At 37.6% G+C, this 72,089-nt stretch overlaps 2 protein-coding genes across 2 annotated transcripts; one reads left to right on the top strand and one right to left on the bottom strand.

The window, feature by feature from the left end:
* Positions 1 to 29,298: 29,298 nt before the first annotated feature.
* On the top strand, positions 29,299 to 30,974 carry LOC138897018 (uncharacterized). Its single transcript, XM_070182971.1, has 2 exons — positions 29,299 to 29,484; positions 29,736 to 30,974. The coding sequence occupies exons 1-2, from the start codon at positions 29,299 to 29,301 to the stop codon at positions 30,972 to 30,974; spliced, it is 1,425 nt and encodes a 474-aa protein (XP_070039072.1).
* Positions 30,975 to 62,502: 31,528 nt separating this feature from the next.
* On the bottom strand, positions 62,503 to 65,821 carry LOC138897017 (uncharacterized). Its single transcript, XM_070182970.1, has 4 exons — positions 65,332 to 65,821; positions 64,494 to 65,223; positions 63,979 to 64,074; positions 62,503 to 63,106 (listed from the first exon to the last, which is right to left on the bottom strand). Exons 1-4 carry the CDS (start codon positions 65,819 to 65,821, stop codon positions 62,503 to 62,505), a joined length of 1,920 nt encoding a protein of 639 aa, XP_070039071.1.
* Positions 65,822 to 72,089: the final 6,268 nt, after the last annotated feature.

The following is a 72,089-nucleotide window of genomic DNA, read 5'->3' as shown; positions in this document are numbered from 1 at the left end:
TCCTTATGTATCAATTGTTCATTCACACTTATTTATCAATAACATCCTGGGTGGGAACCCTTACTGCCTCTCCTCGACGTCGTGCTTGCATAATGTTCTGGAGTCGTAATATATCTGCATGATCTGAATAAACGCAATTTCATTCTTTTCACCTTTTTACCGCATTCTTCATTTACTATTCCATAGTTACCTGAACTACATAACTCTGACTTGATACCATATCACACCATCATCCCCCTTTAGGGGAGTATTAAGATTTAGTGCTATGATGATCTACTTATAGATGTTTTAACTCTTCATCTTTGGCGTCTTTTCACATCATCAATGGCCCTTACTCGCCTTACGGTAACCCTTATGTACCATGGATAACTGAATTTCTTTTACGCACGAGGGTGACACCTAGTGTAACTGGCACACTTAGTCCCTTAAGCTTAACTATGCTCACAGTTCTTGCTTTAGGGAAGCGTCTTCCTGAATGACCTTTAAAGGTTATTCTTCTGTTGTCCATTATGTTATCGTCGGAACGCGATCTCTGAAATTCTCACGATGTCGACTATTATCAAATCCTTCGGTCCCGAATTTATGTTCAGTTTATCTTATTCACTAGCCCATACTAATTTCTATTGCTCCGGGGGTCTAACCTTTCCTTCTGGTAATCACGTACGAGTCACCAACTCATTTCTCGAAATGGGGACATGACTTTATGGCTTATACTCTTTTATTGTCTCAAGGCTTGTCACCTCTTGTATTTTCCCTCACTTGACTATAGAATCTATAATCCTATCATATTTTGATTTACCGTTATCATTAATTTATCATATCTTACTCATAATGCTTCATTTACTCTCTTCCTATTCTCCCGCTAATATTTTTGTCTATCACTTTATTCTGAAAATTTCAACAAAACATTCTTTCACTTTTAGCTCCCCTTGCTTCATCTCACTGGCTCTTCACGTCTAACATTTTCTCTCCTTTTTTTCTAGAGACGGGAGTCATACTAAGGTAAAAATTTATCCCTTCTAGGATTCCACTGCCTATCTTCTGAAATTTCTGAACATTCTAGTGTTCATATCTGACTGTACTACACTAGAGTGCACCATCTGGGTGTCTCACAAGGAGAACTATTACTATATTTGCAATATCCTTCTGAAATGTGAGCTAATGATAACAATCCATCCACAATTTTGGGTTACTCTAACCCAGCTGGATCCTGATATCCCATCCTTCTCTTAAACTATATCCGTTAGCCCATGTAGGGCATAACTGAGATGGGTGTTGTCAAGTGTATATACTCTGTTACTGTTGAAAGTAACTCAGAATGCTTATATTTCTCTGCCTGAATTGTAAATACTGATAATCTTCACTAATTGGGTACCTCGTATCCTTCTTCACCTTACTCCTTTTACTTGTTGAAACTTGTATCTACCTTCTGATTCTCTCGTTTCTTTTTACCATAGGGGTGGATAGATGTTCATGCCTTATTGCTCCTTATCAATAAGCTTACACGTCTTAGTACACACATGATCTGCTGAAGACCTTACATTTACTCATCATAAGCATGATGAAAAATCGAGTTCCTCTTACTCAACTCTTCCACAACCATATTCAATCTCTTACCAACTGTCTTTTTGGATGTAGATATCATTGTATTACGAATAAAATAAAATGTAGGAGTTTGAATACTTACAACTGGGCTCTACCACACTATCTAGAGTAAGAAGAAAGAGTGACAGTCCTAACTGCCCTGTAGCCTTCTGCTTATAAGTGTGGTGCACAACACACCCATAAACAAGACTCTACTAGACACAGCTTGTAGACTCCCTAGGACAGAACTGCTCTAATACCACTTTTGTCACGACCCAAACCGATGGGCCGCGACGGGCATCCAATGCCTTACCTAACCGAGCACCAACGTAACGTATCTTTCTAATCACACCATCATGGGTAAATGGGCTAGAAGTAACATTATGAGATAACTAGAATAAAACATAAGGGAATACTAGACATAGGACGACCCAACATGATATAAAAACTTATACATGTGACATACAGGCCTATAAGGCCGACATGATCATTTGTACACTCAAAACATAGGCCGACAAGGCCATACGAGTATCCATAAACATGACATCTATCTACAAGCCTCTAAGAGTACATAAACATCATAAAGGTCGGGATAGGGTCCCACCGTACCAATTAATACATGTCCAAATCATATTGACCAAATAGGCAACTCTGGAGTAAGTGGAGTGCACCAACACCTTCCGCTGAGCTAATAGCCTATTAGGAGGACTCTCAACCTGTCTATCGGGACCTTCGGACTTGAAACGCAACGTCCCCAGGCAAAAGAGACATCAATACAAATAAAGTACCAAGTATGTAAGGCATGAAAGCAGTATATAAAAGACATAATAGAAACATTGAGTAAAAAACTCAACGTGTAAGTCTGAATAGCTCTGTGAATCATGAAATATTTATAATGTCATGCATATGCATATAAATGTTACATCATACATAGGTTTGTGCGTACATAACATCATTAAGACTTTGAGGGTATCCCATCATATCATCTCGGCCTGTATGGGAGAAATCATCAACATAGACCAACTGATCAGGTGGTGGTGCGTATATAACGCCATAACATTTCCCCATACCCCATATACATATACTTTACGCGTATATAACGCCATATGGTCATGGATAAATATACATGTATAAATGAATGCAATGCATAATTAATTAAGTCAATAAGATCTCTCGGAATGTCATGAGACCCATGAACAGACGATATGATAGTAGGACATATGGGGAATCAAGAACATAGGCAATCCTAGTACTTCTAGGAATAGAATCATTTGTGAAAGTTACGTTCTTGCTCGTTTCGTTGCATCATATGGATCATGCCAAAAGGAAAGAAGGGATATCCTTAACATACCTTAACTCCATTGAGTCCTAAATACCTTCCAAGCAATTCTTCAAATAACTCAACTCAATCTACCGTAGCATAAAGAGATTCAAAATCAGTGTTGAGTAAAGGCTAAGTCCGCAACTTAAACTAGTAGCTCGCTTATATAAATTTGGGCAGCATATCCCCTGTAACAAGAGTCTCCTCCAATACCATATACCAACAAAAATTACTAGAGCAATCCAACAATACATAATTATCAATAACAAGACACCATATAACAACAACAAATCACAACTACTTCACGACGAGCGGCAAGATCCGATTGAAACATGTATACCCTATATCACCCCATATAGACTTATTAATTTAACTTAATAGTATCATTAACATGATAATGAAGTCATTCATCAATTATTCCAGCCTTATACCATATATTTATAACAAAGAAAATAATTCATAACTCCAATTATCCTCAATTAGCAACTTTATTCACTATTTCATGTCTAGCCCATCCATTTAACTTAATCAACATCAAGATAACCTTAAGCATATGCAATAACACAATATAATTACCTCCTACATTGGATTAAAGTCGAAATACATGTTATATTTAGCTTACAACCGTCCAACACACCCCAATCTCTTCATACCCAAAATGACAACTATAGTAGTGTCAAACACCCCAAAAATATTACAAAGAATGACTAATCCACCATTTCACCATTATGTGGTGTTTCTCCATACAATGTATCCTACAAAACTCCATTAAACAATAGCAAAATAGGCATCCCCAAAATAACACGAAACAACCCACAAAACAGTCCACTACTAGTCGAATAACTCAAACTCACGGCTTCCGATCACCGTTCCGTGAGTTCTAACTATTAGGAAACGAATTTATCAACCTTCATTGATATTTAAAATCTTAAATACAGAAAGTAGAAATTTTCTTAACTATTAAATACCTTCCAAAACTCAAACTACAAAGAAAAAGAGAGGCGATATAGCGATACTTACGTCGTAAGTATTGTTCTAATATTATCACTTCTTGATTTAGTAACCGGAATGTTAATCTTCTTTGAAACCCTTGTAGAGAGCTTAAGGGTAGGTTTATGGGTCTTATTTGGTCGTGATTTCTGGAAAAATGAAGAAAGAGTCGACATAAGGGATATAAATATCCATTTTGTTGAAAAGTCAAAAAGGTACTGCTTGGCATCCTAGCATTGGCCCTTCTTCCAATGCTTATATCTTTTTATCCGTTTGTCGTATGAATGTACGGTTAAAAGCATTGGAAACTAAATTCCAAGACCTTCAATTTTGTATATAACATGTCCCAAAAAGACCTCATATAACACACAAAAGGTATTGCTCAAAAATCTTTAGTGACCCACCTACTTGTCACCTAGCAGCCTGCGCAGTCTCGCGAAACTGTAAATATCTCTCTACTCTGATGTAGTATCGACAAACGATTTAATGAGTTAGAAACCAGATTCGTAGATATTCAATTTGATATATGGAACATCCTGTAGATCTAAGTATATTCGGAGAAAAGCTCTGCTATATTTGACCTCATATTCAGCACATTATGAATGTAACTTATGATGACCTTTGCCAACTTTTATTCCAAAACTCGCTTAACTTCAAAATGTAACACACGACTATCATACGACTAAAATATCTCTTAACATAACCTCCTAATCATATTAAGAACCCTAGTATCACCCCAAAAGTACATGTTAAAACATTCCCAACTTGTTGTTGATACCCAATTTTGCCCTCATATTTTCTCAAAAATATGACAAAATATATATATATATATATATATATATATATATATATATATATATATATATATATATATATATATATATATATATATATATATATACACACACACACACACACTTTCAAAACATCATTTTACATCATTTTTGAGTTTAAAAATCTATACAATCATTCTTTCTATAATTTTCTATAATTTTTAGAGCTTTAAATTTGAGTTTTCTGTATTTAAATTGCTTGAATATTTATTAATTACTCCTTTCAATTATTTTATGATGACTTAACTACTTAAAGTTATTATTTTTGCACCTATAATACATGTTTCAAATATTTTACTTCATTTTATGTAATTACATTAATATTTTTAAGCTATTTGCGCAATGCCTATATCTGTACAGAAATGCTTTTTATTTATATTAGTTGTGTCAAAATAGCATTTTATATTTTTATAATACAAAGTTATTATTTTTAATCATTTTAGTGCATAAATAATATTTTTATTTATTTATCAAGAATTTTTTATAAATTGTTTTGATAAATTTTGGGTATTTAAATAATAGCCTAATTTTAACCAATTTTCGGACCAGAATTAGCCCAATTACCCCAAGCCCAAAACCAAACCACCTTTTTTTAAATAACCCGGCCGGTAACCTGTTTAAACGACCTGCCCAACCCCATTATTTCATCTTGGCCGTTGATCTCAAATGATCAAAGGCCCCTAATAAACTAATCCCTTCTCTTAAATCTGACCCCTTAATCCTAGAGACCCATTGTCTCTACCCAATCGCCCTCAAACGCTCCTCCTCCCACCAGAAAACCCTAATCACCGCCTTCTCCAAATCTTTCCCTAATCCCGTCGATAATGGGATTCTCCCATCATTCACTTACCATACTAGTGTTTCTCCGCTACTGGGTGTTTCTCCATGGTATTAGTTAGTACTTGCCTAAATATGGCTAGTACCATCTCTCCGATTCTGCCCATTCACTTCAACTGTTTGAATCTGGACAATATCTAGTCCAAATACATCAAGACCACGGCTATATGGGTCCAGTTAGCCAAGATTTCCGGCCAATCTTTGATTTCTGTCAACTAGGGTTTACCTATTTTTTTCCTAATCCAATTTTTATTGATTATGCATGTTAATACTTCCTTATTTATGTTTGATTTTACAGTATTCCCTGTTTACTTGTTCGATTTATGTCACTATATAAACCCCTTCCCATTCCCCTTTGAAAGGGGACCGAATCGATATAATCTCACTAAAATTTGATGCTTTGCTCATTTAATTCCTTCATTATCTTGTTCTGTGTTTTGTTTTGGCCGGTTGAAAGCCAAGGCCACTGAGAGTCTATTATTCGAACTTTCTCTTGGTGCGAGCATTGCCCGGGGTTCTTTCGAAGCTCTTGGAAACTTTGACACATTGAGGTTACTGGGTTCTTGTGGATCTTTTGTTCTTTATTGTTGTCCCTTTAACTGGTAAGCCACTTGACTTTTGCAATTTCATCCCTATGTGTCTTTGATTTACATGTGTTCTCACCTCTGAAATCCATGGCTTAATATGTTTTTTGTTAATTCTTCTTTGTTCTAAGTCTCTTTAGCATTTAACTTCCTCCTAATGCTGCTAGTTCTGAGATTGCCTAAGTCTAACTTGGATAATCTGACCCTCTTAAGTTCGTTTAGCCAGTGTATTGGTGCCTGAATGTTCCCTAAAACATGCTTATTTGCTTTGTTCTTAATCTTTATAATGAATGCTTCACACTTGTGCTAGAACTTCCTGTTTTAATTATGACATGTTCCCCTGCTATTGTGTCACTAAGCATGATCCCCATACCCCATTAATGATTGATTGAGATCTTAACAGTTACCTCAACTTATTTTCCCTGCCCCGTTTGAACCATTTTGTTTTATGGCATAACTTAGATCTTCTTTAGTTAATTAGTCAATTAAGTCAATCCCAGAATCCCTACATGTGCTATTTGGTATGAACTTGCTATCTCACACTGCTCTGAATCTCTGCAATGTTTGTCTTGCATGTACAATGTGTTTCAATTTGTATTAAGACCATTCTCTATGATTTTGCTTTTGTGCTAATATGTTCCCTAGCATGTCTATGGTTCATCTGATATCATGTTCTTTCAGTGATTATTTGGCTTGTCACAATGTGCATCCCCATCATGTCTAAATACCGATTAGCATGACACTAGGATGTATGTTTAGAATAATCTCTTAGGTTTTAACTTGTTTGTATTGTGCATCTGAGACTGCAAACTTATTTCTCCCCTGACCCTTCCCACATGTGTTTTTGTCATAATGTGTGCTCCCTATCATGTCTCAATGCAATCTTGTTTCCTGATGAGGGTTAATATATCTATCTTATGATACTAGGATGCATACTTAGTTTAATTTGGACCTTTTAGGTCTCAACTGATTTAGTATCATGCATCTGTACATGATAATCTCTGTATACCCATGCAAACATGTTTCTTTCCCAACTCTTTCAAAATGTGGTTGTCTATGTGATACTTTGCTATGTATGGAAATCCTGCTGAACCTACTTGCCTTCTTGATTAGTTGCTATGTATGCTCAACTTAGCTATGTATACTTTAGGTTATAAGTGTGCCCCCAGTTCTGTCCCTCAGCCATTGTCCATTCTCCTCATTTGCTACTTATGCTATTCTGAACTTCTTATTCTTAGTCGGTTGAAAGCCAAGGCTACCTAGGCTTTACTGCTGACCTCCTAGTGTGAGCACTGCTCGAGGTCCATTTGAGGCCCTTGTTAACTATGACACATTAGGATTTGGGTCCTTAGTCATTCCCTGAAACTTAAACTACCCCCATTCAACCCCTTTCTTCCCATTATCTGTTGTACATCTAAGTCGGTTGGTTTAAATGATGCAATGCTTGGCAATATGGTTATATGAATTAACTTTAGGCTCCTCTATGGATTATGGGGTTGTGTTGATGAATACGACTCCTTGTTAGAAGTCTGGGTATGCTGTGTTAAAATTTCGGAAGGCCCAGACAGTGCTGGGTATTTCATTTGGGACTGCTGTGGGTCTATTGTCATTATTTGTATAATATTTATATCTTACTCATTAATGGGCATGTAATAGCTTTGTATAAACGATTGGGGTGTTAGTAAAGTGGAGAATGGGTAGATTTCTAATATTTGCATACCAAATTGGTATATAATATTCCTATAGGACTCAATGATTTACTTGTTATATATATGCTATTCCATCACTATGTGCATTATAGAAATCATTCCATTAGGGAAAACACAGACATACACACAGTCTGCTAGCAAACATGAATTCAAAGTGCTGCAATTATGCTTACTGCTACGTACTACTAGAAAACCTGCCTATAGGAATAAATGTCATTGATTTCAATTCGCATCAACATTCATTAGAAATCATGCCTACAGTATTATGATTATTCCGTTTGCCACTGTCACCTAGAAAATATGCCTATGGGATTAAGGTATGACGATAAAATCAGCTCTAAGTGCTGAACGTTAGAGATCCTGCCTGTAGGATATAATTACTCTCCATAATTTGTTAATGTTAAATCGCTCAAACATTGTTTCACGTATGCTATTGTTAGAAAGCATGAATAATTCTGGGCTTCCTCCAATAGATTTCATTGTCACTTAGTGATTCACACCTAGACACAACATCTATAGGTTAAATAACTGGAAATCTGCAAACTCAAATTAGCATGCAACAATCGTATAATTTGGAGATAAGCAGCGCCTAACCTTTGAAACCTCTTGTGTGTTTTAATGCATAGTCACATAGAAATCATGTCTATAGGGCTTAAGGTTCTTAATGCTGAAATGGCCTAACATGAAACCTGTTTCGCATGCATTTGTTTCTTAAGTGTGGAGGCTAACTTGAGCCCTTAACTGCCATATTTGAAGTCCAATATGTGTTTTGTTTGTTGCCTAGTTTTGCATTTTTGAACAGCCTATATAAGGTCTAGAACCATCCAAATAGAGGTCCAAAACCTCCTGAACCATAGGTATGGGACGGGCTGTGCACGTGTAGGGTACGACTTAAAATTGAATTAGAGCGCTCTTAGGTAAACAACTTTAACATAGTAATCAGGTAGCAGGAGATGATAGTCTGTGCCCGCTGGATAATATGAGTAACACCCTATCTCAAGGGAGTTACGAAATATTATTTATGTTGCACGGGGTGATTCTTTAGGCTAAAAAACTTAGGACCCCCCTATTTTTCTTTCTTTCTTTCTTTTCTATTAGAATGGAAAAATAGCTGCACATCCCTATTCAAGATCTCTTTGTAATAAAATTCTTAGATTTTGTACTCTCTTTGCTTACTTGATCACATAGACTAATCCATATAATTTAAGTTCGCCCGGGACCTACAGTTGTGGACCTCGAGGAGTGCCTAACACCTTCTCTTTGAGGTAACTTGAGCCCTTACCGGATCTTTGGTGGCATTGACTAGTTAAAATAGAGTTATTTGCAAATAGGTGCCCTAACGCACCTTAAAAATTGTTAGGTGGCGACTCTCCTCTTTTAATACCTCCTTAAAAGAGTTGTCACATGTCGAAGCCCGATTTCGCGAGAAAAGGGGGCGCGACACTTGTCGACATTCGACAAAACTTATTTTCTTCAATTTGCTTAGCTCCTAAGCCTTTCAACCCTCTTGGTAGTTTTTATCCATGATCTTAAAGATTTATAACCTCCAAGGTAACATGATTAACTTACTTTATGTACTTTCAAAGACGAACTCATTTCTAAGCTTACATCAGTTGACTTATGATGTACTATAACATACAGAAATAGGGGGTGTAGCATCCATAGAGGATATTATAGTGGTGGACAATGTCAAGGCCATTCAAGGGTTAACCAGGCGCATAGCCGCTTTGGGCCGATTCATTTCAAGGTCCTCCGACAAGAGCCATCCGTTCTTCTCTTTATTGAAGAAGAATAATAATTTCTCATGGACCCCAGAGTTTTAAAATACCTTAGAAGAACTCAAGCGGTATCCGAGATAGCGATAAGTGGAGTCTTAGTCCGGGAAGAAGAAGGTATGCAATTTCCTATCTACTATGGTAGCAGAACTCTGGGTGAAGCCGAAACTAAGTATCCTCATCTAGAAAAAATGTTGCTCGCTCTGCTAAGCGCCTCTAGGAAGTTAAAATCGTATTTTCAATGCCATCTTATATGTGTTGTGACTACTTACCCATTGAGGAACATAATGCATAAGACCGAACTCTCGGGACGATTAGCCAAATGGGTTGTGGAAATCAGCAGGTACGATATCGAGTATCGACCCCGAACCCCCATCAAATCTCTAACTTTGGCAGACTTCGTGGCCTACTTCAAGCCAGCCCTGGTACCCGAGGTCGAGAAGGAGTTGTTGTTGAACTCGGGGATTTTCTCCGGAATTTGGACCATCTTTACGGATGGTGCCTCGAACGCAAGGGGTCCGGACTTGGCATCGTGTTGAAGCCACCAACGGGTAATGTAGTTGGAGAATCTATTAGAACTGTAAAATTGACTAATAATGAGGCCGAGTATGAGGCCATGATTGCAGGTCTCAAACTGACTAAAAGCCTGGGGGCCGAGGTGATTGAAGCTAAGTGTGATTCCCTCCTTATGGTGAACCAAGTCAATGGAACGTTCGAAGTCAAAGAGGAACAAATGAGAAGGTACCTGGATAAACTACAGGTGACGTTACATCAGTTCAAGGAATGGACTTTGCAGCATGTACCTCGAGATCAAAGCAGCGAAGCTGATGCTCTTGCCAACTCAGGATCGTCGGTTGATGACGATGAATTCAACTCGGGAACGATCGTACAACTTATGAAATCGGTAGTGGAAGAAGGTCATGCCAGGATAAACTCGACAAGCATAACTTGTGACTGGAGAAATAAGTATATAGAATACCTGAAGACCGGAAATCTGCCCTCAGACCCTAGAGAATCGAGATCTCTGCACACGAAAGCGGCCAGGTTCAGCTTGTCCAAAGACAACACCCTATTCAGGAGAACGTTCGATGTCCCACTCACCATATGTCTGGGACCAGGAGATACCGAGTATGTTTTTAAGGAAGTTCACGAAGGCACTTGCTAGAATCATTCGGGTGCCGAATCGTTATTTCGTAAGATAATCGGAGTCGGATACTACTGGATCGATATTGAAAAAGACGTGAAGGAGTTCTTGCAAAAATACGACAGATGCCAGAGACATGCACCGATGATTCATCAGCCCGGGGAGCTGCTACATTCAATTTTGTTACCCTGGCCGTTCATGAAGTGGGGAATGGACATCGTTGGCCCACTGCTATGGGCACCCGGTAAGGCTCAATTTATATTATTTATGAATGACTATTTTTCTAAATGGGTGGAAGCCTAGGCATTTGAGAAAATCAAGGAGAAAGAAGTTATTGACTTCATTTGGGACCACATACTATGCCGGTTCGGAATGCCGGCCGAGATCGTGTGCAACAATGGGAAGCAGTTTATCGGCAGTAAAGTGAGTAAATGTTTCGAGGACCATAAGATCAAAAGGATCCTATCAACACCCTACCATCCTAGTGGGAATGGGCTGGCAGAGTCTACGAACAAACCATACTCCAAAAGCTTAAGAAGAGGTTGGCCGACGCCAAAGGAAAATGGAAAGAAATTTTGCCTGAAGTCCTGTGGGCATATCGAGCGACCTCAAAACCTAGTACCGGGGCTACCCCGTTCTCGTTGGTCTACAGTGTTGAAGTGCTAATACCAGTTAAAGTAGGGAAACCGAGTCTCATGTTCCGATACATGACCGGAGAGTCAAACGATGAGGCTATGAGCACGAGTCTAGAACTGTTGGACGAGAGGCGCGAGGCCGCCCTCGTCTGATTGGCCGCCCAAAAATAATGGATCGAAAGATATTACAACTGGAGAGCCAACCTCCAACACTTCAGTATTAGGGACTTTGTGTTAAGAAAAGTGACACTAAACACCCAGAACCCGAACGAAGGCAAACTGGGACCGAATTGGGAAGGTCCATATCGAATTATCGAGATCACCGGCAAAGGATCATACAAACTCGAAGCAGGGAACGATGAGCGCCTACAGAACAACTAGAACGTGACCCACTTAAAACGGTACTACTTCTAAGGTACGACCCCATTCATTCTTTTCTTTACCTATATTACGAATTGAACTAACACTCGCAGGAAACTGCCAAATAATGATGCAGTTATTAGGCCTGAAAGCACGAGTTGCACTCTTTTTCCCTTGGACCGATTTTCCCCAAATGGGTTTCCGGTAAGGATTTTAATGAGGAAACAATAGATCGTGCTAACTTAGAATTGAATATCGGCTATGAACCGGAGTCGAGGGTCACATCAAGAGTATCCGATCCCTTTCTATGATCGGTCTCGAATACTAGGGGCCATTGCCCTTGTTAATGATTTTAGCAAGGAAGGAAACTTTGAGCTCGGACAAACTGAGCTTGGTGGATAAGAATTATTGTAAAGGCAAAATGGTCAAATGAACCGTGCCCACATAAAGCGCTTAAGCCTTAACACGAAGCTTGTACTCATTTGCCATCTTGTATGTTGTGCACAAAAATGAAAGAAAGTTTCTACCTTGCAGATACATATTTTATCTCTTAAAAGCTACCATGTTTTGCTCCTTAAGGATATCAGGCCCAAGGGCCACCTCTATCCGGATCTAAGGGGTCACCCCACTCAGGGACTGTCGTCCAAGGACGGCTCGGGCTATCAAAGTCCGGGGGCACAAAAGCCTATTAGGTAATGCCCAAACTTTAAAGGCTACGGCCACCCCATTCGGGGACTATCGTCCTGGGCAAGCCCGGATGGCCCGGGCATCGAAGTCCGGGGTAATAAACCTATTGGGCAATACCCAAAATTAAAAGGCTATGACCATCCTAGAAATGGATCGGAGATGTTTGAAACCAAAACATAAGGCCTTCAAAATTTCCAAACCGGTCCAAAGGCTACCCTCGTCAAAATTATAATCTAAAAACTTCTAAATAAGTACTTTGGGGAAAGCTTCCGGTCATACCAAGCCCTCACGAGTTATAAACAAATTCACATCAAGAACGAGCCTTGTTCGAACCTCCGAACAAGAACTTATTACTACGTGCTAAGGCATTTGAAATCTTTGCAATCGTAAAGAAAAAGCCAAAAGAAACAAAACTTGAAAATTCCCAAAGGGAAAAAAAAAAGCCTTGTATATATATAAAGATATTTACAAAATCCAAACGACCTTAACAAAACATACAAAATTACAAAAGCAAAGAAAAATCTACAAGGCACTTAAGCCTGATCTTCGCTGGATCCCACCTCGTCACCGGGACCATTAGGGTCTTCTCCGCCCTCAGATCCATCAAAGCCCTCAGAGCCTTCCTCATCCTCGGGATATGCTAACTTTTTGGACTCGACCTCGAGCCTCTTAATGTTTTCGATCTTGACTGTTAAGTCGAAACCCCGGGCATGAACTTCCTCGAGAGCCTCCCTTTGGGACAGGCATTTCACATAATCGGCAATAACTTTTAGGCGGTCTTGGCTGCCTCAACGTCAGCTTTGTACTGGGCCACCATCTCTTCAGCATCGACCCTAGTTATTTTTGCCACTGACTTGGCCACTTTAAGCTCCTTGGCAAGGGTATCCTGATCGACAATAGCAAGAGCTCAGTTGACACTGGAGGTCTCCAATATTTTGGGACCGGGCCTCAGCTTTCTCCTTCGTCGCTCGAAGTTTGGCCTCCGCCGAGGCCAGATGCTCCCGGACAGTCTCTTTTTCCAAAACCAATTGGTCCATTTTTCCCTTCAACTCTTCGGCCATGGCCTTGACCTCGTCCATCTCGGCTCGAAGTTGGTCGACCTGATCAACCTTCTGCTGGACCTGCAGGTTTTGCCGTTTGTCACCATCTCTAACTCGTCATCACTAACTTCAAAGATATTTACCTGTTCCACCAGTTTGGCATGTTCTTTCCGAGCCGCATCCAACTCGGCTCGAAGGTTCCTGACTTCTCCTTCGCGTTGCTCGCTGAGAAGCTTATACATATCTCTCTTCATGGAAATTTCTTTGACCTCTGCCTCGAGTTGGCTAAGCTCATCTAGGTACCGGAGAAAGGTTTCATGATGAAGCACTGAAGCCTGCAAAATGTGAAAAAGAGAAGGCATTAGAGTCATCAAAAACCTGAATTCGAAGATAAAAGGATGTGATAACACCTCACCCAGTTCAATGCCTGTTGTGCTTCGTTTAACAAGCATGGTGCATCCACCTCGTTCATTTTTACTTGGTCTTCTTCAGTTACCAGGCACCGGAGGTAGCTAGCCACAACAACAGGGGCGAAAAGAACTCGGGCATCCTCCAGGACGGTGATAACCACTGAACCCTTCCGCCCAAGATTTGTGCTCGGAGCGGGGAACCGATTGATCAACTTCGAGCCAGGGGCGGCCCAACCTCATTGGAGGCCTAAAGCAAAATCTTAATAAGAGGCCTATTATATATATATATATATATATATATATATATATATATATATATATATATATATATATATATATATATATATATATATATATATAATGAACATCGTTTTTAAAAAAATTAGACAAGTGAGGATGTAGAATTAAAAAAAATGAGAACTTAGTTTTATAAAATACAGAAAATTAAATGAATTTAACGTTAATTGCATCACAACTGAAATTGGTGAACCCAGAAAACATAAATGATTCCTTTTTTTAGTAAGTCCCTTTCTATATTTGGTAACAATTCAACTTTAGATTTTTTTTTTACCATTAATGAGATAATTTCTAGCCCAAAAACTTCTATGATTTATTTAAGATTACAAGTTTCAAAAGCCTTCCTTTATTTCATAAAATTCATGTCCAGTCAAACACTTTCATATAAATTGGGACGGAGAGAGTATAATTTATCTAAGAAAAATAAATAATAAGTTAGATTATTAGATATAGTTACGTGACCAACTAATGAATAGAGAAATATAATTAAGGAAAAAAGTAAAATAAGATTAACAGAAAACTATTTTAGTTATATTAATTAGAGGAAGAAATCGAGTTATTAAAAATTAATATGACAATAAAGAAATAAATTTATCAATAATAAAAGATAATTATATAAATAATATACTACTATATATAGAGAATACTAGTAATTTTGGGGCCCTTAAATTTTTGGGGCCTAAAGCAAGTGTTTCACTTGCTTTAGGGTTGGGCCGCCCCTGCTTCGAGCTCGAGTTTGACCCACCTACCTCCGAGGATGGACTTTTCCTCGGCACCTCTAAGTCGCCCAACCCGGTAATGTCTTCCAGGGTAGATGAGTCTACACCATCAAAGAAGCATCAAAGGGGATCGTCCGCTCCATGAACCCCTTTATTGGATCGCTCCTTTGTCGCCCGGGCCTCATCGAACATAGACTCTATGAATGAGGGCAATCCCGAAATATCTATAACACCGGGTGGGGCGGAACTGGTGTCTCAAGAAATCTCGTCCCTCACTTTGGAACCAGCCTCATGAACTTGAGAGGGATTAGCCTCCGTCGTTTCCCACTCGGCTTCCATTCGTTCCTCAGAGACAGATGGATCATGGGCCACAAAGAGCTCGTCCTCCTCAGGCTCATCCCTGAGCCGGTAGAGTGAGTCCGAATTCGGGGACAGATGGCTCGTGGGCCACAAAGAGCTCGTCCTTCTCAGGCTCATCCCCCTCTCCTTGTTTTTTCCCCGAATTCGAGGAACTCAGGGCCCTCTTCTTTTTCTTCTCTCCTGCTGCAGCTCCGGGCTGCCCCGAAGCAGAAGAATCAGCAGGCAAGTCCTCGTCCCCAACCAAGGCCTAGGCTCTACGGTCTTAGGCAAACCTGCAAAAAGGAAATAAAAGAAATAAGAACGTGATGCTAGAAGAAGAATCCTAATGCGACTTATTCGGGAGAGAGATCTTACCATGGGAATGGGCCTCCCAATGACCCTTCGAGAGTTTGCGCCACGAGCTCTCGGAGTAGGGCATCTGTGAAACAATGCCTTCGATCCACTCCTTTAACCGAGGGATAGCATTTGTGACTCAAGCAACAGCTGCATTGCCATGAATACCAATGAGGTAAAGGGAGATGAACATGAAATCAACATTCAAAGGAAAGTTGTACTTATGTGATGCATTCCACCTTGGGGAATGGCCTAAATTCGCCCCGAATCAAGTCCGAGGTCATCACCCGGACAAAGCGTCCCTGCTAGCCTCGATCCCGATATTCATCGATACTTAAGAATGGGGCTTTATTAACCCGGTGCATGAGCTTATGGTCCACGGTGAACCGGCAAGAGTCGATCTTGTTCACAAAAAATCGAAGGAGGATTATGATCCTCCACAACAATGGGTGGATCTGATCGAGTCATACCTCGTATATCTTACAAAAGTCTATAATGACCGGGTCCATCAGGGCCAATGTGAAGGGATAAGTATAAACACTTAGGTATCCCTCAACATGGGTAGTAATGGCCTCCTCGAAGTCGGGGACCACTATGCCTTTATCGGCCCAGTTGCAGTCCTTTCGGACCATGGGGAGGTCATCTTTGGTGATTGAGAAAATGTATCTCGATGCCTCCTCACGCCGACCCTGCACCGAAGAAGGCTTCTCAACCTTGAAGTCATCAGTAATCGAACAACCCCTGGGAATGAACATCTTCAAGGGAGGTTTAGGAGCCGGTTCATTTTTGTAGCAAGGTTAGCGGCAGATCTCTCGAGGTCGACCACATTGGGAGCAGTTTCATTAATTTCGGCAGTCGGTTGGGAGATAGCAGCAACCTTTTTTGGAACAGATTTTGAGGTTTTGGCCATTGTTATCTGCAAAAACTTGGAAAAGATAGAGAAAGGGTGAAAGCTGAAAGCTCAGATGTGTTGGCTGGAGTAGTACTGAGAAATCTTGAGTAACGAAGGTAAGAATATTGAAGGATAAAAGAAGACTGTAATATCTTAAAGGATCGAAGGTAGAAGCTTGGACAAAAGTAAAAAATTAACGAAGGAAGAGGTATTTTGGGTGGGTGGGTGGGGGTGGTGGCACCATTTCACATTAAGGCACGACCTGTCGACGACTGACACGCGTTAGGGGTCATTATGACGCGAATAACGGGATGTTTCGGTTTCTTTGTCCTTTCGTGTCACAGCGTGTTGAAGAAGAGATCGAAGAACTCATGTCGTTCCTCTCCGTTTCCGTAAAACTTACTCTCCGAGAAACGAGGGGACTATCTGTATACGGGTGAAATCGGACCCATAAGCCAGCCTGATTCCCGATAAAATAAATTGAGTAAGGAACACGATGACAAGGAATCAGAATCGAGGTGAGGGACTCATCGAGTCAGGCACTGGGGGGACGACGCCCGAGGCCATGACCCCTTATCTCTTGTTTGGTTACTAATCTTATGATTAGTTATCTCAGGTTTAAAAATAGTACCAGAATAACTTATACCTACCAGATGATGTTGGGTTTTAAGCTTGTTAGAGCTTAAAAATAGAGTGAATGGGAAAATGAGGGGAAAATAAAAATTTTGAATTTTCCTCTTTGACAAAGGGACATTGTCCCATATTGGAGGAAAGAGGGAAATTTTGAATTTCCCTCTTTAATTTTTCCTCCGTTTTGTTTTTTTCGTTTTAATTTGAATTTGGCGGTTTCTGTAAATGGCCATTTTATAAAACAACCATTTTGAGTTGCATCCTTACATGAAAGAGTTAAAACTCTTCGGTATTACCCAACATTTTGGTTATAAATACATGACCTCTCCCTCAGATTTTCCTTACGAAAATTTTGATTTCTCCTTCTTCCTTCTGCATTATTTTTAACAGAAAGAAAGCAGTAAATGTGATTTACCACTATTCTTTGACTTCGTTGGTCACTAGGGTTTGAAGTACCGCTACACCAGTGAGGGTAATCCGTTCTATCCTTGAAGGAAATAATTCTAAACCTCGGGTACAAGGAGGGGATTAAGTTTCTTAAGGAAACACTGTGAATTCAGTAGGATCGGATGTCACGACCTAATTCTCCCTCTCTAAGACGTCGTGACGGTGATAGTACCTAGTTTATACGACTAGGTAAGCTTAAGAAAATGCGAAAATAATAAAATGGAAGTAAAACTTAACAACTAACTGCAACAAATAACTAAATAATTGGTAACAATGCCGCTTGGCATATACAATAACCAACACTCTAGTAATACACAGTATTCCCAAAACCCAGAACATCATAAGTCACAAGCTACAAAAAAAAACTAGAATCTCTATACACCAGAGTCTAATAAATAAATACGGAAGGTAAATGACATAGGAGAGAATAGAGGGGGACTCTGAGGTCTGCAAACGCGGCAGATGTACCTTGAAGTCTCCGTACAACAGCAAGCACTCTTAGATTATAGCAGGGATGATAAGAAGCACCTGGATCTGCACACAAAGCATGTGCAGAAGAGTAGCATGAGTATACCACAACGGTACCCAATAAGTGCCAAGCCTAACCTCAGTAGAGTAGTGACGATGTCAGGTCCAGGACCTACCGGGGATATAATAATAAGACAGATGATATAATAAAAATAAAGTAAAATGATAAATTTAACAGAAAGAATTCACAGAGAAATAATAACACAACACAATGTGATAACCACAGGGGCACTCCCAAGATACCGTCTCGTAGTCAAAAATAAATAAATACTCAACATGGGATCTCCCGAGATACTGTCTCGTAGTCCCAAAAGTAAATGTGCAGAGGAGATCTCCCTAGGTACCGCCTCGTAGTCTCAAAAGTAAATGTGCAGGGGGATCTCCTGAGGTATCACCTCGTAGTCCCAAAAGTAAACATGCATGGAGAACTCCCGAGGTACCGCCTCGTAGTCTCAAAAGTAAATGTGTAGAGAGAACTCCCGAGGAACCGCCTCGTAGTCCCAAAAGCAAACACATATCTCAAACCGATAAATACAACAGTTAACAGCAAGATTTTTACAGTTAATACTGATATAGAACAAGGAAAACTGGAAATCAACTAGGCATGCTTCATAGAGTTCAAATAAACAGTTAAAGCACGTAAACATGCGATATTAGACTAAAAAAGATAACTACACATATTAGAATAACTCAAAAAGAATGGAAACAGACTAATACTCATTAAAACGGTATAACTCAAATTAAAAGAAAATCAGATTGATACTCAGTAAAAATTAGGTTTTACAATAATATAGCATGTGTACGTACTCGTCACCTCACGTACACAACGCTCATATATCACAACAGTACCAAATCCTAAGGGGATTTCGCCCACACAAGGTTAGGTAAGCCACTTATCTCGAACCAAGCTCAATCAATCGGTAACAATGCCTTTTCCACGAATATCCGACTCCGAATGGACCAAATCTAGCCAAAATCAATTACTTACCATAAATATAACTATAAGAAATTAATCTAATTATTGAAATCAAAGCTAAAGCAAGAAATTAGAAAATCGCCCCAAAAAGCCTCCCCGGGCCCACGTCTCGGAATCAGGTAAAAGTCACAAAATATGAACACACATTCACTCACGACCCAGTTATGTAATTTATTTTAGAATTCGACCTCAATTTGAGGTCTTAATCCCCATTTTACAAAAATTCCTAATTATACCCAAAATCCCCAATTTTCACTGTGAAAATACTAGATTTTAGGTTGAAATCTTAGGAAATGTAATGAAAGATTGAAAGAAAATAGGTTAGAATTACATACCAATGATTTGGGGAAGAAGTGTTCTTTGAATAATCGCCTCTAGGGTTTTCTTGTTTTGAAAATTTAAAGAATGGGAGACAATCCCGTCTTTCAACTATTAGACCAACTGCAGGTGTCGCAATTGCGACTGGGGGTTCGCAATTGTGAACCCCACAAATGCGAGTTTTTCTTCGCAAATGTGAAGTCTCACAATTCCTGATATCATCGCAATTGCGATGACTTGTTCGCAAATGCGAACAATGGCCTCCACGCAATCGCGACCAAATGATCGCAAATGCGAACTCAATGCTGACCCACCCCTCTTCGCAAATGCGAAGGATTTGTCGCAAATGCGAACCTGACAGAGGTCACAAATGCGAAGCCTGACCTCGCAAATGCGAGATCAGAGGCCTGCACCAGAACTGAAACACACTAGTAATGTTTCTAAGTCCAATTTCACTCCGTAGCCTATCCGAAACTCCCCCGAGCCCTCGGGGCTCTAAACCAAATATGCACTCGGGTCTAAATATATCATACAAACTTGCTCGCGTGATCAAATCGCCAAAATAACACCTAGAACTATGAATTGAACACCAAATCAAATGAAATTTTCAAGAAAACTTTGAAACTTCTATTTTCACAACCAGACGTCTGAATCACGTCAAACCAACTCCGTTTCTCACCAAATTTGACAAACAAGTCATAAATATAGTATTAGACCTCTACAGGGTTCCGGAACCAAAATACGGACCCGATATCACTAAATTCAAACATTGGTCAAACTTTCAAAGTCATTAAGCTTTCAAACTTTCAAATTTCAACAAAGTCCGATCACTCGGGCTAGGGACCTCCAAATTTAATTTCGGGCATATGCCCAAGTCCTAAATCATGATACGGATCCACTGGGACCGTCAAAATATGAATCCGGGTCCATTTTCTCAAAACGTTGACCGATGTCAACTCAAATAAATTTTAAGGCAACATTTTCATATTTTCTCAGTTTTTAAACATAGAAGCTCTCCGGAAAAACATTCGGATTGTGCATGCAAATCGAGGAAAGCTAAAATAAGGTATTTTAGGCTTTAAAGCGTAGAATTAGGTTCTAAAACATAAGATGACCTATCGGGTCATCACATCAGATTAAATTTCTATTCTTCTACATTTTTGATTTTTTCATTGCTACTGGTTTTTGAATATATTTTCAAAATATAGAATGCTAACAAGCTTAAGGAACTTAATTTTATTTTTCTGTATTCATCTTATATTCTGTTTGTGAGAGACTAAATCCTAGTGATTTCTACTCTCAGTTTGGAGACTAAAATCTTTGGAGTTTCCACTCCTTTGTTGAGATTACGAGATTAAAATCTTTGTGATCTCTTACTCGTTTTATATTCGGTTTGAAGAAATAAAATCTTCACCGTGTTATTTAATCTGTTTCTGTTAAAGCTATTCAGTTTGAATATTTTAAATACTTCACCGTTAATTAATTTTATTTCTGTTTTGTGATTAACAGAAATGACAGAAACAGGAACCCCGTGGTTAGCTCTGCGAGCAATGTTGCTTCTTCCAGTGGTTCTGTGCCACTACCGACTCCGACGGAAAAGCCCGAAAAAATTTTCAGGATTGATTTCAAACGTTGGCAACAAAAGATGTTCTTCTATTTGACTACTTTGAGTCTACAGAAGTTCATCAAGGAGGACATTCCGGTTCTGCCAGAATCAACTCCTGAAAATAAATGTTTTATTGTGTCTGAGGCATGGGAGCACTCAGATTTCTTATGCAAGAATTACATTCTTAGCGGACTAGAGGATGATCTTTACAACGTCTATAGTAATGTGGAAACTTCGAAAGAACTATGGGAGGCATTGGAAAAGAAGTATAAAACCGAGGAAGCAAGTTTGAAGAACTTTGTTGTAGCCAAGTTTTTGCATTATAAGATGGTAGATAGCAAGCCTGTCATTACCCATGTTCAAGAGCAACAAGTTACAATTCATGATCTCTTTGCTGAAGGTATAATCCGAATTAATGCTTCTGTTGAAGGTATTAATTTTGTTACTAATTATGAATTTTTCATTGAAGGTTTGGTCATCAATGAGGCATTTCAAGTTGCTACAATGATTGAGAAGTTGCATCCTTTATGGAGGGACTTTAAGAACTACTTGAAATACAAGCGCAAGGAGATGAAAATCAAAGATCTCATCATTCGATTGAGGATCGAAGAGGACAATAAAGCTGCAGAAAAGAAGACACGTGGGAACTCAACAATTATGGGTGCAAATATTGTTGAGACTGCCCCAACTAATCCGAAAAGAGGAAGAAGTCTTCTGGACCAAACAACTATCCCAGTAAGAAGAAATTCAAGGGAAACTGCCACAACTATGGAAAGCTTGGACACAAAGCTGCAAAATGTCATGCTCTGAAGAAAGAGAAGAAAAAGGGTCAAATATTGATGACTTATGTGCTATGCTGTCTGAATATAACTTAGTGGGAAATCCTAAGGAGTGGTGGATTGATTTTGGAGCTACCTGCCATGTTTGTGCTGTTAAAGAAATATTTGCTTCATATGCTCCCGCTGGACCCGATGAGACCATTTTTATGGAAAATTCTGTAACGGCCAAAATTGAAGGTTATGGAAAGATATTCCTGAAGATGACCTCTGGCAAGGTGGTGACTCTGAATAGCGTATGCCATGTTCCTAAAATAAGGAAGAACTTAGTTTCTATTTCACCTATCGTCAAGGACGGGGTTAACTATGTTTTTGTTTCAGACAAAGTTGTAATAAGTAAGAACGAGATATACTTAGGAAAAGGTTGCCTTACTAAGGGCCTTTTCAAGCTGAATGTGATGGTTGTTGACAATAATAAAAATTTAGCTTCTTCTTACTTACTTGAGTCAAATAATTTATGGCATATACGTTTGCGACATGTCAATTATAAAACCTTGCGAAAATGATTCATTTGAAAGTATTGCCTAAGTTTAAATGTGACAAATCAAAATGTCAAATATGTGTGTAATCTAAGTATGTTAAACATCCTTATAAGTCAGTTGAAAGGAATTCAAATCCTTTAGACTTAATTCACACAGATATTTGCGACATGAAGTCAATACAATCTCGTGGTGGAAAGAAGTATTTCAATAACTTTTATTGACGACAATACTCGATATTGCTATGTTTACTTACTTAGTAGTAAAGATGAAGCAATAAAAGCATTCAAGCAATACAAAAATGAAGTTGAAACGCAACTTAACAAGAAAATCAAAATGATAAGAAGTGACATGGGTGGTGAATACGAATCTCCTTTTGAAGAGATATGTTTAGAATATGGAATTATTCATCAAACAACGGCCCCTTACACGCCCCAATCCAATGGGATCGCGGAAAGAAAGAATCGTTCATTAAAGAAGATGATGAATGCTTTGTTGATAAGTTCTGGTTTGCTACAGAACTTGTGGGAAGAAGCCATTCTTACGGTTAACCGGATACTAAACCGAGTACCCCATAGCAAAATGCAATCCATTCCATATGAAAAATAAAAAGAAAGGAAGCCCAACTTAAATTATTTGAAAGTGTGGGAGTATTTGGAAAAAGTGCAAGTTCCGAAACCCAAAAGGGTAAAGATAGGACCGAAAATCGTTGATTGTGTTTTCATAGGATATGAAACCAATAGTAAAGTATATCGATTTCTGGTTCATAAATAAGAAAATCCCGACATTCATAATAATACGGTTATAGAATAAAAAAATGTTGAATTCTTCGAAAATATATATCCGTATAAAAAGGAATATGAGTCTATTGGTGAAGGATCTAAATGGCCTCGGGAAGAAACAAAAGAAAGTACGTCAAATCAGGAGGATCCAAGACAGAGTAAACGTTAAAGAACGTCTACTTCATTTGAACCAGATTTTATGACTTTCTTATTGGAAAATGAGTCCGGAACATTTAAAAAAGTTATGTCTTCTTCGGAATCATTATTTTGAAAAGGGCATTCAATAGTGAAATAGAATCCATACTGAACAACCATATATGGGAATTGGGGTATCTTCGTCCAGACAATAAACCATTGGGTTCTAAATGGATCTTTAAGAGGAAAATGAAAGATGATGGTACTATTGACAAATATAAGGCAAGACTTGTGGTCAAAGTGTATAGACAACAAGAGGGTCTTGACTATTTTGACGCATACTCTCCAGTTACAAGAATTACGTCCATACGAACGTTAGTAGCATTAGTTGCGGTATATGGTCTTGAAATTCATTAAATGGACATTAAAACGACCTTCTTAAATGGAGATTTGGAGGAAGAAATTTATATGGAACAACCTGAAGGGTTTATGGTTCCAGGTAAAGAAAAGAAGGTATGTAGACTTGTTAAGTCGCTTTACGGACTAAAACAAGCACCCAAACAATGGCATGCGAAATTTGACCAAACAATATTGTCAAATGATTTTAAGATAAATGAAAGTGATAAATGTGTGTACATTAAAAATATTACAAATCACATAATCATTGTTTGTTTATATGTGCATGATATGCTTATAATGATTAATGACATTGCCAACATAAATGAGACTAAGCGTATGCTAACTAGCATGATTGATATGAAAGACTTGGGAGTTACTGATTTAATTATTGGTATTAAGATCCATAAGACTCCTCAAGGTCTGGCATTGTCGCAATCTCATTACATTAAAACAATACTTGAAAAATTTAAGTACTTAGATTTTAAAGTTACAAAGACTCCAATTGACGTGAAATCTTGCACTTGCGAAGAATAAAGGCCAAAGCATATCACAATTGGATTATGCTCGTGTGCTGGAATATTTAATGTATATCATGAATTATATTCGACCAGATATAGCTTGTGCTATAAGTAAATTGAGTCGATACACGAGTAATCCATGTCAATCTCATTGGATGGCGATGGAACGAGTTTTGGTATATTTAAAATATACCCAAGACTTTACTTTGCACTACAGTAATTATCCTGCGATGATTGAGGGATACTGCGATGCAAATTGGATCACCGATTCAACTGATTCTAAATTCACAAGTGGATATGTATTCACTATTGGTGGTAGAGCGGTATCTTGGATGTCGTCCAAACAAACTTGTATTGCCTGCTCTACAATGGAGGCTGAGTTTATAGCCTCAGATAAAGCCGATGAAGAAGTTGAATGGCTCCGAAATATTTTGAAAGATATTCCATTTTGGCCCAAACCGTTGGCACCAATATGCATACATTGCGATAGTCAAGCGGCAATTGGAAGGGATGTGAGTGTTATGTATAACAGTAAATCTCGTCATATACGACGAAGACATAAAATAGTTTGGCAGCTACTCTCTAGGTGGATCATCACAATTGACTACGTAAATTCAAGCGATAATGTGTCGGATCCGCTTACAAAAGGCCTAACTAGAGAAATAACTGAAAGATCATCGAGAGGAATAGGACTATGGCTGAGGAAGAGTCATTGTGGCGGAACTCTACCTAGAAGACTGGAGATCCCAAGATCTAGGTTCAAGGAGATCAAACAAATTCATTAATGACGGTTCAACATTGTCAACCTAACTTTTGGTCCATTCTCGTGATGAGACAATGTTCAGTACCAAGGATAAAACATTAAGGATTTTTAATGGTTTCTACATTTGATACGGGGTATATCAAAAAATGTATTTACAGGATGACACATTTAGGAATCACCTATGTAGGTGTGAAGTATTAGCCGCTTCAAGGAGAATTTTGCAAGGCCAGTTCTCTACGCACTTATGAAACCAGGCGGTGTTCATGGCTGAAACGAACATAACAATGATAACCAAAGACGGTTAATGGTTGATTGTGTGACTTATGGTTGTATAGGTATACACCGATGTTCGACGGTTCAAAGATATCAAATCTACTGATTGATCGAGTATATCCAACATAAGTTCACTACAGAAAGTTCAAAGGGAAACCTACTTATCCAGATGCGATTAATCCTTGATTGTAAATCACACAGTTTTTCATGCATATTTTTGTGATATTACCATACCCATTCATGTGGGAGATTGTTGGGTTTTAAGCTTGTTAGAGCTTAAAAATAGAGTGAATGGGAAACGGAGGGGAAAATAAAAAAAAAAATTAAATTTCCCTCTTTGACAAAGAAACATTGTCCCATATTGGAAGAGGAAAAGAGTTTTGATGGGTATATATACAACTTCACTTCTTCTATATCTTTAAGAGTTGAGAAGAAGGCAAGCCTCGCGTCATCGTTGTCGTCGCTCGGAATCGGATTCAGATTCAGATTCGGATTCGGATTTTGTCAAATGATCTGATTGATTGATTAATTTTTTGGACCAAATTTATTTTTTAATATTAACGCAATATTATTTAATCCAAATTAGACCGTTTCTGTAATAGTAATTTAATTTTTCCTCCGTTTTGTTTTTCCTATTTTAATTTGAATTTGGCGGTTTGCGTAAATGGTTGTTTATAAAACAGCCATTTTGAGTGAAGCGTTGCAACTCTTAGGTATCACCCAACATTTTGGCTATAAATACATGACCTCTCCCTCAGATTTTCCTTACAAAAATTCGGATTTCTCCTTCTTCCTTCTGCATTATTTTTTAACAGAAAGAAAGTGATAGTAGGCTATATTTATGAAATTTAGACACTATTTACACTCTAATTTAGCCGTACTTTATTGATATTTGAATGCTAAAAGATAACAAAATACTCTAATTAAGAATTTGATGCTTTGCAGGAGCTACTCCGAGCTAGGAGGGAGCTAACGAGTGTTTTGGAGTCAACATGGAGTGTGGAAGGCCAATCGAAGGTTAGCCCGGTCGAAAAGGAGTGAGAAAAGCAAGCGAGACGACCCCGCCAGGTGCGCGGCCGTGAAGTGGGCCACGAATTAGCCCACGAACTCAAGGAAGTGAGGCAGTGGAAATCCGCGGCCGGATCCGCGGTCCAATCCGCGGCCGTGGACGGGCGGACGAAAGCCAAACACACAGGGTTAATTATGTAATTTCTTAGGCGACTAACCTAAACCTATATGAAACCTAAACTCGCCCAGAAGTCAGGGATAACTGGTTTTAGAAGATTTTATAGGCAAGAACAAGGGAGAGAGGATGGATAATTTCCTAAGAGTTTTCATCTTCTTCTTCACTCTTCTATTTGTTGATTATGAATTATTTTAGTGATTTGTTTTCCAATAGTATGAGTAGCTAAATCTATTATCTAGGGTTGATAGAACCAATTGTTGGATGAAGTCTTGACTCTATTTTGTTATAATTGAGCGGTGTTTGTTTTATGATTGTCAACTACGTATTGTATTGTAGTTAATTGAAAGGGCCCTTGATTAATCGTGTCTAGTTACCTTGTGTTGCTTGAGAAAGAACACTTGGTTAGATTGTTGTTGAACAACACCACTTTTGGGTAAGTTAAGAGATTAATTACTTGAATTTAAAAGTGGGGTTAGAAATAACGAAGCTTTGGTGCGATAATTCTGAGTTGCATAAATTATTAACTAGAGTAGTTCGAGAGAATGCTTCTAGTAAATTATCGTAATTGATCGAGAGATAATTACGGTAGCCCGGAACTCATAATTCTCATAGAGTATTACGGCGAGATTATAGCTAAAGAGTTAAGAATTAATCCGGTAATTGGGGAAATCAATAACCCTAGATCCTTTTACCCTTGAATTCAATTTTAGTCTTGATTATTGGTAATTTTATTGTCAATTTTCCTTAGCTAAATAAATTCCACTGATTATTCATAAAACTCTTGCACGCGGAAGTTTTGTAAGCTTATCATTAGCATTATTTAAAGTTGTAGTAAATAGGTTAGTTCCCTATGGGATTCAACTCCGGACTTGAATCGGGTTATATTTGCAGCGACCGCTTAGTTCTTTTTACAAGGCATAGTTGGGCGTGATCAAAATTTTGGCGTCGTTGTCGGAAAACTAACGGTGTTATTTATTAGAACTTAGAAGAATTGCTAGAATTCTTAGTTTAGATCAATTTCTTACGGTGTTTAAATTTTTCCATTGAAATTCTCATGTTTGAATTCTCTTGTGACTCAGGTGTATGCCTAGAAGCTCTTCGAGGATTGGTGAAATTTTTGAAGGACTCTCAGACCCCGAGAAAGCATTCAGGGAATTAAATCGAGCCTACAAGAAGAACAAACAGTTACAACAAAAACACACACTCGAAATTGAAATGGACGATGTCAACGGAAACAATCAGAATAATCGGGTTGACCCAAATAATGGAGTGGTGGCAACTCTTGTGCCAGAAGCTGCTCTTTATGATTGGGCGCAACTAATTGCTGATAACTTGGCCACCACCATTGTTGTACCTCAGATACAAGCGGAGACATTCCAGATCACCAACAACATGTTGCATCTGTTGCAAAATAAGGGACTATTCTCCGGGTCATACATTGAAGACCCACAACAACATCTGAAGAATTTCCTATCAATATGTGTGACCCAAAGACAACCGAATGTGACTCCTGAAGCTATCAAGCTATTACTGTTTCCATTCTCTGTGACTGGAGAGGCTCAAACTTGGCTAAATTCGCTCCCAATAAACTCCATTGCCACTTGGGAAGAATTAGTCAAACAATTCTTAAATAAGTTTTATCCTCCCAACAAGACTGCAAGGTAGATTGATGAGATATTTCAGTTCAGGCAGAAACCAACTGAGACCTTGCAAGAAACCCGGGAGATGTTCAAGGGTATGCTAGTGAAGTGTCCACACCATGGCATTCCAGATCAGATGCTAGGACAGATATTCTACATGGGTTTAGCAGACAGTTTGAAGGCCAATGTAGATGCTTCAGCTGGGGGTGCATTTTTGAGCAAGACATTCACAGAGTGCAAGATTCTTCTTGACAAGATGGCTCAAAATTCAGGCTGGATAACTAGAGGTACGACACTTACACCAATAGTGTATTCTGTTGCTCTTGACCCAAACAATTCTCATGCAGAGAACATAGCCACTCTCATGACTCAGATGAGCATATTGACAAAGAAAATTGATGAGATGGGTACAAAGCAAGTGCACATTATTGATACAACAAATGGAGGATTGTGCACTCCCTGCATAAACCAGTCATATGTGTGCTTGTGGAGTGGAGAGAATGACAACCAGGGCTTCAGAGAAGACATGAATTATGTCAATAATTTTGGAGGTCAGAGGCAAGGTGGGCAACAATGGGGACTAGCACCAAACCAGTAGTACAGACCCAGCCTACCACAACACAACCCCAATGCTGGAGGCGCACGACCACAAGGTCAAGTTGTGACTTATCAAAGGCAGCAGGGCTATAATCAGCAGCACCAACAACAGTTGGCCTACCAACCACCTCATCAACAACAGGACAGCAACATGGTAGAAATTAGGGGCATGCTGCAATAGCTCATTGGAACAAATGGTAAGATGCCAGAAAAGTTAGTAGCACATGATTCAGCAATCAAAGGCATTGACACTCAACTGGGACAACTGCTATGGCCTTGAACAATCGCCCCCAAGGAACATTGCCTACAGATACAAATATTAACCTAAAGGAGCAAAACCCAAATTAGCTAATGGCAGTGAGTCTCAGGAATGGAAGAGATTTAGACAAAGATCAAGCAGTTGCTCAATCTAGGAGAGAAACTACGCCAACTACTCCAGTTATACTAGAGGCAGATGGGTCAGCAGAGCTCATCGAGGTGGTAGTTGAACAGGCACGGGTTGACAAGGGTAAGGCGAAGGAAGGTGAACAAGTCTCAGAACAGGTGGCACCTCTTGTGCCAGAAGCTTCCAACAAAGAAAAGACATCAAGTAGTGGACAGAGGTTGACTCCTGCACCATTCCCTCAGACATTGGCAAAATAAAAGAAAGATGATCAATACAGGAAATTCATGGAAATGCGTCGACAGATGCAATTGAATATTCCACTGATAGATGCTATGAGGGAAATGCCAGGGTATGCAAAAATGATGAAGGACCTGATGTCGCGGAAATTTGATTTTCAGGACTTGTCCACTGTAACTCTGACACAGACATGCAGCGCGGTAGTGACAAGACCTATGGCCAAAAGATGTCTGATCCAGGTAGCTTCACTATCCCATGCACTATTTGGATTTATGCTTTTGCTAAAGCATTGTGTGACTTGGGAGCCAGCATAAACTTGATGCCCTTGGCAATCTATACAAAACTGGGCATTGGCAGAGCTAGACCGACCTCAATATTGCTGTAACCGGCTGATCGCACAGCCAAAAGACCGACAGGAATTCTTGATGATGTGCTTGTGCAAGTGGGGAAATTTGTATTTCTTGCAGACTTTGTTATTCTTGACTGTCAGGTGGATGAAAAGATACCCATCATTCTGGGAAGGCCATTCTTAACCAATGGGAGAGCATTAATTAATTGTGAGACTAGAGAGTTGAAAATGAGGTTGAACAATGAAGAAATAATATTTAACTTTCAACAATCCATGAGGAGACCCATTGAATTTGCAAACTGCTCACTAGTGGAGGCCGTGGATGTGATACTGCAAGAAGAGGATGAGACCCTTAATGTCAAGGATCCACTAGAAGCATGCTTGATAAATTTGGAAGAGATGGACGGTGAAGGGTTGACAGAGTGGGTCATGGCTCTCGAAGGTCAAGGATTCTGGAAAAGGGAACCTCAGTTCGAGACCCTACGCTTAGAAGAGAGAGCAACACCACCTGCAAAACTATCAATAGAGGAGCCACCACAGCTGGACTTGAAACCGCTTCCAGCCCACCTCAGGTACGCTTTCTTGGGGTCTAATTCTACTTTGCCTGTTATTATATCATCTGGTTTGCTAGCTGTGCAGGTAGAGCAACTATTGCAGGTATTGCAAGAATGTAAGACTGCCATTGGTTGGACTATGGCAGACATAAAGGGTATCAGCCCAGCCTTTTTCATGCACAAGATTCTTCTGGAAGAGGGGCACAAACCTTCCAGGGAATATCAACGACGGCTAAACCCAAATATGAAGGAAGTAGTAAAGAAGGAAGTGATCAAGTGGCTGGAAGCGGTTATCATCTTCCCCATCTCTAACAGCAACTGGGTCAGTCCTGTCCAATGTGTGCCGAAAAATGGAGGAATGACGGTCGTACAAAATGAGAATAACGAGTTGATCTCGACTCATACAATCACGAGGTGGCAGATTTTCATGGACTATCGAAAACTGAACACAGGCACTCGAAAGGACCATTTCCTATTGCCTTTCATTGACCAAATGTTGGACAGGTTAGCTGGGCGGTCCCACTTCTGTTTCTTGGATGGATACTCGGGGTATAACCAGATCTCAATAGCCCTGGAAGACAGAGAGAAAACATCATTCACTTGTCTATATGGCATCTTTGCCTTTCGGAGAATGCCCTTTGGACTTTGCAATGCACCGGCTACATTCCAGCGGTGCATGTTAGCCAATTTCACTGACATGGTGGAGGATATTATGGAGGTGTTTATGGATAATTTCTCTGTGGTGGGGGATTCATTCGAAGATTGTCTTCACAACTTAAGAAGAGTGCTCAAAAGATGCGTGGAGACAAATCTGGTGTTGAATTAGGAAAAGTGACGTTTTATGGTACAAGAAGGAATAGCGTTGGGGTATCGAGTGTTCACCAAGGGCATTGAAGTCGACCATGCCAAGGTTGATGTGATTGATAAGCTGCCACCGCCCACTTCGGTAAAGGCAGTGAGAAGTTTCCTTGGGCACGCCGGGTTCTATAGGTGATTCATTAAAGCTTTTTCCAAAATTGCTAGCCTTTTATGTAAGCTGCTTGAAAAGGATCAGCCCTTTGTGTTTTCTAATAATTGCAGGTTGGTTTTTGAGTAGCTGAAGAAGAGATTGGTGACTGTACCCATCATAGTTGCACCCAACTGGGAGCAACCGTTCGAGCTCATGTGTGACGCCAGTGATTATGCTATAGGAGAAGTCTTGGGGCAACACAAAGACAAGATGATGCACCCGATTTACTATGCAAGAAGGACGCTCAGCGGTGCACAACTCAATTACACTGTAACGAAAAAGTAAATGCTAGCTGTAGTGTTTGCCTTCGACAAATTCAGGTCGTACTTAATTGGTTCAAAAGTTATTGTTTATACTGACCATGCAGCAATTAGGTACTTAATAGTAAAGAAGGAGTCAAAGCCATGCTTGATTCGCTGGGTTCTTTTGTTATAAGAATTCGATCTGGACGGACAATTAATTGGCAGACCACCTCTCAATATTGGAAGGAGCTAAAAAGAGAATGGAGGTTGAAGACATAACAGAGACATTCTCGGATGAACAGTTACTTGCTGTGACAATGGAGGAGACGCCATGGTATGCTGATATTGCTAACTATTTAGCAAGCGGTATTATACCTTATGAACTCTCCTCAATTCAAAAGAAAAAGTTCTTCCGCGATTGTCGAGCCTATTATTGGGACGAACCTCTAATGTTTAAAAAATGTGTAGATAACATGATCCGGAGGTGTATCCCCGAGAAAGATCAACCTTCTGTTTTGCAGGCTTGCCATGCTTCACCATATGGTGGACACTTTGGAGGAATCCGGACAGCAGCAAAAGTGTTGAAATCGGGATTGTATTGGCCTACCCTATTCAAGGATGCCCAGTCTTGGGTCAAAAGTAGCGATGAATGCCAAAGGACAGGCAATATATCTCGTCGTCACGAGATGCCGATGACCACAATTCAAGAGGTGGAGGTTTTTGACATGTGGGGCATTGACTTTATGGGGCCGTTCATCAGCTCGTATGGAAACAAATATATATTGGTAGCGGTTGACTATATCTCCAAGTGGGTCAAAGCGGTGGCTCTCCCAACCACTGAGGCAAAAGGGGTAACAAGTTTCCTAAAGAAAAATATCTTCACACATTTTGGTACCCCGAGAGCTATAATCAGTGATGGTGGAACCCATTTTTTGCAATAGAGTGTTCGCACGTCTGTTGGAAAAGTATGGAGTTCGCCACAAAGTAGCCACACCGTACCACCCACAGACGAGCGGGCAAGTTGAAGTGTCCAATAGAGAAATTAAAGTGTCCTTACAAAGACAGTGAATGCAACAAGGACTGATTGGGCGAAGAAGTTGGATGATGCATTATGGGCGTACCGCACAACATTAAAAACTCTTATTGGTATGTCACCGTACAAGTTGGTGTTTGGAAAGGCATGCCACCTTCCGGTAGAGCTCGAACATAAAGCATTTTGGGCACTGCGGCAGTTGAATCTGGATATAGAGATCGCACGCACCAGCAGAGTCACTGAGTTATATAAGCTCGAGGAATTCAGGTTCCATGCATTTGAGAATGCTATATTATACAAAGAAAAGATGAAAATGATCCATGATAAGCACATCTTAAATCGGAACTTCAAGCCCAGAGATCTACTTTTGTTATACAACTCGAGATTGAGATTGTTTCCGGGTAAGTTGAAGTCCCGATGGTCAGGACCCTTCAGAGTGGTGCAAGTGTTCTCAAGTGGAGCTGTAGAGATTGAATCCGAAGATGGGACAAACAAGTTCACGGTAAATGGGAAAAGGTTGAAACATTAGCTTGGAATGGTCGAAGAGAAAGGGGATAAAGTGGTGATAACTTTGGAAGAGCCCCAGTACGCGAACGAGGAGTGATAATGAAAGCCTGCGTCGTGTCGCGTTGTTAAATCAGGTGCTTCCTGGGAGGCAACACATAGTTTGTTATAAATCGTCGTGCCACGACGTTAACTTAGGCGCTTTTTGGGAGGCAACCCATTATTTTTCTTACTTTGGTTGTTGTAATTGATTTTGAATGACTTTGATCGATCTACTTATGTGTAGGGCAAAAATTATGCGCATCGGAAGGATTCGGGGGTCGAAATTAACCCGAGAATAGGTAAAAATATGGCAAAGACAAAAATTGGACGGAGACGGAGATTTGCGGCCGCAAATTGGACCGCGGATTTTGGCCTCTACCCAGAATCCGAGACCGCAGATAGGACCGCGAATCTGGGCCTGAATTTAAAGCTCCCCACTGCCCAACATCTGCAACCGCGGATCTGGGCACGGATATGGGGCGTGTCCCGGTAAGTTTCTTTCTACTTTTAGTCAATTTTTTTTATATCCCCCTTATTTTCCCTAACTTAAACGTCCAGCACTCAAACTCCCCCCCCCTCCCCCCCCTCCCCACTTCCCCCACTTTTCTTCTTTCCTTCCTGACTTCAAGTCCCCAAAACCCTCCCTTCCCCCATATTTTCCTTTCAACACAAGACTCTTCTCCTTCCTTCTCTTCTCCACTCAACCAATCTCCAACCTCCGTTCTTCTCAAGATCTCCAAGTAAGTACATGATTTTATTCCTCTTTCTTAGTATTCCTCTTTCGTTTTTTCTTTTTTGTAATTTTTTTCAATCTTTTCCCTTGCTATTGTATGTATAGGGTAGTAAAATCATAGGTGCTTTTGTCTGGGATTTGGATTGTGGTTTATATGTGGTATATGGAGGCTATTTGAATTGGTTGATTTGGGGGAAGCCATTGTTGGGTTTGTAAGGAATGGTAGTCTAATTGGGTCTTTGGGTGACTTGGGGGTACATATGCACACTACTTGTTTGTTGATTTGCTTTAATGAGTGTTGAATATAAATTGTGACCAATTGTGCGAGTGAAGTCTGAGTAACCGCCATTGGGTCACATATTCCACTCTCCACTGATAGTAGTATTTATTGTGTAGGTAACATGCAACCTTCAAGGAAGAGACACGCTATGGGAGACTTATCAAGTGGTCATGAAGGCTCATCTCGGGGATGGGCACCGGCCAGTGCAGCTTCATTTGATCACACCAAGTTCGTCTCCAGAGCTGTCCAGGAACGGTTCAGTTTGAAGGCTACCAGGAAGCCTGTACCGGAAAGGGGTATTGATAGAGCATCTCTCCAGGATGACTGCCCTAATATGGATCGGGAGCTGATCAGGCGTGGGTTGGACAACTTCTTCGAAGAACCGGAGGAAGGTAACTTGATGCTTGTCCGGGAATTTTATGCCAATTGCCCCGAACATGAGGATAGAATTTGCATTATGCGGAACACGAGGGTGAATGCCTCCTTAGAAGCCATCCGGAGAGTATATCGCTTGCCGATTTTTGATGGGGAGGAGGATTTCTATGATACCTATAAAAGAGAACCCATCACATATCACAGGTTTTTCCAAACTATCTGTGTACCTGACAAAGATGTCCTGTGGGTGGTGCCGAGTAAGATCTTGCATTCTGCCTCGCTCACTTTTGAAGGCAAGTGTTGGTTGCACATCATCAAGTCGTTTGCTTCCATCCCACAACACCACTAAGGTTAATGGACCGAGCGCTGCTTTGATCTGGTGCTTCGTGAATGGCCACGATTTTGATGTGGCCAAGTTTATACAGTCTGAAATGTTCGTCCGTTCAACATTGAAGAGGTATGGATTCTTTTTTCCCTCTCTGGTTACAAGAGTGTGTCGGGCAGCAAGGGTGCCTGAGAACCCAAATGCGGATGGCAAGGTCAGGAGAGAAGCTAAGTTCCAAGCAGATAAAGTAACCATCGGGAGAGACCCTATGGCACCGGGGGCGACTCATAGTGACGATTTTGATACGCCGGAGGAGGGCGATGAAGGGAAGGAGGAGATTGGGCCTTCCTCACCCCCACAGGAACAAGTTACCGCAGGTGAGGGACCATCCCAGGGCAGACGGAGCACGTGAATAACAACCCTAGAACAAGACATGGCAGGATTGCGCACTTCCGTCACGGAGTTGGGGGCAAGATTTGATGCTTTGGCCACCCAAAATGCGAAGTCAGAAAAGAAAATCATGGGCTGGCTGTGTGCGCTGGGGAGAGCATTCATCTCGACCCTGGCACTGTTTCCGATCAAGACTGATCCACCAGGGAAGTTCCTTTACCTCGCATTACTTTACTTTGTATGACATGGGGGCATGCCATCTTTTTAAGTGTGGGGTGGGGGATACTTTGTTGTATGTTGTATGTAGATAGTTTCGTAGTTTATTTGTATAAATCAATTTTGACTTGGCCCGACGATGGATATCATTCGACGGGTTTCTTAAGGGACTAAAGTCGAAAGAAAAAAAAACCAAAAAGATTTTCTTTTGTAGTAGTGTATCAATTCCCCCTTGATTTTTCTTTAAACCACGGTTCTTTTCCAAGGGTTTTGGTTGAACCAGGTGTAATTAGCTTTTTATTTTTAGTTAGGAACTTATGGGATATGGACAGAATTAGAATAGGATCCCTTAATTTTGTAATGCCTTGAATATAGCGGTTACTTTAGTGTGACGCTTAGGCTCATTTGTTGACTCTTGTAAGAAGGCCTTAAAATGTATGTTCTTAATTTGGCTTAAGTACCCTGATCTGAGTATTTGATGATCTAATCTGGAATGAGTCATGTGCCATGTGTGTGTGAGGCTTGTTATATTGTGTGCACGACATTTAATGCCTAGAACTTACCATGTGTGTCTGCAAAGCGAAATAGTAGTCTTGTTTAGTCTGGGAAGTGATATAGGCATTTCTTTGTTGAACCATATATATATATACATACTCCACCCACCTATTTTTCATGTACCATAATTAACCCCGTTGAGCCTGTAATCCTGTTTCCTTGGCAACCACATTACAATCCCTATCCCTTGTTTGAATTGAAACCCTTTACCTCTCGTAAGCACGTGAAATACTATGAATTTACAAAGCATAAAGTGTGGGGTGTTGATAGAGCTTTTGAGTGGAACTAGGGAAATAAGGAGAAATGTATATCTTATTGTAAAAGCCACTTGTGAAAAAAAAAAAAACATTGTTAATAGTGTATCATGTTGATTAGTAATAATTCTTTGGTGGCTTTTAAGGTGATTGCGCTCAAAGAAGAAGTGTGGGGTGGTATATGTGGTGTTAAAGATGAAAATATTGGTTTAACTTAGGTGTGGATTTGATTGTAAAATAAATGTATTAAAGTGCTTAGGAAGGTGTAGTCACTATTATATCCAAATATATCTTACCCAACCTGCAGCCTACATTACATCCAAATAAAGTCATACTTGATCCTAGACTGAGTGAGCTCAATTAGTAGAGTAGTACACTACGGGCAAGCCTATGGTGCGTTTTTTGTGGCACAAGAATATCATTTCTGAGGGTGAGTGAATTCTGTTCCTTTTAAATTTCCTCAGTGTGTGCGAATTTTACTGATTGTGAAATGAGTCTCTTTTGTTGTGAGCAGGCACTTGATTCATGAAGGAGAGGTAAGTATGAACCTCTGAATTAGAGTAAGTAAGCCAGTTGAGAACATTGCATGGCTAGAGGGAGTCAACTCTTGAGGTGTAGATGTTGCACTAATGTCCTCAATTTATGTGAAATATTCTTGGTGTGATGAGTAGGGAAGTCGCTCAGTGAAGTTAGGCCTCTTAGAGTGTGGTTTGATTGCTCGGGGACGAGCAATGGTTAAAGTGTGGGGTGTTGATAGTATGCTATATTTATGTAATTTAGACACTATTTACACTCTAATTTAGCCGCACTTTATTGATATTTGAATGCTAAAAGATAACAAAATGCTCTAATTAAGAATTTGATGCTTTGCAGGAGCTACTCTGAACTAGGAGGGAGCTAACGAGTGTTTTGGAGTCAACATAGAGTGTGGAAGGACAATCGAAGGTTAGCCCGGTCGAAAAGGAGCGAGAAAAGCAAGCGAGACGACCTTTCCAGGTGCGCGGCCGTGAAGTGGGCCGCGAATTGGCCCACGAACTCAAGGCAATGAGGTAATGAAAATCCGCGGCCGGATCCGCGGTCGAATTTGCGGGCGGATGAAAGCCAAACACGCAGGGTTAATTATGTAATTTCCTAGGCGACTAACCTAAACCTATATGAAGCCTAAACTCTCCCAGAAGTCAGGGATGGCTGGTTTTAGAAGATTTTAGAGGCAAGAACAAGGGAGAGAGGACGGATAATTTCCTAAGAGTTTTTATCTTCTTCTTCATACTTCTATTTGTTGATTATGAATTATTTTAGTGATTTATTTTCCATTAGTATGAGTAGCTAAATCTATTATCTAGGGTTGATGGAACCAATTGTTGGATGAAGTCTTGACTCTATTTTATTATAATTGAGCCGTGTTTGTTCTATGATTGTCAACTACGTATTGTATTGTGGTTAATTGAAAGGGCCCTTGATTAATTGTATCTAGTTACCTTGTGTTTCTTGAGAAAGAACACTTGGTTAAATTGTTGTTGAACAACACCACTTTTGGGTAAGTTAAGAGATTAATTACTTGAATTTAAAAGTGGGGTTAGAAATAACGAAGCTTTGGTGCGATAATTCTGAGTTGTATAAATTGTTAACTAGAGTAGTTCGAGAGAATGCTTCTAGTAAATTATCGTAATTGATCGAGAGATAATTACGGTAGCCCGGAACTCATAATTCTCATAGAGTATTACGGCGAGATTATAGCTAAAGAGTTAAGAATTAATCCGGTAATTGGGGAAATCAATAACCCTAGATCCTTTTACCCTTGAATTCAATTTTAGTCTTGATTATTGGTAATTTTATTGTCAATTTTCCTTAGCTAAATAAATTTCACTGATTATTCATAAAACTCTTGCATCCGGAAGTTGTCTGAGCTTATCATTAGCATTATTTAAAGTTGTAGTAAATAGGTTAATTCCCTGTGGGATTCGACTCTGGACTTGAATCGGGTTATATTTGCAGCGACTGCTTAGTCCTTTTTACAAGGCATAGTTGGGCATGATCAGAAAGCAGTAAGTGTGATTTACCATTGTTCTTTGAGTTCGTTAGTCACTGGGGTTTGAAGTACCGCTACACCAATGAGGGTAATCCATTCTATCCTGGGAGGAAATAATCCTAAACCTTGGGTACAAGAAGGGGATTACGTTCCTTAAGGAAACACTGTGAATTCAGTGGGATCAAATTAATTTCTATTCTTCTACATTTCTGATTTTTTTCATTGCTACTGGTTTTTTAATATATTTTCGAAATACAGAATACTAATAGATGGTGGAATAGTAATTCCAGGATAAGTTATCCCATAAAACAGTAAAATTGATAATCCCAAGATTAATACAACATATCAAACAATCAATAAGGAATAATATCACGATAATCAATCTCATCATAACTAATACTAATATAACTAATCCCAACATAATTAATTTCAGTATAACTTGTCTTCAAATCAAATGACATCTTCCAAGTTACAATTGGATAAAATTCTTGAAGTCACACTTTGTCATTCTAGAGTTTCTAGATATATGTAAATTGACAGCAATGTATTTTAGAAGGGTATAAAGAAAAAAAAAAGGTTGTCATTGTCTGGTAGGTACAGAGGGGAGATATATTAGAGCGAGAGGAGGGAATTGGACAGAAGTTTCAAATGACAAGGCCATTTTCTCTTGCAAATATTACGCCACAACAAAAGCATACTTCACTCATTCCCTTAACTGATTTCAGGGAAGTCACATTTGCATGATATATCGTGTGTTACTCGAACTCTTCAAAAATATTTTAGATTGTATGCAGGATCCTTCAAAAATAATACAATTTAAGAAGATTTGACACGATACGAGTGCGACAATATTGTTTGAGAGTCCATGGAACATAGTATATACCTCTTTCCCTATTTGACATCCCGGCCATATGAGATTCAAGACTTTGTTATATTTCAAGCTTTAATCATCAGTAGGTATTTTAGAGTATTAGATATTTTACACTTCACATCTAAATTAATGTAATGGAATAATTTCTAGATTAGGCCACTCAACTTATGCTTCTCCTAGTAACTAAGGTTTGCTCTCCACACGGTATTGAACCATGGGAGATTTTTGTAGAGTCATTTTTATATTTAGAAAAATATTGTATAGCCGCTGTAAAAAATAATATCCGAAAAAATGTATAAAATTTGTATATTTTGTGTATATATATTATGTATGTTATATACAAAAATTATACAAGTTTTATACACTTTTTCGGCTACCAAATATAAATAGTTTCTGGTGCGGGTTAAAAATGATAATACCTCTTTTATTTAATTCAATTTATAATTGGTCATTGAACATAATATAAATTTTCTTAATATAAACCTGAAAATTGATAGAGCTAACTATGAGTAAAAGGGAGAGCTAGCATGTAGTTGAAATATGACTAAAGGACTGGCTAGATTAAATGTATGAAAATGACATTTCTACGATTTAATCAACTGCTCAAATTTCTACGATTTCTTGTTGTTTCTTAACGCACGATTCAAAAGTGAGATAGAGCTCATGGTTTACGTTTAACAAAAGCAAAAATGCTGCTAATTTCTTTGTCTTATTTAATTTTACATAATCATTGTTTTATGTGAAGTCAAACAATCTTCTTTTAAATTACGATATCAAATGTTAATAATAAATAATAAAATAGGTATTCTTGTGTTAGACTATTTTGTTATGACAAGAGAAAGAGAATGTAATTGTTCAAAGTTAGAGAAGAAGTTTGATTATTAAAGCAAATTTAGAGGAGGAAAATAATTTTTACCCTAAATATTTGTTCATTCTTTTTATTTTCCAAAAAAAAAAAAGGAAAAGTGTAGATAACCCATAAATTCAGATAATTAAAATAAACTAGAGCCAATAATTGCAAAACAAAAAATTGAAATAAGCAAGTTTTGCTTTACTTCAAACGGAATTTTGAGATAATGTGATGGTCCATTAATGGTTGCTTTCACTAATTAGCTGTGCTTAATCTTGTCTTAATCTCACTGTTGAAGATTTCAATCAATTTTCCATTTTTGTACATGTAGACGAACGCTTTGCATTTTCCATTGATTTACGCAGTTAGCAAAACCACATGCGCACATGTTAATACACAGGCGATACTTTTTTCAAGCCGGGAATGAATTAAAATTACCCACCATTCTTTTAGGAAGTTGTTGTTCAACGCTTCATCTTAATTAATTGTAACCTCTTTCATATATCTAGACGCCTTCTATAGTTTGATAAGGGGCAAAGAAGGAATTCAGGACAGTTTCTAATTTTTCTTATGCTAATATCTACGTCATCTTCATGAATTCGAGCGACGAGCTACGAATCGCCTAAAATCTTTTGGACCCATCATAAATAACCTAATGAACAACAGTCATCGTTGTTCCTCGTTTTTTCGCATTTTAGAACCATAAGACAGGAATTAAAGACTATTTCTAATTTTTCATGTGCTAGTCCACGTCATCTTCATTAATTAGGGCGATGGGCTCCGAATAGCCTAAAATTTTTGGACACATCCGAAACGACCTAATGAACAATAGTAATCGTTTCGCCATGACTACTCATCGTTTATTGGCGTTTTAGGGCATAAAACAAGAATTCAAGATGATTTCCGATTTTTTGTATGCTAATATATCCACGTTATCTTCATGAATTATGTCGATGAGCTCTGACTCGTCTAAAAATTTATGAGCCCATCAGAAACGTTCTAATGAACAATAGTCATTGCTTTTTCATGATTGTTCCTTGTTTATTTGCATTTTAGGTCTATAAAACTAGAAATCAGGATGATTTCAAAATTTTCGTGTGCTAATGTCCACGCCATCTTCATGAATTCGGGCGAAAGGGCTTCGAACCGCCTAATATTTTTTGGACCTATCATAAATAACCTTATGAATAATCGTCATACTTCACCATGACCGTTCCTTATTTTGGGCATTTTAGGGCTATAAAACAGGAATTCAGGACAATTTTCAATTTTTTCGTGTGCAAATGTCCATGCCATCTTCATGAATTCAGGCGACGGGCTCCGAATCACCTAGAATTTTGTGGGACCATCAGGAACAACCTTATGAAAAATAGTCATCACTTCGCCATGACCGTTCCTCATTTTTTGGCGTTTTAGGACTGTAAAACAGTAATTCAGGGCGATTTTCAAGTTTTCGTATACTAATGTACACGCCATCTTCATGAATTCGGTCGACGGGTTCCGAATCGCCTAAAATTTTGTGTGCCAATAAAAAGCGACCTAATGAATAATTGTCATTGCTTCACTAAAATTGTTTCTCATTTTTTAACATTTTAGGGCCATAAATCAGGAATTAAGGACAAATTCTAATTTTTTGTGTTTTAATGTCCACACCATCTTCATGAATTCAGATGACATGCTCTGAATCGCCTAAAATTTTGTGGGCCAATAAAAATGAGCTAATGAAAAAATAGTTAGACCGTTCCTCAATTTTTTATCGTTTTAAGGCCATAAAATAGGAATTGAAGATGATTTCCAATTTTTCGTGTGCTAATGTTCAAAAATGTGCACGCCATCTTCAAAAATTCGGGCGACGGGCTCCGAATAGTATAAAATTTTAGTTGCCCATCAGAAATGACCTAATAAACAATAGTCATTACTTCTCCATGGTTGTTCCTCATTTTTTGACGTTTTAGGACCATAAAATAGCAATTCAGGACGATTTTTATTTTTTTGTTTGCTAATGTTCACGCCATCTTCATGAATTCGGGTGACGGGCTCCGAATCACCTAAAATTTTATGGGCCCATCAAAAAAGACCTAATGAACAATAGTCATCGGTTCACCATAAGCGTTCCTCAACCTTTGGAATTTTATCGGCCATAAAATAGGAATTCAGGTCGATTTCCAATTTTCCGTAGGCTAATGTCCATCATCTTCATGGATTCGAGCGACGGGTTTCGAATCGCCTAAAATTTTGTGAGCCCATTAAAAATAACCTAATGAACAATAGTCATCATTTTTTCATGACTTTTTCTCATTTTGTGGCATTTTAAGGCCATAAAGTAGGAATTCAAATTGATTTTCAATTTTTCGTGAGCAAATGTCCCCGCCATCTTCATGGATTAGGGCAACGGGCTCCGAATCGCCTAAAATTTTATGGGCACATTAGAAATGACCTAATGAATATTATAAATCGCTTTGCCATTATCAAACCTCATTTTGGCCTTTTAGAGGCCTAAAACAGGAATTTAGGACGATTTTTAATTTTTCGTGTGCTAATGTCCCAAGAGTTCGTATGACGGTCTCCGAATTACCTAAAATTTTATTGACCCATCAGAAATGACCTAAGAAATAATAGTCATTGTTTCGCCATGATTGTTCCTCAGTTTGGCATTTTAGGACTATAAAATAGAAATTGAATACGATTTCCAATTTTTCATTCGCTAATGTCCACGTCATCTTCATGAATTCGGACAACGGGCTCCGAATTGCCTAAAATTTTGCGGGACCATAAAAATAACCTAATGAACAATAGTCATTACTTTGCCAAGATTGTTCCTCATTTTTTGGCATTTTAGGACCATAAAATAGAAATTCGAGATGATTTCCAATTTTTCGTGTGCTAATGTCCCAAGAATTCATGCGACGGTCTCCGAACCGCCTAAAATTTTATTGACCCATCAAAAATGACCCAAGAAATAATATTCATTGTTTCTCCATGATTGTTCCTCATTTTTTGGCATTTTAGAAAATAGAAATTCAAGACGATTTCCAATTTTTCGTTTGCTAATATCCACGTCATCTTCATGAATTCGGACAACGGGCTCCGAATTGCCTAAAATTTTGCGGCCCCACAAAAATGATCTAATGAATAATAGTCATTTTTTCGCTATGACTGTTTCTCATTTTTTGGCGCTTTAGGGCCATAAAATAGGAATTTAGGATGACTTTATATTTTTCGTGTGCTAACATTTGCGCCATCTTCATAAATTCGGGCAACGGGTTTCGAATCATCTAAAGTATTATTGACCCATCAGTAATGAACTAATGAACAATAGTCATTGCTTCGTCATGGTCGTTCCTCATTTTTAGTATTTTAGGACCATAAAATAGGAATTCAGGACGATTTCGCGTGTTAATGCCACGCCATCTTCATGAATTCAAGCGACGAGCTCTAATTGCCTAAAATTTTGTCGGCCCATAAAAAATGACCTAATGAACAATAGTTATTATTTCACCATGATTGTTTCTCATTTTTTGGCATTTTAAGGCCACAATAGAAATTCAGGACGATTTCATATTTTTGGTGTGATAATGTCCACGCCACCTTCATGAATTCGAGCGATGAGCTTCGAATTGCCTAAAATTTGTGGGCCAATCAGAAACGACCTAATGAATAATAGTCATTGCTTTTCCATGGTTGTTCCTCTTTTTTGGCATTTTAGGACCATAAAATAAGAATTCAAGACTATTTCACATTTGTTAATGCCGAAGCCATCTTCGTGAATTGGAGCGGCGCGCTACGAGTCGCCTAATATTTTGTAGGCCCATCAGAAACGACCTTATGAATAATAATCATTAGTTTGCCATGACCATTTCTCGTTCTTTAGAGTTTTAGGGTCATAAAATAGGAATTTAGGACGATTTCTAATTTTTCGTGTGCTAATGTGCATGCCGTCCTCATGAATTCGGGCGACGCGATCCGAATCGTATAAAATTTTATGGTTCCATCAGAAATGACCTTATGAAAAATAGTTATCATTTCTCCATGACCGTCCCATGTTTTTTGGCCATAAAATAGGAATTTACAACGATTTCACATTTTTCGTTTGCTAATGTCTGTGCCATCTTCATGAATTCGGACGACGGGTTTCAAATTGCCTAATATTTTGTAGGCCCATCGGAAACCACCAAATGAATAATAAGCGTTTTTTGGCGTTTTAGGACCATAAAATAGTAATTCAGGAGGATTTTATATTTTTCGTGTGCTAATGTTCATGTCATCTTCATAAATTCGGGCAACAGACTTCGAATTGTCTAAAATTTTGTGGACCCATCAGAAATGACCTAATGAACAATAATCATTGCTTCTCTGTAAGTGTTTCTCTTTTTTATTTTTTGGCATTTTAGGGTCATAAGTCAGTAATTCAAAGCGATTTCATATTTTTCATGTGCTAATGTCATACCATCTTCGTGAATTCGGGCGGCACGCTACGATTCGCCTAATATTTTGTGAGCCCATCAGAAACGACCTAATGAATAATAGTCATTATTTTTCCATGACTATTTCTCGATTTTAGAGGTTAAGGGCTATGAAATAGGAATTTAAGATGATTTCTAATTTTTCGTGTGCTAATGTTCATGCCATCTTCATGAATACGGGTGACAGGCTCCGAATCGCCTAAAATTTTGTTGTTCCATCAGAAACGACCTTATGAAAAATAGTCATCATTTTTCCATGACCGTTCCGCATTTTTTGGCTATAAAATAGGAATTAAAAACGATTTTATATTTTTGTTTGCTAATGTCTATGCCAACTTCATGAATTCGGGCGAAGGGCTTCAAATCGCCTAAAATTTTATGGGCCCATCATAAACAATCTAGTGAACAATATTATTTGCTTTGCCATGACTATTCCTCATTTTTTGGCATTTGGGCCATAAAATAGTAATTCGGGATGATTTCATATTTTTCGTATGCTAGTGTCCGCGCCATTTTCATTAATTCGGGCGACAAGCTTCGAATCGCCTAAAATTTTGTGGGCCCATCAGAATCGTCCTAATGAACAATAATCATTGTTTCGCTATAACTCTTCCTCATTTTTTTTGGCGATTTAGGGCCATAAAGCAGTAGTTCAAAACGATTTCATAATTTTCATATGCTAATGTCTACACCATCTTCATGAATTCGCCGATAGGGTACAATTCGCCTAAAAATTTGTGGGCCCATAAAAAATAACCTAATGAATAATAGTCATTGCTTCATCATGACCATTCCTCAGTTTTTGGCATTTAAAGGGCACAAAATAAGAATTCAAGATGATTTTCGATTTTTTCTTCATGAATTCGGGCGACGAGCTCCGAATAGCCTAAAATTTTGTGCGCCTATCAAAAATGACTATGAAAAATAGTCGTTACTTCACCATGATTGTTCCTCATTGTTTTGATATATTAGGACTACAAAACAGGAATTCAGGATAAGTTTTTTATGTGCTAATGTCCATGCCATCATGAATACGGGCGACGGGCTTTGAATCACCTAAAATTTTGTGAACCCATAAAAAAGATCTAATCAATAATAATTATCGATTTTTCATGATTGTTTCTCATTATTTTGAATTTTAGGGCTATAAAAAAGGAATTCATAATGATTTTCGATTGTGTGTGATAATGTCCATGTCATTTTCATGAATTAGGGTGCCGGTCTTCGAATCGTCTAAAATTTTGTTAGCCCATCAGAAATGACCTAATGAAAAATAATCATTGCTACGACATGACTGTTCCTCATATTCTGGCATTTTAGGGTCATAAAATAGGAATTCAAGATGATTTCTAATTTTTCATGTGCTAATTTTTATGCAATTTTCATGAATTTGGGCAATGGTATTCGAATCGCCAAATTTTTTTGGGTCTATCAGAAATGACCTAATGCGAATAGTCATTTTTTTGCCATGACATGTTCCTCGTTTCTAGCATTTTAGGGCAAAAAAATACAAATTTAGGACGATTTTGCATGTGCTAATGTCCATGCCATCTTCGTGAATTAGGGGGGCATACTTCGGATCGCCTAATATTTTTTTGGCCAATCTGAAATGATCTAATGAACAATAATCATTACTTTGCCATGACCGTTCCTCATTTTTTGGTGACAGTTTTCAAATCACATAAAATTTTGTGGGCCCATCAGAAACGACCTTATGAAAATAGTTATCGTTTCGTCATGACCGTTCCTTTTTATGGCATTTTAGGACCATAAAATAGGAATTTAGGACGACTTCATATTTTTTGTGTGCTAATGTCCACGTCATCTTTATGAATTCGGGCGACGGGCTCCGAATACTCTAAAATTTTGTGGGCCCATCATAAATGACCTAATGAACAATATTGATTGCTTTATCAAGACCGTTCCTCATTTTTGGCATTTTAGGATCATAAAATAGGAATTCAGGATGATTTTGCGTGTGTTAATGTCCACACCATCTTCGTAATTTCGGGCGGCGGGTTTCAAATCGACTAATATTTTGTGGTTCTATTAGAAATGACCTAATGAAACTTAGTCATTGTTTTGCCATGATCGTTCCTCTTTTTAGCATTTTAGGGCCATAAATCTGGATTTTAGGACGATTTCCAATTTTTTGTGTGCTAATGTCTACGTCATCTTCATGAATTTTGGCGACGGGCTCCGAATCACCTAATATTTTGTGGACACATCAGAAATGACCTAATGAACAATAGTCATTGTTTCGCCATAATTATTCCTCGTTTTGACTTTTTAGGGTTATAACTCAAGAATTCAAGATGATTTTTAATTTTTTCGTATGCTAATGTCTACGCTGTCTTCATTAATTGGGGCAACGGGCTCCGAATTACCTAAAATTTTGTGGGCCCATCAGAAAAGACCTAATGAATAATAGCCATTATTTTACAATGATTGTTCCTCATTTTTTGACGTTTTAGGACCATAACATAGGAATTTATGACGATTTCATATTTTTCGTGCGTTAATGTCCACGCCATCTTCATGAATTCGGGTGACGGGGTCCAAATCTCCTAAAGTTTTATGGGCCCATTAGAAATGACCTAATGAACAATATTCATTGCTTCACCATGACTATTTCTTTTTGTATTTTAGCACCATAAAACAGGAATTCAGGATGATTTCACGTGTGCTAATGTCCACACCATCTTCGTAAATTCGAGCACCGGGTTTCGAATCGCATAATATCTTGTGGGCTAATCAAAAATGACCTACTAAACTATAGTCATTACTTTTCCATGATCGTTCTCATTTTTTAATATTTTAGGACCATAAAATAGGAATTAATGATGATTTCCAATTTTTCATGTATTAATGTCCACACCATCTTCGTAAATTCGAGCGCCGGGTTTCGAATCGCGTAATATCTTGTGGGCACATAAAAATGATCTAATAAACTATAGTCATTACTTTTCCATAATCGTTCTCATTTTTTAATATTTTAGGGACATAAAATAGGAATTCATGATGATTTTTAATTTTTCATGTGTTAATGTCCACTCTATCTTCATGAATTCGGGCAACGGGTTCCGAATTACTTAAATTTTTATGGGTGCCACGACCCCAATTTCCCTCCGTAGGATGTCGTGATGGCATCTAGTCTCTAAGACTAGGTAAGCCTAACAATTTGCGGAATAACTGAATATAAACTGAACTCATACCTCAACATATGAAATATAAATACGAACTACGATTCAAATAATTACAGCTCCCAAAATCCGGTAAAAACAAGTCACAAGCTTCTAAGAGAAAATACTAAGTGTTTCTATACATTAGAGTCTATGGAGAATAAGGAATAACAACATAAAAAGGATAGAGGGGGACTCCGAGGTCTGTGGACTCTAGCAGATGTACCTTGAAGTCTCCACGCACAGGCTATCTCACCGGTATCTGGCATGGTAGGAAGAATCTGGATCTGCACAAAAGGATGTGCATAAGAGTAGCATGAGTACACCACAACGGTACCCAATAAGTGTCAAGCCTAACCTCGGTAGAGTAGTAACAAGGTTAGGTCAGGGCCCTACTGGAATAAAAAGGAAACAGGACAAAAGATATAATAATATAATGAAACAACTGAGAATTTAACAATGAGAAATTTCAGAAAGGTAACAACACAGCAAATAGAGGTAAACAATAGGGGCACTCCTGATGTACCGCCTCGTAGTCCCAAATGTAAATACGCAACAAGGGAGCTCCCGAGGTACTGTCTCGTAGTCCTAAAAGTAAAGATGCAACAGGGGGAGCTCCTGAGGTACCGCCTCGTAGTCCCAAAAGTAAATATGCAACAGGGGAAGCTCCCGAGGTACCGCCTCGTAGTCCCAAAAGTAAATACACAACTCATAACTTATGGAACAACGAATTTACAGCAAGGAATCCTACAGTTAAAGACTGAATACAAAATCAAGGAAAGCACGTAATTCAACTAAGCATGTTGCACAAATTGTAAGTAAGAGTTAAGACACATAGACATGCGATACTAGGACTAAACACGATAACTACACATGCTAAAGCAACTCAGTCAAGGAATTAAAAGAAGACTACTCAGCAAGAACCGAAATTTCTATATTTTTCCCGTGTACGCACTCGTTATCTCGTGTACACGGTATTCACATATCACAAATTTTTACAACAGTTCCAAATCCTAAGGGAATCCCCCCTTCCCCCCCCTTCCCCTCCCCTTCCCTCCCCTCCCCTCCCCACAAGGTTAGACAAGTCACTTACCTCAAACCAAGCTCAACTAGTCAATAAGAATGCCCTTCCCTCGATTTTCCGACTCCGAACGGCCCAAATCTAGCCAAAAGCAATTACACACTATATATACAACTACAAGAAACTAATTTAAATAACGAAACTACGACTTAAGCAAATAATCGAAAAATCGCCCCAAAAAGTCAACCCGAGCCCACGTCTCGAAGTCGGGTAAAAGTCACAAAATACAAATATTCATTCGATATCGAATTCATCCATACCAACATTACTCAAATCCGACCTCAAATCGCTTTTAAATCCCCAAAATTTCGGTCTAAGAACTTCCACCATTTTCCCTCAAATTTCTCAACCCAAATCCTTAATTAAATGAAGAAATAACTGATAGATTAATGGACATTAATCAAAAACAAATCAAGAATCCTTACCCAAATATTTTCTCTAGAAAATTCTCAAAATTTCACCTCAATCCGAGCTCTCTAGGTTCAAAGATGGAGAAAGAAATTAAACCCTCGGAATTAGCCCTTTTTTGCTCAGCGATTTCGCTTCTGCGAGGCCTTAGTCGCATCTGCGGCTTCGCACCTGCGGAAATTCCATCGCAGGTGCGGCCAATACTTAGGACACAAAATCTCGCTTCTGCGGCACCCTAACCGCCCATGCACGTGTGCTTCTGCGAAGGGACAACTGTATTTGCGCTCCCGCTACTGCAGAAGGTCTCAATTTCTGCGATCACCATGCCTCCCTGGCCTTTCCGCTTCTGCGCTCATTCCTCCGCAGAAGCAACTCCACTTCTCTAGCCTTCACGTCGCACCTGTGACCACTGGCCACTTCCTCCACCCCCGCATCTTTGCCCAATGGCTCGCTTATGCGAGCTCGCACCTGCGGTCAATCTTGCGTAGGTGCGATTGCACCAGAGCTGGTGCCTTCAACCATTCTTACAAGTCCAAATTTGATCCGTTAACCATCCGGAATCCACCCGAGGCCCCCCGGGACCTCGACAAAATATATCAACTAGCCCTAAAGTATCATACGAGCTTAGTCGAGCCTTTAAATCACATCAAACAACGCTAAAAATACGAATTGCACATCGATTCAAGCATAATGAACTTTAAAACTTCAAACTTCTACATTCGACGTCGAAACCTATCAAATCAAGTCCGATTGACCTCAAAGTTTTGTACACAAGTCATAATTTACATTACGGACCTACTCCAACTTCCGGAATTGGAATCCAACCCGGATATCAAAAAGTCCACTCCCGATCAAAGTTTCCAACAATCATCCAAATTCCAACTTTCGCCAATAACGCCGAAATGACCTACGGACCTCCAAATCAACATCCGGACATGCTCCTGAGACCAAAATTACCCTACGGAGCTATTGGAACCACAAAAACTCTATTTTGGAGTCGTCTTCACACAATTCAACCCACGGTCAATTCCTACGACTTAAAGCTTCCGAAATTATAATTTCCCATCCGAATCAACTTTGAACTTCCCGAATTTTGATTCCGACTATGCGTACAAGTCATAAAATATGAAGTGAATCTACTCAAGACCTCAAATCGCCGAACGATGACTAGGGCTCAAAACGACTGGTCGGGTCGTTACAGTGGGCCCATAAAAATGACCTAATGAAGTTTATTCATTGTTTCACCATGAACATTCCTTATGTTTTTGGCGTTTTAGGGCCATAAACATGAATTCAGGATGATTTTTAATTTTTCGTGTACTATTGTTCATGCCATCTTCATGAATTTGGGCAATGGGCTCCGAATCGCCTAAAATATTGTTAGCTCATCTAAAACGATCTTATGAAAAATATTCATCATTTTTACCATGAACGTTCTTCGATTTTGGCATTTGAGGGCCATAAAATAGGAATTTAAGACGATTTCATATTCTTCGTGTGTTAATATCCCCGCCATCTTCATGAATTCGGGCGAATGGCTTCGAATCGCCAAAAATTTTGTGGGCCCATCACAAAACGTTCTAATGAACAACATGCAATGCTTCGCCATGACCGTTTCTCATTTTTTGGCATTTTAGGGCTATAAAATAGGAATTCAAGACGATTTCGCATGTGCTAATGTCCACGCCATCATTGTGAATTCGGTCAGTAGGTTTCGAATCACCTAATATTTGTGGGCTCATAAAAATTACCTAATGAATAATAGTCATTATGTGTCATAAATGTTCCTCATTGTTTTGGCGTTTTAGAGTCGTAAAATAGGAATTCATGATGATTTCTAATTTTTCGTATGCTAATGTCCACAGCATATTCATGAATTCAGGAGACGGACTCCGAATTGCCTAAAATTTTATGGGCCCTTTAGAAATGACCTAATGAACAATTGTCATTTCTTCACCAAAAATGTTCCTCGTTTTTGGCATTTTAGGGCCATAAAACAGGAATTCAGCATGATTTTTAATTTTTCGTGTGCTAATGTCTACGCCATCTTTATGAATTCGTATGGACCTATAAGAAGTAACCTAATGAACAATGATCATAAATTTATCATGAGTTTCCTCTTTTTTGGTGTTTTAGGGCCATAAAATAAGAATTCACGACGATTTTTAATTTTTCATGTGCATTAACATACGAAAAAGTGGATATAATTATAAATCCGTGTTGCATAACCCCGAAATATCAAAAAGTAAACTCGAAAGTCATGATGAAGCAATGAGTATTGATTACTAGGCCGTTTTCTATGGACCTATGAAATTTTAGGCAGATCAGAGTCCGCTAATTATTTTATATAAAATTAATATTTACTAATACACACGAAAAGTGGATAATCATAAATTCATGATGCATGACCTAAAACGCTAATAAATGACCTCGAAAGTCATGATGTAGCAATGAGTATTGGTCACTAGGCCATTATTTATCGGCCTACGAAATTCCAAGCCAGTCGGAGTCCGTCAAAATAATTTTACAAAATCAGCATGTACTAATACACATAAAAAAGTAGATATAATCACAAATTTCTGTTGCATGACCATGAAACATCAAAAAATCAACCCAAAAGTCTTGGCAAATTGATGAGTATTAGTCACTAGGCCGTTTTCTATGGACCTATAAAATTTTAGGCCAATCGATGTCCCTCAAATAATTCGACAAATGAGCATATACTAATACACACAAAAAAATTAATATAATCATAAATATGTATTGTATGACTCCGGAACGCCATAAAATGAACCCTAAATTTGTGGCAAAGAAATGAGTATTGGTCACTAGGCCATTTTCTATGGACCTACGAAATTTCAAGTCAATCAAAGTTTGTCATAAAAAATTCTACAAAATCAACATGTATTAATACACACGAAAAAATGAATATAATCATAAATTCGTGTTGCATGACCCTGAAACACCAAAAAAAATAAACTCGAAAGTCACGGCGAAGCGATGAATGTTAGTAACTAGGCTGTTTCCTATGGACCTACGAAATTTCACGTCAATCAGAGTTCGTCAATTTTTTTTTACAAAGTCAGCATGTATCAATACACACACAAAATTGAAAATAATCATAAATTTGTGTTGCATAACACACGAAACGCCAGAAAATGAACATGAATATTATGGTGAAGCAATGAATACTGGTCACTAGGCCGTTTCATAGACATGTACATTTACGTGTATGTATGCTCTCTCTCTCTCTCTCTCTCTCTCTCTCTCTCTCTCTCATATATATATATATATATATATATATATATATATATATATATATGGTATATGTATTATGCATATGTAGCACGTATATTTATAATTGAAAAAAAAAGACAGCCCGGTACACTAAGCTCCCGCTATGCGCGTGGTCCGGGATAGGGCCGGACCATAAGGTTCTATTATAATCTTTCAATATTTATAGTTGAAAGATTTATGAAAATATAATCTTATTATATATACCAAGATTTTATGCAATTAATACCACAAAAAAGTAGTGAGAGTATTCGTACTTCAGCTGCACGGATTTGAAATCTTTGAATGGACTTTATTAAAAACTCCATTTCCCTTTTGTGCACATATTCTAGCAAGTAGTGGACAAAGACGATAAGCTTTCATTTCATTAAGTATGAATTGATAAGTCGGCACCTTAATTTCATATTGATCTCACTGCTTAACCAAAGTTAGACAAAAATCAACAACTCTATCTTCGTTTTATATCCATTCACTTATATTTGGAGAAAAAAGAATGGATAGATACACTTTACAGATACATTTCGCCTTGGCATTTATTCTGTCCGTGAAAATGAAATTAGTAATAATTTTTTTAAACTGTCGTATATGCGTCCGCTTGCGTGTATCTCGACTAATTTTACGAGATATTTGCTACTCCCACCAACACAGGTTCCGAGTGACTCTGTTCATTAAGGATTGGATAGATGAAAGAAATCACTTGATGTTTTTGCCTCCGCCAGGATTTGAACCTGAGACATGATATTAGTAATAATTTTGAAAGGATTTAAGTTATATACACTGATAACTGATAATGGTATAAATTATTTTATACCATCAATAAATTTTTGCATGTGATAGGAGTTCTTTTATCATTTTTACCAGTTTATCAAGAGATTTTACATATAAGTACATAATAAGTGAATTAATTATGTGAATATATTTTATACTGCTAGTGCATAAAATTTACGCTCATTTTGAAAACCTGCTTTTACGGTGGGGTGATCATAAAGAATAACTAGAAAGTTAAAGTTAATTTAGACAAAATGGACAAGAATCGGGTCTGCTGTAGGTCTTTAAAATGGCATAGCAAAGACTGAATCGAATTGTTATACCCAAAGAAGAAATGCCAAAAATGAAAAAAGATCAAAGTAAAGATATGTGAATTGATACGTACATTAGTTAGACAAAAAGCCTGAATTTGTTGAGAGTGGAATATCGTGTCTTTATTGTGTTAATTTCCACTATTTCATCATCAAAATGAGAATTAGTAGATGACTTGGTTCATCTATTCATTTCAATATTGTACGATAATTAAACATTTAGAAACCTACGTGGTACAAAAAGGAAAACAAGAGGGAGAATATTTTGACCAAGACATAGCTGAATTTTCAGTAAAAAAAGGTACAAAAAATAATTTTCACGTACGTAGTTATAAGAGAGCGTGAAGATAGGTAAGAGTGTAGTCTAGTGGCAAATAAAATCGTAAGTGCAACTTTAAAGAACATAGTTAAATTTTAAATAATTAAAATCTCCTTTTGAAGACAGAAGGCGGAAGGATGAATTGCTAGTATGGACGAGATATAATCGGAGAATATATGTAACTATATTTTACTTTTATACTTGGTGAAATCTGACATATTTTAATCAAGCCCTTCACATGGGCTCTACGCGCACTTATATGATCTGGAGAAAGCTATCAGCAAAAGACCGTAATCACAGTGGCGAAGCCAGAAAATTCAATAAGGGTATTCAAATTTTGAACATACTTTGTCAGTGTGCTATGCAAAGGTGTTCAAAGTCTATTTTTTAATCAATAACAAGTAATATTTTACCTTATACGTAGTATAATTTTTCGACGAATGGTGTTCAGTTGACCACCCTTGGGCCAACATAACGTTCGCCCCTGCGCAACCATGCTCTATCAAAGTGTGGGGAAAAACATGATTACAGTTTCCTCGTGATGCAACTCAGGAAGAAGAAAAAAAGAGATAAAAGACCATGACCTAAAGACCCTTTTTGAGTAGAATGAAAATTTTATGAGGAATCGTTAGATCACAGTCTAAAATTTTGTAAGTCGTTGCAAATATTAGAACACAATTTAATATTTTATGAGCAAACTGAAAATTATATTAACAAACGTTAGACCCAAGTCTGATATTATCCGAAAAAAATAATTTCCAAGGACTATATTTGTACTTCTTAAAATAAGAATAAAATCTAAATAGCGTCTTAAAAGGGCCATTTGCGTAAATAAGTCTGCTGTTGAGCCCATGGGATTGTGCTAATAAATAGGGAAAACTAACAATTATGTCCATTTATAAGTAGCTCGTTACCAAAATTAATCAATTCATAAAATATTACTAATATTAGCCAATTAGCTATTTGTAGCAAAAAAAGTCAATTTTTTGCTTTTTTTTGAGTGGGTGTTATTAGAATAGATTGGGTACATCTTAAGGAGCTTGAATCTCAGTTTTGGGATGATTTGGTGAAGTATTGAAGTGGTTTGAATTGAAAATTCGAAGTAAAAACTGAACATGAAAAAAATAATATGTTTATCACACTGTGTATCATTTGTGTATCACATATGTATTATATTTGTATCAATTGTGTATCACATGTATATATGTGTATGAGATACATGCGTGATACATGTTTGATACATGTGTCGTAGAAGAATTTTTTTAACTTGATTTAATTACGAATTTTGATACAAAACCAGTCCAAATCACCTCTAATCTTCCTCAAATTTTGTATATTGACTTATCTATATGTTTTCAATGAATTTCAACTATACCCATTGAAAAAGTTCCTTTTTCGCTTAGATTTTTGGAATATTGTATTTTTTTGTATTTCATCACCTTATTTGCTACCTCATCCATGAAATTTTCTTTCCGTCTTGCATCTAATGTTACTAATCACGTTTAAAAATATAGAAGGAGATTTTTGCATGTGATTCTTTGAGAGAAAGAACCTTATTTATTTGATTTTTCAATTTGTATATGTGCTTGGCTAGTTTTAGTAAGTCTATGACTAATGGCTAGAGGTTGATAAGTTGAAACTTATTTGGGACATTTGTGTAAGTTTTCCAATAAATATTTGGTTGGGCAGGCTCTTTGTATTTAAATCAAAGACGATCTGCTTGCAACTAGAAAGCGTCGAATGGGCCGGACGCAGATTAAGTAGGCCCATAAAAGTTGTTGATTCTCGGAAAAATTACAGTATAACCGCTCTAAAAAAGAATAATCGGCAAAATATATATTTGTATATATTAATATATAAATATATATTTTACGCATATTTTTTGTATATTTAAATAGAGAAAGTAATTATTTTTGGTCGACTGGCTTAATGTGTGTAACTTGCCCTTGAATCTTTTTCCTAAAAAGTTGTTTGATTAATATTTCAAAAGAAAATTAATAATAGTTCTTTAATAAGATAAACATTTTCAAGAAACCCAAAAACAACCACATTAGTTCCAACTAAACCAACAAGATTTATTATAAGTTTATCTCACAAGTGCTCTAATATTATCACTTTGACCATACATTTCATAATTATCATCTATTTTTCACATATTCTTGTATTACATTGCAGTATGTTGGGTACGAAAAACGAGATTGCATCTAAAAACAATGGCGTATGTAGCCACATATAGTAAAGAGCGATCAATTGAAAATCCTTCGTTCGGAAAAAGTTATATTGGATATATAAATTAAAATTACATATTATATATATATATTATATATTTAACACCCTTAATGAATTTTTTGGTTTTGCTACTATTGTACCACTTGGACTCTATATTCTGAAATCCGATGTTTTGATTGATTTTTATTAATCTTTTAAAGGCTCTACCAATACGTTTGGAGCCTTCTCTGTATCATGTTCTAATTAATTGTTTATTCCTTTCCCTTCTTGTGTATTTTTCTTTTAAATTACAAATTGAATTAAATTAGTTGGTTATTTTACAAAGCACATGCATGCATGGTTTAATGTATGGGTAGAGCTAGAGGGTGGGAGGGGTTTAATGAATTTACTTCGGCGGGAAATTATATCGTGTATGTTAGCTCACATTTTTTAGTATAAATATTAAATTCCTTTAGCTTCTTTGCGTATTATTTTTTTAAAATTCCTTTAGTGAGAATTTTGTCATTGCCCGCTGACTTACCGATGCTATTAAATGCAGGTTTTTCTGATTTAGCCAGAGGCTTATGTAGTGTATTTATTACGAGTTTAATTGAATCCATAAGTTTCGACGCATAGTAAAAATTTATTAAAATTATAAAAATAATAGATATAAACTCATAACTTTAAAAATATGATGGGTTCAATGCTAAAAATCTTTAAAAAATGAACCCATAAAATTTAAATTCTGGATCCCAGAGTGTAAAAAATGAACCCCCTAAACTAAATACATACATACATATATATATATATACATACATATATATATATATATATATATATATATATATATGTATGTATATATATATATATATATGTGTGTGTGTTTCAATTATTAAAGGGAAAAAACTCAAGAGTCTAATATGTTGGGTTAGACATCACATTAGACTCTTGAATTTATTTCAACCAATTAAATCAGAAAGGTACATCCCTTGGAAGCTCAAACAGGCTGTTTGGAATCAAGCCACGTGGTGTGTTTCTATGGTTCTTGACAGTTTTTGCATCTTTTCTCTTTAATTAAATTAAATCGTTTGATTTTTTGTTAGATATCTCTTAGAAAAAGGAGCATCGTTTTTCAATTTTCATCAACTTGGGCAAATATTTTCATGTTTAAAATTTATTTACATGTCAAAGATTGGATCAAAGACATACCTGGTGAAGAGAGTCTCGTTTCAAAATTTCTTCGATAGTGCGAAGACTCTATGTGTATCCACACCGAAACTGAACTTTGCTATCAACCCTTTGATCAATGAAACCCGCGAACAAATTGAATGAAATTTGTATGCTGAAATTTTCTCAAAATCCACCCAACATTACGACAAGAAAACTAATTTTCTTTGCCAAAACTATCTCTTAGTTTTTACGGCTTCTCCAAAAAACTCTTTTTCGTTTAATAGATGCTAGGTCTCCTTTTTTCCTTTTTTTCTCGTAGCTTTTCTACACACTTAGTGATGTATTTATATATCACTTAAGCCAACAATACTTTCCACCGGGTTAAGAAAAAATTAGAAGCGTTGGGCTTTCTTTATCCTTTCCAAATCAAAATTGAGCTTTAGAAAAATAATTTCATTGAAGATGGAATCCCATTCCAAAGCGGAAACATGTTTGCCGACTAAGTCCCTTTTGTGGACTTCATACTAGAATCCAATTCTTAATTGGATTTCACTAATTAGTCTCCATTTATATATCACATATATATTTCAACCGAGAGATATAATTTAATTTTCTATTCTAAATAAAAAAATTTAATTTGTTCACAATATTAATTATATCATCAGTGATAACAAAGAATATAATAATATTTTATTTGGACTAATAACTAAATTTATTTGATTAATTAAATTCTTTAATTTAATTATCAAATAATAAAGTAATTAATCCTTTAGCAAAGATCAGAACACTCGTTAGTGTGCGTCCCCATAGGTTCAATACTAAGCCGGTAGTAAATTAATCACATCAATATATTAATCAAGGGTGGCGTGTAACAACACTCCTTAACGACCGAATAGCATGAAGTATACAATTTACTCTCAAGAACTCGTAGAAGAATAAAGTAGTATTTCCTTCTGCCCTCATAGCTCTGAGTCACCCTAGAATATGGTTCAATTGTCAAATCCTAATAGGCGACCAACTATGTATCCATGTCAGATATAATCGACCATTGAATGACCTAAGAAACTCTTTTCTTCTTTCATTCAATTACCCTGGCCAATGTCTTAGTTTGGTTGTTTATAATTCATGAAAATATGGAGTTTAAACTCATTACTAAGAGTTGACAGATTCCATCTTGATCAATCACTAATTCCACAAGCATTTAATCATACCCAATATCCTTTCAACTATCACCATAGGGCCATAGGTGTCTAGTATCAAAACACAATAAATAACTTGTCAATAACTTGGCGATCTCAGGTCAAAGAAAATTCTTACATCACATTCTTCAAGAGAATATCCTATTGACAGTTTATGATAATTCTAACCATTAGAAATTATCGAATGAGTTGATTCAATGATCATATCTCTATATGCATCATCTATCTATGTGATTTAGTTAATGAGATCAACTAATTTTTATCCAATAAAGACGATCACATAAATATTGATCTAATCGGATTACTAATGTCCAAATTAATAATCTTATGATCAAGAACAAATTTTATCACGACCCAAAATCCATTAAAGGTCGTGATGGCGCCTAACACCACTTTCAAGCAAGCCAACAATAAAAGTTTAACTTAATTACTCATTTTAGTATTTTTGAAATCGTAGATTTCCTTCAATTAAATGGTAAAAGATAAAATTTACAAAATAAATGGCAATATTTTTACAACCTTAATACAGAACAACCCAAAAGCATTCCCAAAACTCGGTGTCATAAGTGCATGAGCATTAGCTGGGGAGTAAAATAAAATACAGCATCTGTCCGGAATACAAATTAGACAGAAAAGATATAAATAACTCTGAAGGAGACTCTGCTGGCTGCGGATCGTAGTATAGAATGCAGCTTACCTAAGTCACTGCAATAACTGCGCCTCTGTGCCCACAAGGCCACTAGACATATATGCACCTGCACAAAAATATACAGCAAGTGTAGTATGAGTACGTAAATCAACGCGTACCCAGTACGTATCCCGTCTAACCTCGAAGAAGTAGTGACGAGGGGTTGACTCCGACACTTATTATGGGCTAACAGATAAAAAAATTGCCGATATTATATTTAAGCATGGAGTACATAACATAGCTGAAAATTCAATAACCGGAAATAATCAACAATCCTTTCTTTACTAATAGAACTCAAATTCCTTTTTCATCATTTAACAATTTATATCTCAAGCCAATAGAGTAAATGTCAATTATTATTAGTTCCAAAGAGTTATCATGCGCAAGTCATGCCGAGGTCGTACGGCCCGATCCAACATATAAATATAAATTGTGCACTGCCGAGGGTCGAACGGCACGAACCATAGATGCATCTATATGCTACCGAGGCGTTTGACCCGCTCCATAAAAGAGAAAATACATTTAAAACAACCAATTTAAGATTTATTAAGGGGCAATTATTCAATAAAATACCAATTCTCATTAACGATAAAAAAAATTTAACCTTTTACAATTCCTTTATCGAGTTTCAGTATGTTTTAAGCAGTTAAATTAACAAGTAGGGTGCAAACATCGCAAGTATAACATGATTTGGGTCCTAGACTACCCGAACATAAGCATAATAGTAGATACGCACGGACTCTTGTCATCTCGTGTGTACGTAGCCCCCACAAATAGAAGCACATAATAGTTTGATTCACTTATGAGGTTAATTCCTTCTTATAAGGTTAGAAAGGAGACTTACCTCGCTCCGAAATTCCATAACCGGCTCCCAAACCTTTCAAAATAACTTAACCGATACCCAATGCTCTAAAACTAGTCAATAAATGTGCAAATCTATAAATATACACTCTAATACTCATTATAATCCTATTTACAACAATTTCTAACTCCGTTCGAATAATCGACAAAATCACCCTCGGGCCCACGTGTCCGGATTCCGAAATTTTTCGAAGATAAACATTACTCATGGTATCACGAACTCAAATATATAATCTACTCTCAATTCCATGCCCAAATTCGTGGTCAAAATCCAAAAATATAAATTTCTAGGTTTTTCTTCAAAATCTCAAATTTTTATAAATTTTTATGCTTGAATCCATATAAAAATCATGTATTTAACTCACAATGTGAAGAAATCACTTACCCCATAATAGCTGATGAAGATGGCACTCCAAAATTGCTCCAGAATTGGCTCCCATGGACGAAATGAAGTGGAATCGATCCAACCCCTTTGTTTAAAAAGAACACTGCCCAACCCGACTACTGCACCTGCGGCCGCTTCACCGCATCTGTGGTCTCGCAGGTGCGGCCAAAACCTCGCACCTGCACATACCCTCTGCCCAGCACAACTCCACACCTGCGATGCCAAATGCGCCCCTGCTGTCTCTCACATGCGGAGACCTTCCGCTTCCGCGACTCCAGCTACCCAGCTCGCATTCAGCTTCTGCGGAGCTTTCCTCGCATATGCCGCATCTGCGGCCATCCCAGCTCCGTCCAAATGTCTCTTTTGCGACCACATCGACGCACTTGCGGGCTCGCACCTGCGGCCCTTTTCACGCAGGTGTGATTGCACCAGATATCAGCTGCCTCGGCACTTCTTCCAAGTCCAAACTCGATTCGTTAACCGTCCGGAATCCACCCGAGGCCCTCGGGACCTCAACCAAATATACCAACACATCCCAAAACACATTACGAACTTAGTCGAGGCCTCAAATCACGCCAAACAATATTGAAACTGCGAATCACCCTCCAATTCAAACCTAATAAACTTTGAAGCTTCAAACTTCTACAATCGATGACGAAATCAATCAAATCACGTCTGATTGACCTCAAATTTTGCACACAAGTAACATTCGACATTACGGACCTACTTCAACTTCCGGAAATGGAATCCGACCCTGATATCAAAAAGTCTATTCCTGGTCAAACTTCCCAAAAACCTTCAAATTCCAATTTTTGCCAAATGACCCCAAAATGACTTACGGACCTCCAAATCCACATCCGGACGCGCTCCTAAGACCAGGATCACCATGTGGATCTATTACCAGACTCAGAATCCTAAACGGACATCGATAACATTAAAATACACTTCAACCCAAATTCATGAAATCCTTCCAAAATACCAACTTTCCACAATAGGTGCCAAAACGCTCCCGGGTCATCCAAAACCCGTTCCGGATATATGCCCAAGTCCAAAATCATCATACGAACCTGTTGGAACTTTCAAATCCTGATTCCGAGGTTGTTTACACAAAATCATACCTTAGTCAATTCTTCCAACTTAAAGCTTCCGAAATTAGAATTTTCTTTCCAAATTAACTCCGAACTTTCCTGAAATTCAATTCCGACCACACGTACAAGTCATAATACCTTAAGTGAAGCTACTAATGGCCTCAAACTGCCGAATGACGCATTAGAGCTCAAAACAACCGGTCGGATCGTTACATTCTCTCCCAGTTAAACATACGTTCGTCCTCGAACGTGCTAAGAACTGCTTTGCAGTTGTCCGAAATCACTGTTTAACACCTCGTGCACCTACCCGTGCTACCATAACCTAGTTGAGCATGTTGGTTCGGGCAATCTGAAGATTCTCCCTTTTATTCAGTCAAGTTAGCCTTAGAGCCAAATTCCAACATCTGAAATTCTCTACTATGTCTGTTTCCAGCATACGAACACCGTATAAATCATTACACATTGTACCAAACATGACTGTATACTCTTACTGAATTCATACCATGCACCGCATAATTCACATGACCATAATAATGTCCTTTGATAACAATAGCCGAAATCCCATGAATCTGATGCCCACAACGTACCTCATAATACTTATAAGTCCTGCTCCAATTCTTGCGATGACGCCACGACGGAAGAGATGTGTAGAAATTCATAACCAACTGGCAAGTCAACCAATCATCGAGTCTCTCCTCTTGACAAGAACCATCACCTCACTATGAACCAAATAACGATATTTGCTCTTTAATATGCTTCATATAAATCTGATTGCACTGATCCCAGGTCCAATAATCTCGTCTTCCCCAGTACAAGATGCTCACGCAATAAGCCACCTCAGACACTTCCAAAAGTCTCGTATGATGCCACAAGGTGCCAACAAACTACAAACTCAAATGTGATACATAAGAAAACGAACTTTGGAAAGAGCTACTCTACCCATGTAACTAGTTAAACAACCGAAAGGATGTTATGAACCTTCCTCAGAAAGTGAGAAATAGAGCACACAAGAATAGATATAGGGAACTGTACTCAACATAACATTGTTGCGGCGTGCAACCCAATCCATACATGATACCGTTGCAGCGTGCAACCTGATCCAACCATGATACCCGTGGGGGTGTGCCACCCGATCCAAATAACATCTCCGTGGCGGCGTGCCACCCGATCCATACATAATAATAAATAGGGAAATACCCATCAAGCCAGAAATGTTTATACCTACGAAATACTCGAATATCTACCACAAGCACGCGAAGTGCATAATAAAAATCCTGGGGAGACATAAATGAGGAATTGGTCTTTAGTCCTTCTTAAGTACTTAAGAATGGTCTTCACCACCTTCCAATGTTCCTCACTAGGATTTTCCTGATATCGGCTAGTCACTCCAAATGCATAAGCCACATCAGGACGTGTACATGTCATGGTATACATGATAGCTCCCACTGCACTAGCGTATGGGATCTTACTCATGCGTTCTCTCTCTTCAGGTGTTTTAGGACAATCCTCCCTACTGAGAGTAATTCCAGTGCCTATTGGTAGATAGCCTCTTTTCGAATTATCCATGTTATACCTATTCAAAATGGCATCAATGTACAAAGACTGGGAAAGCCCAAGCAGTTTCCTCGATCTATCTCTATAGATCTTTATTCCCAATATATATGATGTTTCTCCCAAGTCTTTCATGGAGATCAGATAGCCAAGTCTTGGTACTTTGCAATGTCGGTATTCATTTCCTATGAGCAATATATCATCAACATACAGTACTAAGAATATAATTGTGCTCCCACTAACCTTTATGTACTCACAAAGCTCTTCTTCATATCTAACAAAATTAATCTTTTCAATTGTCTTGTTAAAGCGAATCTTCCAACTTCGAGAAGCTTGCTTTAGTCCATAAATGAATTTTTGTAGCTTGCAGATTTTATTATGATCAGACGGAGATGTGAAATCTTCAGGTTATGTCATGTACACATCCTCTTCTAGCTTACCATTAAGGAAAGTTGTTTTTACATCCATTTGTCATATTTCATAATCATAGTATACTGCTATAGCAAGCAAAATCCGAATTGATTTTAGCATTGACATGGGAGAGAAAGTCTCCTCATAGTCGACTCATTTCTGACGATATCCCTTGGCAACAAGACGGGCTTTGTAGGTCTCCTCCTTTCCGCCTACTCTAATATTTTTCTTATACAACCTATAGGTTCTATATCCTTTAAAGGTTCAACTAAAGTCCATAATTTAGTTTCCTTCATGGATTCCATTTCGGATTCCATGGCCTTTTGCCATATCTCATAGTCAGAACTTTGTATAGCCTCTTCATAGGTCTTAGGGTCATCATCACTATGATCAACCTTATTTGATCCATCATCTTGTACCATTAGATTTAATTTAGTTGGTACATGATGTTCTCGTGTAGACCTTCTAAGAGGTGCTTGTACAACCTGTTGACCTTGTGATGGATTTAGTTATTGTTAAATTTAGTTTGGAATAGGTTCAGTAACCTGTTCTTAAACTACATTTAGTTCTTGAACTTCAACCGTTGAAGATGGCAACTTTCTTGTCAACTTCAAGACATCCAATAAAGGATTTTTAATTTGTGTCTCATGATCTTGATTTTGTGTTGATTCATTAGTTTCTTGAACTTCATCAAGTTCTATTTCTCCATAATAATTTCCTTGCAAAAAAAATTACCTTTCCAAAAAGGTTGCCCCTTTAGCCACAAACACTTTATGGTCAGAAAGGTGATAGAAGTAATATCCCATTAATTCTTTCGGATACCCAATGAACCTACACTTATCAGATTTTGAGTCATGTTTATCAGACTGTAGTCTCTTAACATAAGCTGTACAACCCCAAACTTTAATATATTTAAGGTTGGGCTTACGTCCTTTCCATATCTCATATGGTGTTGTAGAGACTGACTTAGTGGAAACTTTATTAAGTATGTTGTTGCTTCCAAAGTATATCCTCATAAATTTATTAGAAGATTAGTGAACCCCATCATAGATATCACCATATCTAATAAAGTTCGATTTCTCCTTTCAGACACACCATTGTGTTGTGGTGTTCCTAGAGGTGTCCACTATGAGAGAATCCCATTCTCTTTGAGATACCTAGTAAAATATTCACTAAGATATTCTCCACTTCTATCAGACCTTAGTACTTTAATACTTTTACCAGTCTATTTCTCAACTTCACTACGGAACCTTTTGAACATTTTAAAAGATTCAGATTTGTGTTTCATAAGATACACAAATCTATATCTTGACATATAATCAGTGAAGGTGATGAAGTAAGAATATCCACCTCTAGCTTGAATTTTCATGAGCTCACAAACATCTGTATGAATTAGTCCCAATAATTCATAAGCTCTTTCTCCACTTCCAGTAAATGGAGATTTGGTCATTTTTCCTTTGAGACAAGATTGACAAGTTGGATATGATTCAAAATCATACTTGTCCAGGTACCCTTCCTTGTACAACTTTTTAATTCTTTTCTCTCCAATATGACCAAGCCTACAATGCCAAAGGTATATATGATTTACTTGATCATCTCTTTTCTTCTTAAGACTAGAAACATGCATAATCGAATCTTCATTCACATTAGGTAAGACATAAACATCATGTTGGAGATAGTCATTCACATACAAATCATTATCATAATGAATAGAGCAAATACCATTGCCTATGTTAATGTGAAACCTACGCTTGTCCAACATAGAAGTTGAAATTATGTTCGAAATAAATTTAGGAACATAATAACAATCATCCAGTATAAGTACTTTGTCCGAATGCACTATTAAAGAAATTGATATTACAGCTATGGCTGCAACTTTTGCACTATTTTCAACTTGTAGATTAACTTCTCTTTTGTTCAGCCTCCTACTTATCCTAAACCTTTGCAACATATTGCAGATGTTATAACCACTGCCAGTATCTAATACACACAATGAAGAATTAGTAGTAGCTAAAGAAACCTTGAAAACATTTTTTATTAATGTCTCACCTTATTTCTTATCCTTTAGAATTGCAAGATACTCCTTACAGTTTCTCTTCCAATGACTTTTCTTCTTACAGTGAAAACATTCAGCATAATATACTGACTGCAAGATCAAATCTTCAGAAAGCTCTTTACCAAGATTGTACCCCAACTTCTCAAGTTCTTCGGTAAGATCAATCACATGATTGACATGGGGTCCAACTGGAGAGTTTCCAAAGTCCAACTGTGTATCAACCATCTTCTTAAGATATTCAATGATTACAGTTGGATCCATATTCTGATGTTTCCTCTGGAGTTCAAAACTCACAGAAGCGGGAATGATGCGTTTAATAGCAAGGCATTCTTCCAAGTATTTATGATAAACCTTGGTGCCTTCAACATCATTCTCTTGTGGGACTATCGTTGCAGGATTATCGATCACATCAATGGGCTTTTCATGCATGAGAACAATTCTCAAATTTCTATACCAGTCATCAAAGTTTGGTCCTGCCAACTTGTTGGTCTCAAGTATTTCACGCAGTGATATAACAGACATATTGAAAAATCTAAAATATAAGGAAATAAAACGCAATATTATAAGAACATATTTATATATATCATAAAGACATGGACTTTTATCTAAATGATATTTTCACTAATTATTTTAAACTATTTACCCTTATTATAGTTTAAAAAATCTTTATTTCTATTAATGGAGTAAAGAAATCCTTGAACAATATGTATGAGTCCCTTGGAAGTCAAGTCGTTTCTCACATATATTTTAAAGGTAGGTACCTAACCAATTGTATCACCATACAATTTTCTTAAATAGTTCTATGCCAAATAGTCCCCTAGTAGTCAGGTCGATCCTATTGGCATAGTTGAGTTCAACTATTATGATAACAAAGAACTTATTAAATTTTATACTCCCCGGGTATTTCAGGCGTCTAGTGTAAAATTAAATAATTCTTTCAATTCATGCATCTAATGCAATAAATAATTTTAATATGTTCTCGAACTATAAGTCTCCTGGTTGTCAGACTGCTCTTTATAAATAAAAAATAAATAAAATTATAATCTTGATGGATAGATTTATAATAAAATATCTTATATTTTATTATTTAAGAACCCAAATTTTAGTAAGAGGGAATTGTTATTAAAACAACTTTTAATAACATGATGATCAAATTTTTTATAGCACATGAATTTAGTTTTCAAGTTGTCTACATGCTTAGTCCTAAATTAATTTACATCACATGTAATAAATAATTCAAAATTATGTAATGAACAAGGACGTGATATAAAAACGAAATTCAACATTCTTCTAACATGTTTATCTTATATATCACATATATCACATAAAAATTATTCATGCCAGAATATTATTATTAATTAACATCTCATGAGCTAATAACAATCAAAATAACAGTAGAATCCAATAATCTATTATAGATTACCGTCGTATCTAATACAAAATTTCAAATTCAAGTAATGAACTATCGCAATAGTTTAACTTATATGAATATATATTTTATTCTCAATAAAGTAATATCAATCCATATGCACTCAAACAATTTGACTATTGCACAAGACACAAGTATTATGGTTTGAACTCTTCAAATATAATCTTAAAATATTTCGTAAATAAATTTTAGACACGAGAAACCATGGCTCAGATACCACTGTAGGATTGCATATAGATGTCCGTAACATGCAGCGGAAGACAATAACAATCCTAAGCAAATTTTTTCGTATTTAAAATTCATTTACATGTCAAAGATCGAATATAAGACGTATATAGTGAAGAGAGTCTCGTTTCAAAATTTCTTCGATAGTGCGAAGACTCTATGTGTATCCACACCGAGACTGAACCTTGCTATCAACTCTTTGATCAATGAAACCCGCGAACAAATTGAATGAAATTGTATGCTGATCCAGCCAACAACACGATAAGAAAACTAATTTTCTTTGCCAAAACTATCTCTTAGTTTTTACGGCATCTCAGAAAAACTCTTTTTCGTTTAATAGATGCTAGGTCTCCTTTTTTCCTTTTTTCCCGTAGCTTTTCTTGACACTTAGTGATGTATTTATATATCACTTAAGCCAACAATACTTTTCACTAGGTTAAGGAAAAATTAGAAGCGTTGGGCTTTCTTTTTCCTTTCCAATTCAAAATTGAGCTTTAGAAAAATAATTCCATTGAAGATAGAATCCCATTCCAAAACGGGAAACACGTTTGCCTACTAAGTCCCTTTTGTGGACTTCATATATGAATTCAATTCTTAATTGGATTTCACTAATTAGTCTCCATTAATTTTTATATATATTTCATATATACATGAATATTAATTTTATATATATCACATATATATTTCAACCAAGAGATATAATTAAATTTTCTATTCCAAATAGAAAATTTCAATTTATTTACAATATCAATTATGTCTTCAGTGTTGGCAATGAATATAATAATATTTTATTTGAACTAATAACATAATTTATTTGACTAATTAAATTTATTAAGTTAATTAACAAATAATAAAGTAATTAATTATTTAGCAAAGATCAGAACAATCGTTAGTATGTGACCCCATAGGTTCAATACTAAGCTGGTAGTAAATTAATCACATCAATATACTAATTAAGGGTGGCGTCTAGCAACATTCCTTAACGACCAGATAGCATGAAGTATACAATTTACTCTCAAGAGCCCGGAGAAGAATAAAGTACTATTTCCTTCTGCCCTTATAGCTCTGAGTCACCCAGGATATTGGTCAACTATCATATCCTAATAGGCGACCAATTATTTGTCCATGTTAGATATAATCGACCATTGAATGACCTAAGAAACTCTTTTCTTCTTTTATTCAATTGCCCTGGTCAAGGTCTTAGTTTGGTCGTTTATAATTCATTACAATATGGAGCTTAAACTCATTACCAAGAGTTGACAGATTCTATCTTGATCAATCACTAATTCCACAAGCATTTAATCGTACCGAATATCCTTTCAACTATCACCCTAGGGCCATAGGTATCTAGTATCAAAGCACAATAAATAACTTGTCAATTAATATGACGATCTCAAGTCAAAAAAAATTCTTACATCACATTCTTCAAGAGAATATCTTATTAACAGTTTATGGTAATTCTAACCATTAAGAATTATTCAATGAGTCGGTTCAATGATCATGTCTCTATATGCATTATCTATATATATGATTTAGTTAATGAGATAAACTAATCTTTATCCAATAAAGACGATCACATAAATATTGATCTAATCGGATTACTAATGTCCAAATTAATAATCATATGATCAAGAACAAATTTAGATTAAATTATAAGAAACTTCACTCTCATTCTCATGATCTCTATCACGATGACAAGTCTCAAAATTTAATCAAGAACCTTATTAAATTAATTAAATAATTAATAATAATCATGATAAAAGAATATCAAATGCCATATATTGTTTATATCAAATAACGTTCACAAAAAATATGTTCAAATCATCAAATATGAGATTGGATCTAGGGCATATCTACTATATCCCTAACAACAGGAACCCATAAGCATTAAATCCTGGATCCGTCTTTGATTGGCAGGTGTCATGAAATTAGCTGATAGAAGAATGAAGAATAGAGAAAATAGGTACGAAATTTGATGCGCTTGATCATCTACAAGGATATTGTGCCTATTAGCTGAAAAAGAGAAAATAGGTACGGGGTTGATAATTAAGGATATTAGAGGCAACATAGATGGAAGGATCATTAATAGCCACAAATATGGAAATAAATCATCAGCATAATCCCTGATTATGCGCGATTGGTCATTATTACCTTAACCGTTATAAAACACCCATGTAACAGATAATCAATGTAATAAATATTAGTAATGGGAAGGAATTAAATAGGGCGAGCGGTTATAAATTATGCTCTTATATAAATCCCTTACCATATCTTGTATCCCCATCTAAAAAATTATAAAATACTCTCAATTGTTAATATTCTTATTATTTTTTGTTATTGGAAGATCTTGTTCTTTTCCATTAGAAGAGAGTTGCAATTATCAATAAGATTCTCTCATTCTTTTTATTTGAAAACTTCCCAGGAAAATCCACAGTTGCTACCCTTCGGGTGCGCACTGGGTAACCTGCTCACTGTGCAATAGCTCATTCCAATATTTTTATTACACTTTTATATTGAAAAAAGTGAAGCAAACTTGGTTATTGGACACCCAAATTATTCTTTTATTTGCTTTGACCACAAAAATATTTTTTGGTTAAACGGTTAAGATGCGGGTTTCCAGGAAGCCTATGCCCAGACTTTGTGTATGTACTAAAAAGTTCATTAAATATATATAAATATTTTATTATAAACTTATATTAGCTTGATATTGTTGTAGGACCCATAAACTTGAAATCCTTAATCCGCCTTTAAATATTACAAGAATACACCTGGTATAAATGACATTGTTTCGTCACAGCAAAGATATACTGCAATAGAAGTGTATGGGTCAAAATCTATCTTTAGAATATTAAATCCAAGATAGTACTCAAGGAAGAGTTTTCAAGTCGTCGTTTGTCGAAATGGACTAAGAAGCGGCGGAGTCTGTGGTCGAAGAGTCAACAAGGGCCGAAGTCGAGGGGTCAACAAGGGTGGAGACCGAGGTCGAGTACTTTTAATAGAGTTATAACAACTAGTTTCAAGATAGACTATTACAGAGAATATTCTAGTGGATATTCTCTGCACTTGTACTATTATGATTTCTTAGGAGCATGTTCCCTATATATAGAAAAAGACACAATGATAGGGGACATATGATATTCATTTGTAAAAATACACTTTGACTTGAGAAAGAGGATCGATTCCACTAGCTCCGAGAATAACTTAAATATTCAAGAGGTTGTCCGTCGTTCATCATTGTCAGAAAGAACATTCACTTATTCCATCATTTCTTGGGTGATTCATTCATTCTATTTAATTAAATATCATTTATTGCTATTCGTTGATATTGAATGCTATACTATTGCCTTTGATTTCTTGGGATATTTATTGCATTTACCGCTACTGTCCGACTATATCTACATAGTGTTAGTTGCTTTTTCAAGAACTCCATCTTAGGGATATTATTTTTAGCTAAGATTAACCCTTTTTTTATATAAATTTAATTATTTGAACCAAGATCTATATTTTTAGTCAAACAATTTGGCGCCATCTGTGGGGATTTCTTAGTTAAATTTTTAGTTTCCTCTAGATCTACAATTAACCCAAGTCACTAACATAAAAAAACCACGAGATCTCTTTTCTTTGTGTATACAAAACCCTACATGGAAGATAACCAAGGAAAAAGGACAAAAATAACAAGTGACTTCTCAATCAACCTCATGAATATCATCAACGAAAGCTGCGAAACAGTAGGTGAGGACACGGCGCCCAATGCATCCCCTAGGCAAGAGAGGTCACCACCCCCGCACTGCAGCATAACAAAACCCAGCGGAAAAGGGGCCTCTACGTCTACAGAGGAGGGGACGCCCCCAGCTGTGAAAAAACTCCTCGAGGCATGGCTGATCAAAACGCTAGCAAGCGTCCTCAACAAACCCGCTCCAGGCGTTATTACATAAACCGCAAGGGCTTGCACGATACAACAAACAGACGAGCAATGCAACCGACCCTTTCCTTTAACGATAGGTATAGCTTACAATGTTACTGATAGTATAGGTGACCACACCATTGATGCCATTATAAAGAGGAAGGAAGAAATGGAGAATGAAAACAAGGCACTCCGGGACCAGATGAAAGAACACCAAGAACGAGTTGACAAGATACCGGGCGCTCCTAAGTTTCTGCTAAAAAGGGACGGTTGCAGGTTCGTAGAGTATCCGTACAATGATGATGCAGCCCTGTATGCCATACCAAATACATTCAAAATGCCACCCTACTTCAGGATATACGACGGAACGACCGATCCTGAAGATCATGTGACTCACTATGCCACTGCCGTGAAAGGCAACGACCTCGCCAAGGAACAAGTGCCCTGTATTTTGCTGAAGACGTTTGGAGAAACCCTCACGGGAGGGGAATTAACATGGTATTCACAGCTACCAGCCCGCTCTATAGAAACTTTCAAAGAAATGGCCGATAAGTTCATAACTGCCCATGCTGGAGCGAAGAAGGTCGAGGCGGGAGTAAACGACATATTTTCTATCAAGCAGTCCTTGGGAGAGGGACAAAAGGACTTTCTCGCTTGGTTCAATAGAGTAAGGATGACTATGCCAAATGTATCTGAAGGGACGGCGGTCGCAGCTTTTCAGAATGAGCTGAGTAGATAGGGTTCAAGATTAACTAGAATACTATTGAGTCGATTGATGAAGTATCCTCCAACCACTTGGGATGAAATCCACAATGCTTATTATGTCGAGGTTCGAGCACACGAGGACGATCTCAACGGACCAACTCATCGGCTAACCTCGGTACAAGCCGAATCCAGAAAAGAATGAAGAGACAGTACCATAAGAGATCATCCAATTCCGTGACCTAACAGGGAAAGGCACCAACCATATGTCAGAGCGGCCGCTGCACTCTCCCTCCACTATGAAGAAGGCCCATCTAAACCAAGGACATGGACTCATCGGAACGAAAGAGTTATGACTCCTTTATTATCTGCTCACAATTTTTGTGTGTCGCCTACAGAAATAGTATAAGCTCTTGAGTAACTCGGAACAAAAGTGAAGTAGCCGCTAAATATGAGATCATATCCGAACACTAGAAAGTACGACGCCCTCTGTGAGTTCCACCAGGAACGCAGGCATAAAATAGAAGATT

This window comes from Nicotiana tomentosiformis, chromosome 8 (assembly GCF_000390325.3).
Source record: "Nicotiana tomentosiformis chromosome 8, ASM39032v3, whole genome shotgun sequence".
NCBI lineage: Eukaryota > Viridiplantae > Streptophyta > Magnoliopsida > Solanales > Solanaceae > Nicotiana > Nicotiana tomentosiformis.
Note: the sequence above shows the minus strand (reverse complement) of the source record. Positions and strands in the feature narration are given on the sequence as shown.

Coding starts and splice junctions, on each gene's coding strand:
- LOC138897018 (XM_070182971.1), top strand. CDS start 29,299: ATGCGTCGACAGATGCAATTGAATATTCCACTGATAGATGCTATGAGG. Junction 29,485..29,735: donor CCAAAAGATGTCTGATCCAG/GTAGCTTCACTA, acceptor CTTGACTGTCAG/GTGGATGAAAAGATACCCAT.
- LOC138897017 (XM_070182970.1), bottom strand. CDS start 65,821: ATGTCTGTTATATCACTGCGTGAAATACTTGAGACCAACAAGTTGGCA. Junction 64,075..64,493: donor TCTTTTAAAATGTTCAAAAG/GTTCCGTAGTGA, acceptor TGATAAGTGTAG/GTTCATTGGGTATCCGAAAG. Junction 63,107..63,978: donor GGGGCAACCTTTTTGGAAAG/GTAATTTTTTTT, acceptor TAATTTTGTTAG/ATATGAAGAAGAGCTTTGTG.